This window comes from Uloborus diversus, chromosome 10 (assembly GCF_026930045.1).
Source record: "Uloborus diversus isolate 005 chromosome 10, Udiv.v.3.1, whole genome shotgun sequence".
Classification (NCBI taxonomy): Eukaryota; Metazoa; Arthropoda; class Arachnida; order Araneae; family Uloboridae; genus Uloborus; species Uloborus diversus.
In genome coordinates this window covers 33647794-33719882 of record NC_072740.1, presented here as the reverse complement: position 1 = coordinate 33719882, position 72089 = coordinate 33647794, and positions in this window count along the sequence as shown.

The window sequence follows — 72089 nt, the reverse complement described above, 5'->3', positions numbered from 1 at the left end:
CCAAAAAAAAAAAAACTCCGCCAAATTTGTCGCCAAGTTGGCGACAAAACTTGGCGACCAAAAGACTGGCGATATATCGCCAAGTGTCCGACAAATTATAACGCCACTTGAGTTTACATCGAAATTAACAATGATTTCCCCCCAAAAAGGTGCAAAAGACCCCCTTAGGAACATCCGAAAGCAACCAAAAGGGGAGGTGCACAACTAGACCCCACTACGAGTCTATGTACCAAATTTCAACTTTCTAGGACATACCATTTTTGAGTTATGCGAGATACATACGCACATACGCACATACGCACATACGCACATACACACATACGCACATACATACAGACGTCACGAGAAAAGTCGTTGTAATTACCTCGGTGATGGTCAAAATGGATATTTCGCGTGTCTATACATTCTTAGGCACTTTTCCGCATGTGGTCGAATCGAAAAAAAAACTCAACATTCATTTGGGGGTGAGCAAAATGGAAATTAAGGGCGATTTTTGAGTGAAAATTTTTTCGCGAATACAATACTTCCTTTTTTGTAAAAGGAAGTAAAAAGATTAAATAAAATGTCACTGTTCTCCGAAGAAAAAAATAATTAAAAAAAATCACATTACAAACTCAACAAAATAAAATTTCCGTAACCCTCTCGGAGAAAAAAGTTACAAATTAAAATACTCATTGTAATCGGAATTTTTAAAAAAAATCACACATTTCTCGAAAAAAGAAGGAATTTAATAAAAATATTCCACACGGATTGCAATTAGTACAATAGCTTACTCCATATTCTTGAAAGTAATATAGTTCTTAAATGAAGCAAAACGGCGTACAACTTGTAAACGTAAGTAACACTTGGAAACATGTTCGTTAATTGATGGCATTCAAACGCAGTCATTCTCTGTTAGTGTAGTTACTTCAGCTTAGTTTTTTCGTTAAATTAGAAACGCTTACAACTAGAGATCGAAAAACAAAATTCTAAAATCTTAAGAGTCAGGAAAAACATTTATGTGCCAAACTATCTCTCAGAGTGTATAGGAAATTTAAGTGTAACATGGCATCTGAAAGATTCTTGTTTGGAAAGAATCAGTCACCAATTGTTTTTTTAGTCGCCCGAGTGACCTAGAGTCTGAGATTTTTAGGACCCTGCTTATAACTCCTGCTCTTAGTATAGAAATTTAGAGGAAACAACATTTTGTGCAGAAAATAACTCTTTCGAATGATATAAAATGTTACGGATTGCTAAAACTTGTGCGCCTCCTATTAGGCGATTTATAATAACTTTTAGCATTGCGATCATTTATAAAGCAACTATTTCGAAATATAAAAAAGAAGAAAAAAAAGGCTACGAGGAGCACATTCCATTGGTCCAAAATGAGGCGTTAGACAAGACAAACAATCATATTTACCGACAGACACAAAACACCCTTAAGAATAAATAAAATTTTAAAGTTCCAAAAGTCAAAAACAAAAAAACCTTCGCAATTGACAAGGATCTGCATTCTAACAACAAGTAGTGTTCAAAACAGGTCTAGCAAACACAAGAAAATTCTCAAAATAAATATCATAAATAAGCTTTACATGATTTTTATTGATATAATTCTCGTTTACATTAAGACACTAAAACACTCTTTATACTTCATGATCGTATCTAATAAACTCGTTTACTTGTTTCTCGTTGGGAAGAAAAGTTCTCATAAAATACCCAATCAATTATGTAAATAAGACAAGAAGTTCAAGACAACAAGTTCGTTCAGCTTAAAATTTACAAACAAAGTTTTCAAAAGATTAATCATTTGTCATCAAAATAAAAAAAACAAGTTAAAAATCCCAAAAAAAAACGGATACACTAAACTAATTTCCATTTCTGTCTTATCTGAAGAAGAAAATAAATGGTAATGTGCAAGTAATCAGAATCTAATCAACCTGAACCCTAATGCAATTACCGCAGTTTTGTATACAAAAAATTTATACAGATCAAATTTTAAGTTTTATTGCTTGTGGAGCAACAATTATTCTCGATTAGGTAACTCGTTAGAAATATTCAAAGCAATTCTATATCCAATATGTATGAGTCAAATTTATTTATGTATAAGTAAAGAATAAGTTCATATGAGAAATTCTTGTTTTATTAAGCAATTAAGATAATGTATTGCAGTTTTAACTACCCATCGATGCTTAAATTTTGCAACATTTAAAATGTAATAATTTTAATAGCATATTCCATCCTCATAGAAGGTAGGGAATGAAAATGATACTAATATTAATTGAATTCAGCAAAGTGTAACAAAAAGACCAATGATGAAACTAGACTGCCATGGGAAGGTAAAAGGCAGTGTCTGAAAATTTTTAATCTTTGATCATCTTTCTGCGTTTTTGTCACCTATTGTACTTTAGCTTTGATGTTTAATCTTGCTTATGTGGTTTCCGCTGAAAATAAAGCACGAAAAAAAGAAACGTCAACTTCCATATTATTAGTATGAAATCTAAACCGCATTTTTTCTAATATCCAAGAAACTCATCTCTGCAGATACTGCCCTTTACCTTACCATGACAGTATAACTCATGCTTATCGGACAAAATTTTTGTTTTGTAAAATATTTATTTACCCTATTTGAAGAGCTTAGAATTGTCTTTTTTTTTAGGGGAAAATCCGCAAAATAAGTATCGCCAGAAATAATTGCATACATTTGATATATAATACTTTTGGCAGGTTTCTAAACTAATTTCATATGTAATGTTGCAATGATGATGTATTAATTGCAAAGCAATGTTACATCTAAAGATACAATAATGTAAAGATACAGCCGGCAATAAGCCAGCTGGTGGCGTGATGGTAAGGCGCTGGCCATCTTCGACCCGGGTTCTGGCCTGCCTGAGGTGGCCAGTCGGTGGATTTTCGAGATGCAGAAAACCATTAGCGCCCATGTCGTATGGTTATGCAGCATGTAAAATATCCCTTGGGTATTCGTTTGACTTAGAATTCCCTCAGCAAAATCAAATTACTTGTGCAATTTCGCACTAAAGAGAGCCATGCAGGTGCCTCCGTCTGGTGGAAACAGGTCGTCAAAAATCATTGTCAAAAATCAATTGTCATGCATCAGCGCCTTAATAGTGACATGTGAAAGACTGATGCCATGTCCGGGAGTGCAAAAGGTCTGGTTAAGGCCAAATAATGGCCTCTTACACAGCCCCACTGGAAAAAAAAAATGATGCAATAACGGTTGGTTGTGACTAGTGGTCGATACAGCCGAGAGTTTTCCCCTCAAAATTAATCTAGATTCTTCTATTAAAGATTGAAAGCATAATCTTTGGTTGGCAAAGCGATAAATGACAATTACTATCTCTGTAGCTATTTTTTTTTTTGTTATTTTTACTTTTTTCAGCATCAGCATAAAATCGTTCCCAGTTACCATTAGTATAGAAGACTCGCATGAAACGTGAAAAGACGAAGTTTATATTTGTTTTTTAAAGCTACAAAACAAGCCAAACATTCTAAACAATCTAACGTATTCCAAACTTTATTGGCTTTAAAAATATTTGAAATTTTCTACGCTTTGGAAGCCAAATCATTTGGCAACTGATTGGTGTGAAGTTTAATATTAGTTTTTTACAGCTACACAACAAGACAAGTATTTTTGAAAATCTAAAAAATTTTCAAGACTTTATTGCTTTTTAAAATGTTTGAAATTTTCTATTCTTTGAAAGTAAAAACATTTGGCAGCTGAATGGGGTGGTCATTTTTATTTTCAGATTGGATCATTTTCTCATTCTCAACATTAATTAGATAAAATCATATGATATAGTATTGGAAAGGTAATCCAAATCCCATGATTCATTCCCTGGTTCAAGTAATTTTTCACTCTATTTACTAATTTCAAATTAATAATTAAAATTTGCTAACATTTGTGCTTAGTGATTAAATCTCCCATTGCATTTCGAAGAGTTAGAATAAAAACATCGTATCTAAAAATAAAAAAAAACCTTAAGTATTTTATCATACTTTATTTAATGAATAAGTTCGTACATTGCACGTTTTTACTTCTGTTACTTTCATATTTTTCCGTTACGTGGTTCAGGCCATCGATTAACATCCACATTTCATATTCAGGAATCAAAAAGCCACTGAAAATTTACAATATCTAATCAACTAAAATTTCTTAAAATACTGTACATTATCTTATCCGCCAGAATATTAAACATTTCCATTAACTCGGCTATTAAACAAAAAGAAAAAGATCTCAAATCATACCTTCTCAAGTTTCAAAAGAAATACTTGATTAAAATTTTCATCATCAATGAAATATTATACTAAATTTCAAATTCCAAACCAGAAAACTCAAAATGACATTGAATCGTGAAGAAGACCCAACATTTTGTCTGCATGGTTGGAAACTAACCAAAAATCTTAAAATGTGAAAACAAAGGTAATTTTTACACACTTGCTCTTCCTTAGTATTTTAGTACTGATAGTAAGAAAGACCTTCAAAACTTTGAACAAAGAATTTCCAATGAAACATTCGGCCACGAAGATCTTGTCTGGCAGAGAATTTGTTAATGTGGCAATTGAAACTCATCTTTTATCCGTGAGTGCAAAATAGATTCCATTGTAAGGTAAAACACCAGTAGTGGCCACTTCAGTGTTTAAAACACACAAGTGGCCAAAGTGAAGTACACTTTTTAAACTGTAGGTCTGCAATATTAATTGCCTCTCTTGAAACTCCAATGAGCGTTTTATAGCCCAACTCTTTCTAAATCTTCCCAATTTCTAAATATACCAGTTTTTCAATCTGTTCAGTTTTTATCAATTTTTTCTGAAACCTCAAATTTGATCCATCAGTGGCTACTAAAAATCTGAAAATTTCAGTAGTGGCCATCTGACATTCTCCCATCCGAAGTATTTACATTACTTACTTTAAATTCAAAGAACTGATGAATAAAATTGATTCAATATGATAGTTACATTAAGTACCAACAAAAAACCTCATTATTATTGTTTATTTCTTTCTTCAAAGTACAAAAGTAAAATTGAAGTGGCCACTTCGAAGCACTGGCCACTGCTGGTTTTACCTTATATGTTAATGAGTGATTGCAGAAACATCTCTTGCCATTTCAAGGAAAAAAACAAAAGTTCTACACTCTACTGGCCTTATTCAGCCGCTTCACATTACTCAAAATTGGCAAGAGCACTACTTTCTCCAAAAAAAGTTACATTGGTTGACAAGAGACCAATTCTTCCAACTACTTGTGAACTACGATTATTAACTGCTCTTGGACTCTTGCTAACCAGATAAAGACGGGAAATTTTACAACTTTCAAGAAATTGTGATCGCAAGAGAGCAAAAAACTTTTAAAAATACCTGTGCAAAAATTGATGTGAACTATCATGCAAAAATGACGACTATTTTCTCTAAGTTACGAGGGCTGATTAATAAAGAATGATCATAAATTAGTTAAAATAAACTATTCCTGTTAATCTAGCAAATGTTGATGGTCTCAATTTAGTGGCAATGCACTTGTCACGCCGTCTGTTCAAGTCGTCAACGACACCCTGGAAGCATTTTTGGACTTATCCCTCAAAATCGTCTGCGAAGCTTAACAACAACTGAGAACAAATGTGTGTGCTTTTAGCAAATCAAGAACATTTTATAAGCAAGCATTTTATTTTTTTACCTGAAAATAAATTCTCCTAAAATAAGTTTCACAATTTTTTATGAAGCGGCAACCTTATTTTTTTTAAGAATAATTATTCTAGAACGAAAGCTTTTTACTACAAACCTCCTGAAATTGGCATTTAACTGAAACAATTTTCAGTTGCTTAGCAAAATCTACATATTTGTTCGTAAAACTGTTTTCTATCGTCTAACTTGCAGGTTAAAAAAAAAACAAATTCCATTGACGTGTAGTAATTTGAATAAGCCCAGGCATTAAGAAGTTTTCCTTTAAGAGTTTCGTTAAACAAACTTGATTCAAGTGTTGTTTTTTCGGCTTCTTTGGAGAATTCAAACAAATACTTTTTCTCAAGAATAAAATTATTTAAGTGAGCACATTCATGTTAATTACCTTTTTACTTTAATTTCATTTGTATAGCAGAAATTCTAATTTTGTATGAAGCAAAAAATTTCATGTATGATTTAATAAAATTTATTACTCAACAGTCTTTATTGATTACAATAATAATTTTAGTATTAAGCAATTCGATTGAGTTGCAAATAAATCTTTTATTTCTGTAACCCTATACAGATTATTTCTGACTTTTTTGGAAAGTGTAGTATTTATTTTTCGAAATATTTCGCGAGATTGTATGCAAATTTTAACAATATACAGGGTGCTCCGTCTTAACCTACAAGACCTTTATTTCCGCAACCGTTAGTCCTAGATGTATACCTCCAGTAGCAAAAATGTTCAAAATCAGATGCAGAGTTAAGAAATTGAAAGATTGAAGTGAAAATAAAAAACAATCAACGAATACAAAATTTAACTTTGTATACGGGCCCTAGGTTCCCAAACTAGTATTTAGAGAAATAATCTTCATTGAAAAATATTAATGATACAAAAAACTTGACGTTTGTGCTACCAAAACTCAAGGAGATATTCCGGTTCTAAGTTTTAAGGAACCATACAGAAGATGAGATTGGAGCTTAACGCTCTTTCAGAAAAATGACAGGTCGTCAAAGTAAGAAAAACAAGGTATTTATATTTTTCACTGCCATTCAAAAATAAATCAAATGTTATGCCGTCACACGCAAAAACACACAATAAAGCCTCGAACAATTTGAAAAACCACACTCAATGCACACATATCATTTTAAACACTTGTTATCAGCTGTATTTTCCCCCAAAAGGTTTATTGCCGGCGAGTGAAAAGTGGTGTAAGTCACAAAACGCTGCGTTTCATATCTGGGTGAATATTGGTCGTACTAATTTCAAATTTTTTGTGTTGGAATTATTTTTCAATGACAATTATTTCTCTAAACATAAGTTAAGGGACCTGGGGCCAGTATAAAAAGTTAAATTTTGTATTTTTTGACTCATTTTTATTTTTACTTCAAACTTTCAATATCTTAACTCTGCATGTGATTTTGACCATTTCTGCAATTGGAAATATTCATCTAGGACTAACGGTTGCGAGAATAAAATTCTTGCAGGTTAAAAGGGAACACCCTGTTTTTTTTATGAATTAAGTTTCATTTTTTAAAAATATATTGCAGAACGTTTTGCTCATAAGAATACAGTGGAGTAATTTGCTCACTAATTGAAATTTGAAGGTTAACAAAGTTTTTGTTTAAAGTAGTTTCAGTTCTGCTTTTCACGGTCAATGATATTTTGCATTAAATATAATTTTAACAAATAATCATTACTATTCGGAAAACTATTGTATTCTAAGGAGGAAAAATCTGTCTCGCATTCATTTAAGTTTCTATAAGCATTTATTTCAACACAAGAAATATAATGTTTTTTTTAATAACTTATTTGTCAATAGATTAAATATTTTGAGCAAAATACTTGGAAATACAAGGTGTGCAGAAAAACAAAATCATGCGAACTTGTTATGCGTACTAGAGGTTTATTTAGTTTTTTTCAAGCATGAAGCAGAGAAAAAAAATGGTGCAGATCAAGAAAACCAAAATGTTGTTAAAGTTTTAAAAAACTCCTACGAGTATTCACAGTAGGAAAAAAACGGAAAAGTTAAATCTGTGTTTTTCGTGACGCATTCTCATGCCTCACAATATTTTGCAACTGTACTCATGAAAACAATTGCACTGAATTGCCCTTCCTGCTTGCTTAGCAGCGGATTCATATTTTGAAAAGGTTTATAGAAACCACATCGCTCACTCCTTTCAAAAACGTCATATCTCAAAAATTGGCGATTTAGAGTTATGCCTTTTTTTGAACTGCCATGAATGAGTAGAATATCTCTGTAAGACCTGCCTTACTATAACTTAATATTTAGCAGTTAGAGAGCAAAAGTCGTCTTTGCATTTTCAAGTACAGTAAAATCCCTTTAATGTGGACACTAACAGGTCAAACTTTTTTGTCTGCAATAGAGATGTGTCCGCAGGATAGGGGTTTAATAATGTTATTTGCCTTAGAATCGGGGAATTAAAAATAGCATAGAGGATCGTCCGCATTTGAAGGGTGTCCGTTAAGAGGGGTTTTACTGTATTTTTGGAATGCTCGTTTCAAGAATGTCACATTCTTGGGTTGTGCTTTATCCATTAGGCATGAAGCATCTGTGTCGTTAGTGAAATACGTTATTATTTATTCCGAAAACAGTATTGTACGCAAAAAAGAGAATTTTTCATTCTTATTTTTTTAATCAAGAACGCACTATTTGCACTTATGTCGGTATTGTAAGAAGAACAATTAATAACAATAATGACATATTTCGAGATACTTCAAATAGCATCTTTAAAATGTAATGCAAGAACGTCCTAAATATAAAACGCAACTTTTTAAAACAAACATTTTTTGCACTTCGTCTTCATAAAATAGAAAAGAAACACCAGGTTTTCTTGAAAAAGATCTTATGCGTAAGAAAAAGTTCAATTAATGGCTTTAACTATAGTTCTACTACATATTTTACTTTTAAAATTTAAAATCGCTCTCCCGAAAAATCACGTTTTTTGAGATATGACGTTATTTAAAAGAGTTAGCGACATGTTATACAGTGGACGCCGGTTAATTGAATCAGTATTTAATTAAATCAGCCGCTTTAATGTATCAATTTGTCCAAAAACAGAATAAATCCAGCTTTATTAAATTAGCCGCTTTATTGAATCAGCCCCGCTTTATGGAATCAAAACAGTTTAGAACAAACGTGATTCATATAAGTGGCGGCCACTGTATTTTGATCAGTACTTGGAATAACGCCCCGCATCTGAATTTAAGTCCACATCTAAGCTTGCTTCAGTAGAGTAAGTTCCACAAAACTTTGTTCGGCTGTTTTCTATTTCGGGGAGACTACATGATTCATTAGTTTTTATATAACTTTGCAACGCTTAACTACGTGATACCGCTAAAGTCCAATCTAATAATGTATCCAAAAAACTAAAAGCTTTAGAAATTCAAGAATAATACCCACTCCGAAGCTTCCCAAACATTTGACTCAGTAGCATTTTTCAAGAAAAGTTGAGGTTAGTTATGTTCCTAAAATAATTGGAAAAAAAAAAAAGTTTTGACATTTTCCAAATTTTTTAGAAGTATTATTAAAATACTTCCACGTTTAATATTCAACTAGCGATACAGTTAAGATCTTTGCTGATTGGACCTAAAGCCTTCTGGACTTAGCTAGTCGTTTAAACATTCCCTATTGCTGTCCCTTAATTTTTCTGTACATATATCTTCAGTCAATTCATTTTTTTTATCGTTAAGAATTCTCTTATATTTCTCAGATTTCTCTGCAAGCATTATAGAGTTGAAAGTTAATTAAAATCTTTAGTACTCTGGAAAAAGAGAAAGACTTCCTTCCGACTACACTCCAAAACGGAACAACAATGCATTTAATACGTGAGAGTACTTGATTCTTTAAGTAAAGCTCTCAAAGAGGTGTTGAAATATTCAAATTAAAAATATTTCTTATCATTTCTTTTCTATTTTTCGTAAACAGAAAATAATCAGATGCAGTATTCCAATTCGTATTCCCAAGAAAACAAATTTAAATCTCAGTACATTTTATAGTATAACTTTTTATTAAAGCTGAAACTTAACGATGAAAGTGGATGAGGCATTTCAGTCTTCCGAAAAGAAAAAATGGTGTTGGAAACAAAATAATTTGTATTTTGAGGAAATGAATCAAACTCTTCTTTTAAGTTCTTTTTTAAATGTCAATTTTCATTTTTGTTTCCATTTCACTGTAGTTATGTTGCATTGTTATAATTCAATAACTTAATAAAATAATCGTTTACACAAAATTATTTTTAACATATTTAAAATACCGTTGCTAGGTGAAACATTGTACCAACATTTACACGTTTTAAAAGTTGAAAAAAAAATTATTTTAAATATACCTGTTGCCAAATTTTCGTAATACAAATATACTGAATTCATACCATGTGTGCTTCAAATTTCAAAACAGAAACATAGAGAACGACTATCCTTAAAGGATCATAAATTACGAAACAAAACTAATACGTTCAGTAAATGACTTCCTTAAGCGGTTTTCCATCTCCGGCTCAATCACTTTCCTAATGCCGGGCTGATGAGTGCTAATAAGCACGAAACTGCAGTCCTCGGCTGGAAATGACTGAGCTGGCTGTGCATTTCATGTAAAACTAATACGGTTATGACAAAATATAGGAAATTGATTTTTCTATTGACTACGTACTTGCATAAACTGGATTATATGGGCAAGAAAATTTTATCCATATTATGTTTATACTATTGAAAACATATAGGGGCTGGATTGATTTTACTTTTTGATGACCATACATATGAAGAAATACACTGCCGTGAGCAGGTAAAGGGCAGTAACTGCATTTTTTTTTTTTTTTTTTTTTGGTTTTTTATCATCTATTCTATGTTAGCGTTATTGTACAAGCTTTCTTATTTGGTTTCCGCTGGAAAAAAGGTGCGAAAAAAGCGAAAAATTCCAACATTTCCCTATTGTTTAGTATTGAATCCAACATGCATTTCTTCAAATATCTCGTAAATTCAGTTCTGCAGTCACTGCTGTTTACTTGCCCACGGCAGTACACTTAAATAAGGCAGAAATTTGCAGCAAAAAGTGCATACACTGGTACATTTAAAAAATACTTCCAAGTACAAAAAAAAAAAAATAGAGCTCAGTGTATTATCCTTCTACAACAACCAAAAATTATTTATTAAAAAAAATATATTTTTATAGAAAATTATTTACTGCAGCAGTCGAGCTACATTAACTTACAAATTTAATATAATAATCCTAACTTAACATATGCATTGCTGTGGTCGTGAAACGTAATTGACATTAAAACTCTTCAACAAAACATTAAGTTCATTGAATATGCATCTAATTGATAATTCCAGAAACGTAAGTTTGTCAACAATAAAATTTATATTCGTGTTAGCCAATCACAGAAACTTAAAAATTCCATTAAATAAAATCTACACGCATAATTAATTACTTACTTAGAAATATTAGATTGGAGGAAGACCGATACACAAATACTTCCGTCCCTATAATTACTAATGTTATGCTGGAAATCCTTTTCATCTTTATCCCAAAATATTATTCGTAACATGAACTCCACCAAACATCTACAAAAAGTTTTCTCGGAATTTTTGTCCCTTTGTCATAGCTCTTCTTTTGGGAAGGCATTACGTCGTTTTCTATTTCAACCTATTCAGCAGTATTGTATAGAAAAGCATATGTCCTGTTTGATTTACTGAACCTTTTTAGAAACAAGAAATTTCACAGAAATAAGTAATGTATTTCTACCGAGCTTTATTGTTAAAATCTTTCTTTTTATGAGACACCCTTTCTTTGCTTTAGTGTCCACTTTGGCCTTGAAGTATTGGAAATCATGACTCTTTTCTTTTAGGTATAACAAGGTGCAGAAGTTTCTTAGCATTATCAATGGTCAAAGAATTAAACCCGACGTTCGGCCTACTGTCCCGGAAAATATAAAAATAAATAAAAAAAGTAATTGAATCAAAGCGTGAAAGGAGAAAATTTTCCAGAAAAAATAGCCTTTAAAAAAAAGTCAGTAAATGAATAAATTAATTTGATAAATATGTATAAAAATTGACCGTTTTGGGTTGAGATAGAAAAGCATTTATGAATCTCTGCTGTTTGATTTACAAAGGCAGCAGGCGGATTAGGCGTGCACTGATTAGAAATGCCCAACAAATCAAGCGTAAAATGGCTGTACAATCTTGAGGTATCAAACACAAGCATTTGTATTCTAAATCAAAAACTCGAACCGTTTTCAAAACAACCAAGTTCGTTGCGAAGGCAGTGCAACGATACCTACAACAACAGGAATCGAGGCACTGACGTTGAAATGGGTGAAAGACTAAACCTGGTTTCTTATTGCTTACTTCTTCTAAATTACACACGTATCCTTGTTTTTAAATTTGTGAAAATTATGTGCTGGCAGAATTCAATCTGATTGATTAAGGTTGAATTCTGACTGCTTCGCACAATGTAATGTAGTATAGCGAACGTAAAAACTACGCTACGCTTTGCATGTACTAACTCAGGGGTTCTCAAACTTTTCCGTCTCGGGGAACCCTTTGTAGAATTAAAATTTTCTCACGGCACCCTAGTTCATCTCTATTTTTTGAGATAATGGCATAAGTGTGCCAAAAAAGGCTACCCTAAGGTTCAAAAGCTAATATCTCGCTCCATTAAAATTGAATAGCTGCGGCCTTTACAGATGACTCATAAAATCTAAGAAAAAAATTAAACCAAATAACCAAGTGATGGTTTAGGTTTCAGTTCTGTTTTTCAACAGTTTTAGCAAGGAAAAGCGATTTGACTTTATTAGGTACATGGATCCTAATAAAGAAAACTCTGAGCAATGATTACTTCTTGCAAAATTGTAGACAATAACGCCAAAAAGTACTATCAAACTAAGACGAAATGAAAGGGTACTTAATAACAATACATACTTGCAGCAAAATAAGATCAGGAAGTTTTTACATCACTCTTCTGTAATAACATTCATACACTTTTGCCTGGCTATTAAAACTTGCATGTTGATAACTCTTTATCATCAGTTAGACTTTCTGATTACGATGAACTCGCGATCTAACGAATTTTTACTATGTTACATCAAAAAAGGGGGGATGGCCTTATTGGTCTGTATGACCTTATTTAGCAAACCGGCGCAACATACATGTTGGATTCTTCACGGCACCCCTCGCCTCTTCCTACGGCACCGCAGGGTGCCGCGGCACTCAGTTTGAGAACTCCTGTACTAACTGCTTGCAATCAACAATTAAAATCCGATCAGGCCAAACATTCTAATTGGTAAAAAAAAAAACAAAAAAAAAACGTCCCATCTGCTTGTGCTGCTTGATATCGAACGGCTATGTACAAGAAGAGCAACATATTGAATTTTGCTTTTCCGCATTGAATACCAAAGTTTAAGCGAACAGTTTTGATGCAAGGTTCTGACATGAATGGCTGCGCAAAGTCGAAGGACGAATGTCTATACACGGTGTTCCGTTTTAACCTGCAAAAAACCTCTATTTTCGCAACCGTTAGTCCTAGATGCATACTTCCAAATGCAAAAATGTTCAAAATCAGATGTAGGGTAAGATATTGAAAGCAAAAATAAAAAGGAGTCAAAAAATACAAAATTAAACTTTTTATACGATCCCTTGATCCCCTAACTTATGTGCAGGGAACCAATATTCACCGAGATATGAAACGCAGCGTTTTGTGACTTATGTCACTTTACACTCACCGTCAATAACACCTTTTGGGGTAAAATATAGCAGTTAACAAGGGTTTAAAATTGTATCCGTGCATAGAGTGTGACTTTCCCAATTGATTGAGGTTTTGTAGTGTGTTTTTGCGTTTCACGGCATAACATTTGCATTTATTTTTGAATAGCAATAAAAAATATAAACTCTTTGCTTTCATACTTCGACAATCTGTCATTCTAATGAAAGAGCGATAATTTCCAATCTCATCTTATATATGGTTCCATAAAACTTTGAACTCGAATATCACCTTGAGTTTTGGTCGCACAAATGTTAAGTTTTTTGTGTCAGTAATAGTTTTCAATGGATATTATTTCTCTAAATATAAGTTAGGGGTCCTAAAGCCCGTATAAAAAGTTAAATTTTGAATTTTTTGATTCATTTTTATTTTTGCTTCGAACTTTTAGTATCTTACCTCTGCATCTGACTTAGAACATTTTTGCAATTGGAAGTATGCATCTAGGACTAACGGTTGAGAAAATAGAGGTCTTTCAGGTAAAAACGGAACACCCTCTCTATATAAACAGTGAAGCACCGTTTATAAGTTTTTGAAGGGACTGTATGAAAACAAAAACACAAAGAAAACGTATAATAGGTATACGTTAATATGTATTAAACTCTGCAGGGACCAAATTAAAAAACGTATAAAAGAGAACGCATAAACTGCTTCACGACATACTGACAGACAGATACATAGAGAGGGACAGCTTAATTTCACTTGTTTAAATGATTAAGTTTAGAAACTAACGAGAAAATTCTTTTGATTTTACTGTTAGCTTTCCATTTTAATTTTGCTTTTTTTGTTTTGTATTAATTTTATTTGTTTTTATTTCTTTGTTTATGTCGTTCACATATTACATAAGAATTGTGAAAACACCAATCAAATCTAAATTTTCTCAAGTTACTTCCCGTGGTTTTAGTAGTCGAAAACAATCTTTAGGGACTGCATGTGTGATACAAAATGAGTTACGGTATTATCAGGAGCGGCAAATGGGGGGGGGGGTCAAGAGGGGGCGGTCGCTCCCCCAAATTTTTGAGCAGAAGGATAGAAAACGGGTGAATTTAATTGATGTAAAACGGAAATCAATGTTCATTTAAAAAAAATTAACTGGTTCTCAGTAACTATTTGATGAAACTCGACACATTCCCAGACTAGAAAGAGCGTTTTTCGTTATTTGGATGATGACTTAGAAATTCATGAAGTATTTTCCGGCCTTTTCAGAACATTGAAAACTGATAGAGAAGCGTGGTTAATTTCATCGAAAGAAGACATTTCCTAATATAGGCTAAATCTTTCATACTTGTGCGCCCAGTGTAACGACGGTATGTCCAATAGGAGAGGCCCGTGCAAAGTGATGTGGCTGCATGGTTTTCACAAGAAAATTCCTTGATATTTTACATTCACTTTTGCGCTCATTTTTTAAGTGTATTTTTATTTAATGAGTGTTTATCGCTTTCTTTTGCTAGAAACACGTTTCAGCTGTTTAATTCATTATATGCTTTCATAGTAACTTCCTAAAAATGCATGTGCTTATTAAATAAAATTAAAAAAAACATAACAAATACCTTTTATGGAGCTCTATAATTATGCAATCTCGGAGTGACACAAGATGGTCTTCAAGAGTTTAAACCATAAAAACATTTCTCTATAACTTCAAAGCAGTGATTTGACGACTGGAAGATCTATTGCAAAACGAATCTTTCAATGGTGAAAAAGCTCATGCCCTTTAGCATGTATGACTTCGTTTGAATTTTTATTCAATTTGTTTGTATTGAGGAAAGTTTTTGAAAAATGCTTTACTCGATCAAAACATCTTCAATCCGCTACCCTTAATTTTCGGACTATTCAAGCCACAGTTCAACCTACAACTGATCTGTGCGTTCGTGCTACCATAGTTCAATCTACAATTGAAACTGAAAATAGATTTTATATAAATGTATTGGTTGTATTTCCATCAATCGTGAAACTTTTCAAAAAAATTATTCCTACCAGCCAATTACAAAATAAAAAGAAAAAAAAATATCTGGATTGGATTTTGAAAACGAAAAATAAAATGTTTCAATTATGAATAAAATTTTTAGCATGAGGCAAGAAAAATTACAAGCAATATACCGACAGACCAGTTATCACATCCAGAGACTGCAGTTTCGTCATTGTTATGGACTCATCAGTCTGGAATAGTGAATAACTGAGCTGGAGTAGATGACATCTTATTGAAGCTGAGAGTGTCAACGAGACTAGATCATTCAATGATGAGAAATTAGGCCCCTCACAGTTTTTGAAGTTGCTGCTTTCAAGAACAGGATATAAAAAGTGTTTTCATACATAACTTTGTTACTTTAATTATTTTTCAACTATTCCAATCAGCTCCTAGTAGCGAAAGATTTTTTATGTCTCAGGAGGTTAGAGAATTATATTTTCGAAGTACAATGGGCAAAAAAAAAAGAAAAAAACTTTTCTATTTAGCTGTACTGGCAAAACAGCTCGACACTGGGCACAGATAGATTAGTAACACGATTCCCTGCTCTTCCATTTTTCCAAAAATCATGCATTAAAATTTTTCCAAAAGGTATAAAAACTTTAGTATCGAGATGTTTTGTATGATAACTTATTAGAAAACGAATCAAAAATTTTAATTGTTTCTAAACACTAATTTTTATTCATATTAAAGCGATTTTATGAGCACTTCCTGTTAGCTGATGTGTGTTTGGTACCACACTATAGTAATACATGTTTAAGAAACTCGACCCCCCAAATGAAATGCTGAAATGCCGCTCCTGGGTATTATCACTCTGAAAGCACAGCCGAAAGCAAACTAATTCCCGTATTCTTTGCAGATAGAGTAATAAGACGAAAAAACACATAAATCTAACAGCTGCCTCCGATTATAATTCTGCTCACATGACTCTCAAAGCACACAAACTCTTAGAATCAAACAGCAGCTCAATCAGAGATTTTAGAATTTTGCAACGTTGCGAGAATTTTTTATTCTGGAGTTCCCTTAACGACTGCAGTGCTTTCAAATTTATGTGGGAATAAAAGCCTGAGATTTTGTGAGAAGATTTCTGAGATAAATAATTTTTCATTTCAGTTGTATTGATTTATGGATGTTTAGGCATATAGTAGTTTTGTATTTAAAGCAGTTTGTTTAAAGGTCGGCTTTCTTCCAAAAGTAACGAAAGCGTTTATTTCAATTTTGAAAGCCATTTAACCAATGGTTCGTGCGTGGTTCTTTGTTTCAAAATTAAATTACTAAACTCTCGTATTTTGAACCGATGCATAACTTATTTTATGCGTATACCATGTAAAAAATAGTTCTTTCACAGACAATTTTTAAGAACTAAGTTCACCAAATGTTAAATCCCTTTCTCTAAACATCTTTATCTTCTTTATTTTAATTTAAAAATATACAATTTCAATAGACAATGTTTTCAGCTTGAAATATGAGCATTTATATTACTACAAAGACTTTCTTTTACTACAGTATTATAAAGTTTTTAAAAAAAGACAGAGCAGAATCAAAAAAAAAAAAAATTAAATGACTTCATCCCTTTCAAAGGGTGCTTAATATGTGAAGCAGAAACTAAGGGGAATTAGGACACGTTGATCTACTTTTCTACTTTTCATTCTTTATTTCATCAAAAAATTTAATGAGCAGTTTGATTTTCTACCATAAGTTTCATTGAATATGTCTGATTTTTTTTTTTTCTTTTTGTTCAATTTATTTACTTTCTTGGCCTAATTTTTAACAGAATCATGAACAGTGGATAAAGTTATGGTAAAGTCAAGAACCAAAGCTCCACAAATTGTAAAAAAAAAAATTTAAAAAAAAAAGCTGAGTTCTGAAAATTTTGTGTCTTTCTAAATGATGATGACGATGCGGATACGCACACTGACGATATTATGCGATCTAACGATCCGCAAAACTTAAAACCTAGACTCGTGACTGTTCATTGTGAAAACCATTTTGCAAGGTTGCCAACTGATCCGCATTTTGTGGAGTTGCTCCGCAAAAATAGCGAAAGTCTGCAGCTCCGCAAAGAAGTTATTTTGCTCGGCATTATCCGTTTGGTTTTTATTCTCACCAGGCTTATCAAAGATTTTCATTTTTATTATATATTGCTGGTTTATTCGGCATGTAAATATGAAAATTAAACCCTTATACTCAAAGCATGACATAGTGTTTAAAGTTATAGGCCTAAAGTAGTGGTTAAAGTGTTATTAATTTAAAATTAATTATTCTCATGCAAGTGCTTAAAATGAGCTCAATCAAAGCTCAAAAACAATTTTAGATAAGAGGCTTATCTTTTGAATTGATTTTCATAGAGAATACCGGATTGCTCCGCAAAGTTTCAAAATGCTCCTCAAAATCACCACAGATGCTCCTCAAATTGTTTCTACAAGGTTGGCAACCCTGATTTTGTATAATAAAACAATTCAAGGTTTCCAATAAGATTATTATTATGTAAATCCACTCTATATCAATTATATCCAGCTCAGAGATTAAACTGGCTGAGTTAGTACACGACAACTGAAGATATGAAGGGCAAACAACGAGGATATATTTCATCGGAAATAACCAACATGCAAGTAAGTTACACTTGGGAGTTACGAAGTTTCTTTGTATCACAATAAAGGGAAATTGCTATCAATTCTCACGCAAATGTGCGGTTATAGCCGAGGTAGTGGGCCACTACGTCCTGCATATCAACCAGTGGAAGACAAAATTTTCATTAACTACCAGCTTAGAATCTCTAACGACAAATTTCTGAGCAAAGTAATAATGGTTTCAGTCGTTGTGCAGAAAGCGGTAATTAGATTTTGTTAAATCGGAGTACGTGCTTAGGGTGAAGATATACGAGATCGATTTTAAATTTCTTTATTAACAACGTATTTTAAACGTTTGTACCTAATATTTTTATAATTAAAATTTTGGAGGAAGTATATATGATTTGGAATAAATTGCATTTACATTAAATTATTCCGCGAAATTCAACTCTTAAACGTTGATTGTTTACCAGAAGGTTTTTAGAATGTGTCTTTCTTCCTGTTTTAACTATCTACGTAAATAAATATGCAACAGTTATTAGCATTACTAATTTATACATAATTTTTACAAACATTTTCTGGTGGATCGAGACATTTTGTGAAAATTAAAAGTATCTCTTTATTTTGGTAAAGTCTGCCCGTCTCTGTTCAGTTCAAATGAATATGAATTGTGAAAAATATCGTCTGCTTCCAAGAAGCAATATTATTAAAAAAGATTAAAGCCAAGCAAAAAGAAAACAAAGTAGAATTATTCAACTGTCCAATTTTTTAATTTATCGTCTGCGTAAATTTATTTTTATTATGTTTTGGAAACATGTTTTAAAAAATAAGAGTATTATTTTTTCTGAAAACATTAGATCGACCAATTGTGTTGTGAGTAAGCGAAAGTTTTTAGCCTGAATTATTGTGATGAGTTTTTATGTTGTTCATCGTTATAGTTAAATTGAGCGCGTGTGTGTGTGTGTGTGTTTTTTTTTTTTTTTTAAGTACTGAAACTTTCCCTATAAGAATTATTAGAAGATTAACAGAGTTTTGAGCAATACTGAAAGATAAGTTCTAAAAGGTATCGTTTCTGAATATTGTTACTGGCATAGGCAACGCCGCGAACCTTTTTCCAGATTTAAATAATAACGAATACAATAACAGAAACCTGTCAATTGAACTCCCCCTCTCCCCTTCTTCCCGAACTTTAAAATATAATGTAACTGCATTTTTCATGTGTTTTGATGTTTATTCCTTATAATAACGGGTATATAGAAATATATGTTTAAAATGCTTTGTTATTGACTGAAAATTTATGGTTTCTTATGTCTTGTAATCAATATTTTGAAATTATTTCATACGCAGGCATACTAATATTTAAATTCAATCAAATCTAAAACTTGTTTTAAACGCATCAACTGTTCACAGGAACTTGGCGAGAAGCTACTCGCCAACAAAGCAAATGTACACAAAATACTTGAGAGCCGTTAAATTAATTAATAGTTAAGTAGAAAGTGTTTGTATGGAACTAAAATATTATTTGCATTCATGATATACAATGTTTTATTACATTTATTGGTAAAATCAGTACAAAAATTATAGAAAACTGTGGGATATGTACTCGTTGAATGCATAGATAAGTTTTTTTTTATATTTAGAAGTAAAAAAACATTCGTACATACATGTGAAAAGTTACTGAACCTTCTGGTGTATCTTTTTTTTCAGTTTATAATACTACAATACTGCACTAATGCTATAAATCTAATTTTTTCCTTCTACAGTTAAATGTTTTTATCATTCATGGCTTTAGTTAATGAAAACTTCTTCAGCGGTTACGGTCAACTCGATATTGCTGGCCAGGTCACATGGTACTGTTGCCGTATCGGGATAGTAGGGTTGCACTCTCTCCATCTATTCCTTCTTAATGGTCCTGACCCACCAAAATTTTTCCCCACATAATATAGAAACAAACCTTACATTTTTACAAAAAAAAATCTCTACACTTTTTAATTCCAACATCAGTTTTGAGTTTAAAATATTCTATATCAGATTTTTTCTGTATTTGATAGTTTTTTGATGAAGTAAAAAAAAAGCATTGTTAATGAAATAAATGTAAGAGCCATTTTTTTAACTTAATCATTCATTTTTTTAAGAAAAACTATTAAATATCATGAACACAGATGCTTTACTATAATTATGTCTCTTTTTTTATATATATAAAGACTTTTGATAAGTTTTTAACCCTTCAAAATATGCAGGTCGCTTTTTATTGGTCACACACGTAACGCAAAAGGAACAAAAGTTTTCCTCCAAGGTCAAATTGAGGGACTAGAAGAAAAATATCTCATATCGTAAATTAACTTGCTGCATAACACCTGTAACCAGTCTTTCATCTTCAAACATTCGGCAGAAAGGTTTTAACAAGGCTTTTTGTAACATGTCACAAACGTAACGCTCCTGAATGGTTTTCATTATAAAATCATTTTTACGTACCATTTTTACGGAAAAAAGTACTTTACATAATTCAACTAAAAATATTGTGTGCTGGCACTGAAACCAAGACTCAATGAGTGTTAAAAAAAAATAATAATATTAAGAATAATAATAAATAAATAAGTAAGAGCTGCTTATTTCGTACCAAGGGAGAAATTTAAACTAAGTATTCGCAATCTACATACTTTAAGATAAAAAGTACAATATGCTATTTACCTTAAATTGCATTAATATTTTTTTGATAATTTTTGGTTTTTGAGAAAAGAAGAGAAGTGAGCATTCTACAGATGATTGAAAACATTCCAAATAGCTTTAAACCCATAAGTAAGTATTAGAAGTTTGTGATAGTTTATAAGCTTGACATTACTATTTAATTCATTCAAATAAGAATTAATTTCACTTCATTCTTTGTTTTGTGAATATCCTATTAGTTTAAGTATTTACTGCCTGCATTGCCCGGCGTTACACGGTCTACCTCGAAAATAAGAGTAGTGTCAAGTGACGCATTTTCAACAATCAGGCTTAAATAAAAGAAAAAAATAGTGTAAAACTTCCCGTCAATGGGTAGAAAAGAGCAATGTTATGCCTCAATATTTCAATTCAGACGTCTTAAGCTTTTTTTTAATTCAAAAAATGTTTAATTCAAATAATAGGCCTAACTATCACGTTTCGCAGATTTTCTTGCAAAAAGGAGGGTTGACCCCCATGGGGCGCGGCGAAAATACCCCTATGTGAATGCTTGAGCATCAAAGGACCTCTGTGCCAAATTTGGCAAAGATCCGATGTAAACTAAATTTGAATAAATAAAAACCCCGTGGGGGGGGCACGGACCCCCCCCCCCCCCCAGGGGAACAAAAATCTCCATGTGAGTTCCTGAGCGTCAATGAACCTCTGCGCACAATTTGACAAAGATCCGACGCAAACTGGATTTTTGTTAGGAAATCCCCCTCAATTGCTGCACGCGGTCACACACGTAACGCTCTAATTTCACACACGTAACGCAAGTAAAATATTTTTTATTGCTACCGTACGAGCTTTAGAAAAAAAAATATTTATTGAATACTTACTTGGTATACTTAGGCACATGCACAAAACATACTGTTCTTTTACCTTTCAAAACTTTACAGGAAATTACAAAATAATATGAGATACAGCTTATTTTCTGATTTTCCGAGTCACACACGTAACGCTGCATTTAAAATTCTATAGAAAAAATTAGAATTATCCTATTAAAAAAACATTTCCACCTAAAAACTCTTACATATGTTCTGTAACTCCAATAGAAACTCTTAAGAGATATTTAAAAAATATCATATTGGTTTTTATTGTTTTTTGCAAAGAAATCTTGTCAAAAAGTCTGACACGTAATGCTGGAATGGCCCTACGACATTTAAAGCATACTAGCCATCGTCAGCACCCGGCTCAACATCGCCGCCCTCGGCGACACGCCCAACCTGTCTGCGCAATGGGTTTGTGCACAACTTCATTACTTGGAAGTACCAAAAAGACACCTTTGGGACTTTACCTCACACTTGCATCCAGAGACAGCTTAAGATAGCGAAATAATATAAATTGACGTTTTTGGGTCGTAAAATACATTTCTTTAACGGGAAAGATAAAAAAAATTATCTCGTCGAAAAATGCTCTTGTTTGAAACATTACTTTTCTCGTGCATAAAAAAACGTGCTTCACAGAAACAACCGAAACACTTGCATTTCATGCGTGACTTTCTGGTTACGACTCATTTCCGTTTTGGCCACTTGTCAGGCAGAATCGAGGTTTTGGAAAGGAGAAAAAAACGTATGTAATTAATTTTTGCCAGTTAAAGCCGTACAATTATTCAACCTAACCATACACGTAGCCTGAAAAATTACGAAACCATCGATACCTGGATCGATGGTCGTTCCCTGTCATTCACCAAGAGTAACGAGGACATAGATAGATACATAGATGCCACGACTTTTAATAAAATTAGATTACACATTTCAACGAGTGAGGTAATGAAAGGTTCACGCGATACTCAAGACTAGGTTAATTGAGGAATAAATACGCACTCTTAACAAGTAGCAAACCAATTATGTAGTAGCGCAAGGAAGCGTCTCCTGTTTGATAAATTTACATGGTCTAATAACGCACATAACTTAAAACTATATAGAGTAAAATGCTCATCACACAGGGAATAGTTTTGAGCTTTCACGTTTAGTAGCATATTAGTGATATGTTTTAAATTTGAACAAAATATTTGGTTTATGGAAGAGACATACTATTTCATTCAGGAGAAGTTATAGATGTGTGGTTATGTCCTTCAAAAAATAAAATAAAACATAATACATTGTCTTAAGTTCAGGATTCTTCTTCTTAACTTGGGACATTTGACCTATTCTTTTGAACATGACATTTTCACGTTCTATATTTGGAAAGATAAAAGCGTTTAATGATATATTTTTTCTTCATTTTAATAGCCTTTTTGACAAACAAACTTTCACATTATTCTTTACTCCTTCAGTGCGCTTGAAATGTGCCACAAATAAATCGATCGCATCTATACTTTATGACTAATTTTCATAAGTAGATCGAACATCTGTAACAATTTGATAAAACCATCTTTTGTTCTTAGACATATACCGATTTTTTACCAATGACAAACTTTCTGTCTTGTAACGGCATAACAAGTTTATTGTTACCAGAAGAGTCAATATTATAAAAGCAAAAAAAGGGGGGAGGAGGCATTTGAAAGACTGGCCGACAGACGCTATGCTTTTATTGAAAAACATAAGAACATAAGCACATTGAAGTTGATAACGTTGAATTGATAAATGTAACTGCAGTAACTGTAATTTAATTCAATTTGTTGTTTCAATGTACCTTTAACATTATAAGCGTATGTTATTCAATAAAAGCATAGCTTCTATTGACCAATTCCGCGACTGTACCTATATTTAATTTTTTAAAAACTTATCACTCTCCCGAGTGGGATTGAAACACCAACATTTCAGTTAACTGCCGAACGTGCTAGCCGATTGCGCCACGGAGGCTTTGCTCTATATGAATTGTTGAACGAGTTTTCTGAACAAAGCTCTGCGCATGCGCTTTGGAAATAGCCGGTGGATCGCTTTTTTATGACGTTTTTTTACTGCTCACTCCCGCCGTCAACGTGCGATAAAAAGCATAGCGTGCGATTCAAAAACATTTTAATCAATACAACAGTACAATTTATTCAATAAATATTCTTCGTAAAGCCATTTTCTGTCTATGTACCCGAACTTGATAGTGTTTCAAATTTCAAGCGCATTTACAATTTCCTTAACTTATGAATAAATTAAGTGGAAACAAATGTGCGCACACAGTGGACAAGTACACAGCCGAGAAGAAGTGTGACAACAATTCAAACTAATGTTTCCCAGTCAACGTAGGTAATTAAAGTTATCTCCATTCTTAGAAAGAGCATATTTTGTTGAAATTTTCAAAATAGTTAAACTTTCTCTCCTATAAAACCGAAGCATCAAAGTGCAGCGCATACATCCTCAAAGAGCAACTGTTCATTTACCCTGTAACACTACTTTTTCCCTTAGTGGCAAATTGACGACAGGTGCATAAGCACTCAAAAAAAAAAAAAAAAATCGTCAAAATGTCCTTGGTTAGAGTATTGTCCCAAATTAAATGTATTTAACTACATTGTAAAAGACATGCGGTATTAATAAATAATTAATTTTGTGGTTACACTGATAACAGTATTACAGAAACCTACACAACAGACTTAAGTTTAATCACATCAATTACGTCAATGTCACCAACATGTTATCTTATGCATTGTTGAAGTGAAGTGTAAATAACAAAATATAACCCAATTAAACGTCCATTTTCGCAACTACTTTATAAAACAATGAAAAAAATCATTACCGCATATGTAGTGGAATGTGGGGCAAAATGAAATAGTCGAAATTACTTACTTTTTTCAAAATAAAAAAAATGGAATTTTGTTCGGAAAATTACAGGACATAAAGAACGAGCAACTTATTTTGCAATAAATGTTGCTCTTAAACAATATATTTTATTTATGACCGAAATTTTGTACCTCCAAAAAAATGCGGCAAATTTATTTATTTATTTATTTTATTTATTTATTTTCATGGGGCAAAGCGGAAAATATTTTTTTTTATTCTATTGAAACATTTTCAATTTATTAAAGATATTTTTAAACAAATAAATAAGTAAATAAATAGTGAATCAATAAATGAAAAGAAAATGAAATAATTAACTAATTAATTAAATAATTAATACTATATGAAAAACTTAGTGAAGAAAACAAGTGAATAAATGAATAAATATATATATATATATATATATATATATATATATATATATATATATATATATATATATATATATATATATATGTAAAGGAATTATGAAATGAAGAAACGCAAATGAAATAATTAATAAATAAATACTTAAGTGATTTGATAAACGATGGCATATAAGTAATTGGAATGAGCTATTTCACTTTGGTGCGCATGCACTTCACTAACTTTACAAAACATCTAAAATAAATTTGAACTAAATATAAAACAAATAAATTCTGTACCGAATATTATTAGGTCTCAATCAATATTTAAAACGTTAATAACGAGAACATTATCATTTAATAATAACAAAAATGTTTTTTGAATTGCAACAAAATATTACAAAATGAGTATCAATTGTTGAAAATTGATTTTATTATCATAGTCTTTAATTTGCAGATTTTACTCTTTCTTGACTGGAATAGATTACATGTACTTATTACTACATAGTTAAAATATTACCAGATAGGTGGCTCTAAAAGTAGAGTTAATATTTCACCATTTCACTTTGCCCCACTATTTCACTACACCCCACATTCCCCTGCATATATTTCCAATTCTGTCATTTTACGGAAAATACATGTATTTTCCCTAAAATTAATAATAAACTTATGACAATGGACATTTGTTTTCAGTTTAAACACTCAAATTCGATTCCAAACACGCTTTAATCAGTTCTTCCTTTTGTCTTACAGTGTTTACTTTTCAAGTTAACTTTACGAACCAGATAAATCCTTTCAGAAACGTCTAGAATTTTAATTGAGTTATTTTTGTTTCCTTAACATAAAAAACGAATGCCACTAGAAATTCAATTGAATTGAGCATCAAAAATAACAAAGAAAAAATCTGGTTTAATCCTTAGTCTTAGGAATTGCGGAATTCTGTGATTTATGTTCCTGGAAACAAAAAGACTTCTTTTCTTTAAGCCAGACGGAAGAATTTCTGTCACGCGTGTGTTTTAAGCACTTAACCTTAGATGTAATAGGAAAATGTATTCCTAAAAATTTCTTTCCATCTTTAATCCCTCAAAAAAGACATTTCCGAGAAATAAAGTTTAAACTTATTATGTAAAAAACATTTTCCAAGGAAATGAATAAATTTGACAATGTCATATTCAGGGAAAAGTTTTATTTTTATAGTATATAAATTGATGATAAAAAAACTTATACTTTGTTTGTAATTTTAAAAATTGAAAGAGTGATTTGATAGTAAATTTGTATACATAAATTTGTTCATTTACTAAATAAAAGCTGGTTTTTAAAGAGTACGTAGCGATAACTAATTGAACAAACTCATAGCATTTATTGTACTCTCAATTTAATAATGAGTTTTATCAATATTTTAATCAAATAAATGTTTTTTTTTCAATCTTGTTTAGTAACTTGTATTTACTCCTAGATAGTATACAAAATATATAGGGCATCGAAAGAATTTAGAAGAAAATAACTATTTGCATTGAAATTAACTGTGGTCTACCTGAGTAGAGTCACGGCTGACTAGATTCTAAAGGCTAGAGAAACTTGGTGATAGCGGCTTTGATCGATTACAGTCAAAGACAAATAAAAAATACAGACTGCTTTTTCCAATCTAAGCAAGTTAGATACTAGCTGTTTGGATGAGGCAGGATTTGGTGGTAAAGAATTTCGGGGATCTGCATGGGGCGACTTCATTAGAAGAGTATTATTGAAAAACACTTGCCTGAAATGTGCATCATTCAGCTAGAGTCCGGCCAAGCCAAGAGGATGCAAAGGTCCGGGTAAGATTGATGCCCCTTTCACAAGAAAAAATTTACATTTTCAAACAATTTCTTAAAGAGAGAAGAAAGAAAGAAATGCATCACAGTCGGTGGCCTTAGAATGGTCGTGCCCAGGGCCACAGACCTGCAGGACCCTGCGTTAATTATGCCTTGCATACAACTCTACAAATGGTCATATGATTGTGGTCAGAAGCGTTCTAACATTTTCACCCAAAAAGTTACTATAATGCTGCCTAGTTCTATCACATAAAAGAAAATATTACTACGTTAAATCACACAAATTTGCAGAGAGCTGCATATACATTAATTTTCACGGAAATGACTTGATGTTGGATGGCAAGATAAAAGAGATTCCATTAATTGCTCTATAGTCAACTGGAGGACTGTTTTCGATATCTTCGATCAACCTTCGTTACGCGTAGTTACAGTACTTAGTAGTACTTGACGTCACAGTATTATATTTGAATGTTCTACAGAAGTCAGAGCATTTTTATTTGATGTTAGCCTCTATAAATACACTCGTTGATGATTGCTTAAAGAAATCAATAACATAACCTCCTCCCCCTCGTGGGACACCCTAGTACAGAATATTGGACTCGGAACCGGAAGCTGTAGGTTCGATGATCGAGACGATGAAGATTCACGAATTCATGCGATACGTTCTGGTACATATGGATGTCAAACCTGTGACCTCGCAAGTCCTATGTTCTGTCACTGAGCAGTTTGCCACAGGAATAAGAGACAGGAGAAAGAATTTACTTCCCCTTCAGTCTCATATCCAAGTTGTGACAATGAAGATGGTTGAAGACACCGTCTTTGGATAGTTAAGCTAATCTAAATTAAATATTACTATTATGACTTACATATAACAAGGGTGCCATTTACATAAGATCATCAATTTCGTGACTTTAAAAACGAAAATACTGAAATGGCAAAATGCCTCTATATTTGAAGGGGAAAAAATCAGATTTTCTGGGGAAAAAATGTGTTTTAACAATGATTGAAGGAATGTTTTTAAATTAAAGAAAGAGGTTTGTAGGACGGACCTGGTCATTTCAGTTAGGACATACCTCTTTGTGGGAGTTTAGTGAAAAAGAAAATATTATTGGAGTAGGTATGAATTGGAATACGTTAGCAAATTTATTACGAAAGTATAGTGTTTCTCTGATAAGTTGATGTACGACTTCGAAAGGGTTTACTTCTGCTCTGGATAACAGGAAAGGGTAATTGGCGCTGAGTTGAAATAGATTACTTTCGTAGTAGTTTGAAAAAATATTTTAACTCATATCCCAGCCAGTAACACGTTTCTTTTCAATGAACTCCGCAAAACCAAGTAAACACTGTTAAGGTCATAGTTCAACTAACCAAAGTTTCAGTATGATCCATCTCAACTGAGCATCATTAACCCATACCCTGTAAACATTATCAAGGTCAAAACTCAACTAACCAGAGACGCACTATAGCTCTCAGCAAGAGCTAAAGAAATTAACATCCTCAGCAATATCACAGCAGCAGCGCTAGCGTTGAGGATAGACCTTTTTACAGCAATATCGCAACTGTAGTTTAATAGAAAATGCACTCATCATTTTACTTAAGATACCAGCGAAACTACATCTGTTACAAAACAATTTTGAAGCTGCTTATTGGCTACTATCATGTTAATTCAAGGCAAAAATGACGCATCTCAAACGAAGTAATTACATATTTTAAGCACGAGTAGACTTAAAAGTTTTCATCTAACTTTCGAAATTTTGTCTGAAATTTTCATTGCTAATTTGTGTCCTAAGCTTCCATTTAAATACTGTAGATGAGCATACTCAACAACTTGATTAAAATTTTCAACTCCGAGCGATTTCTCCAAAAGTTTCTTTCATACGAAAAAAAAAATAGTTACTTAGTAATAATAGTAGTTTTAACCGAGATGTGAAGTCTTTCCTTATACGTGAATAAAATATATATGAGCGAATTTCCTGAAATATTTTGGACTTTAAATTTTCATATGCTTTAGTGTTTACTCATCGTTAAATGCATCTTTGACATTAATTGTGCTTTTCTAGGCTATTTTATATTTACACTGAAATTTCTTCATATCTCTAAACTAAAGATGTCCAGACAAACGTGAAACGTGACGTTTTATTTTTTGCAAAAGTTCACTACAATTTTAAGTTTCCCTAGAAATGCAAATAGTTCCAAGAAGTTAAACTAATGTGGTAAAAACCTTCATACGTGTGTTTCAATTTACAAAAAGTTCCTTCATCAGTGTGTAAAAAAATTAGGCTATGCGAAATACGCAGCCAAACATAATTTGGTCAGCTTTTGCAATTTTACTGCAAGTTTTCAGTACGTAATTCGGCAGTTTTCCCAATCAATAAGTGAAAGTACCTCAAAATTCAGTTTTAGTAGTGTATCTAGCTTCATTATCATGAAATGAAGAAGTAATTTCTGGTAAATACGAAACACTTGCGTAAGCAGTGTTCACTACCAGATGTGTGTATTATTATGATAACGTTCCCCTACTACAGCAGGCATCAATTCGTGTATCAATTTCTTTCGAATTATTAAATATTTTATTTTAAAGTTAAGTAGAGGAACATGGGGCAAAGTGAAATAGCGGGGCAAGTGAAATGGTGAAATAGTTAATCTGCTTTTAGCTCCACCTATCTGGTATTATTTTAACTATATAGTACCATATGTAGTCTATTCAAGTCAGGAAAAAAATACCACCGAAGATCAAAGCATTTGGTAATACAGGCAATTTTTAAAAAATTATACTCATATTGTAATATTTTGTTGTTAGTCAAAAATTATTTTTGTTACTATAAAATGAGTTCTTGTTATTAACATTTTACATAATTATCGAGACCTTCTAGTATTCAATGCAGTATTAATTTAGTTAACATTAAACTTATTTGTACTTTAAATAGATTGTACAATTAGTCAAGTACATACGGGGCAAAGTAGATGGGGCAAAGTGAAATATAGTTTGTTTGATTTACTCAGTCAATCATTTAATGTAAATAACTTGCGTTTCCATTTACTAATTATTTCATGTACATTTCTTCATTTAGTAGTTAACTTATTTATTCATTCATTCACATATTTTCTTATTTATTCATTCTTTTTCTCGCTCATTTATTTTTCTTCATATATTGATTTATTCATTTAAATATTCGTTTATTGTTTCATTATCTTTTCATTTATTCATTCAACACTTTATGAACTGAATCTTTTGATCAAAATATGTTTTATAATCCAATAAAAAAATATTTCATTAGAAAAATATTGTATTTTTCTATTTGCCCATGAAAAAAAAAGTGAAAATTTTCCCTTTTTTTTTTTTTTTTTTTTTTTTTTTTTTTTTTTTTTTTTAAGATTCAAATTTACTGCCAAAAATTAAAAAATACTGTTTCAACGCAAGTTTTATTATAAAATACAATGTTCTTTCTTTATGTACTGTAATTTTCAAAAGAAATTTCCAATTTGTTCATTTTGAAAAAACTCAGTCATCTTAACAATTTCACTTTGCCCCACATTCCCCTTCTGTACATCTGACTCTAATAAAGAATGTATAGTCGTTTTAATATGCAAGGCTCTGCCATTCTTTAATTACTAGCTGCATCGCCTGGCTTTGCACGGTCGACCTCGAAAATAAAAGTTCTGTCAAGTGACGCATGTTCAACATTCAGGCTTTAATTAGAGGAAAAAAAATATTGTGAATTTCCCGCCAAAATAATCATTCTTAAAGAAAGAAAACGGCAAATCAAAAATTCCCGAATAAATTAAACGAAACAACAAAAATCCAAAGGAAAAAAGAAAGAAGATAAATCGCCAAATAATAATCAAAAGAAAAAAACCTCAAAACAAAAAAAAATATTTTGTCACAGTCGAGAAAAAAAAGTGGCAACCTTCTAAATTGATTTCACGCTAATTTAAAATAAGATCGCGCAAACGATAAATTTTCGTCACAAAATTTCCATTAGGCTTAATGATGCTTTTAACTTTTTCCCAGTGATTAGCCTTTTTTTATTTTATTTATTTATTTATTTATTTATTTATTTATTTTGAAATTCGAAGGAAATGAATGAACCTTATGGGTACTATTCGTGGGCTTTCAAATGGCGCCAAAATCGAACTAGTAGGATAATTATTTCGGGTAGAAATAGCCATTTAATGCAATTTTCGGGTCCTAAAATTAAAATTCGAACGGTTCGGTTTTTTATTGGCGTTCGAAAATCCACCTACGTTCCTTCTCGGGTGACCAAGTACCTCCCTGCCAAAATTAGTGGAGATCCGACGTAAACTGTGGATTTGTATAGGGAACACACACACAGAGATTTTCCAAATGTTCGAACATATGTAATATTCTTCAAAAGTTTTTTTTTCCCTTCCTTTTGGGGGAGGGGATGGTACGCCATAACTTTCTTAATACATCAAACATCACACGTAAGGAATCGTTTTAAAGATTTTTTTATTTCGCCACTATGGCGAAAAATAAACGAACGTCATATATAAGTTCTACTAACAGAAGGAAAAAAGACCATATACTGATTTTATTCGTAATCAGTGGTTGGAAGTAGCGCGCTACAAGTAGCGACGCTACTGTAGTAGCTACATTTTTTAGTAGTTTGTAGTGTAGCGCACTACTTTTAAAAAAAAGTAGAGTAGCGAGTAGTTCGCTACAAAAAAAAGTAGTTTGTAGCGATTTCTGGAAACTACTTTTGAATAAAGTTAAAAAAAAAAAAAAAAAAAAAAAAAAAAAAACGCGTTTTCAAACGAATCTGACTGGTGCAATTATTACGCGAGTAAAACTTGCACCAATGAGATTCGTAACACTGAAAAATATGAGCTGACCTCTGATATATTATTTTGACGCCATACGTAGTATCTGTTTGACGCCATACGTTGTATCTGTTTGACGCCATTAGTTTGTTTGGCATAGAAACTTTAACATTTTCCCAATATTCCCCTTGAGTAGAGCATGGCTTAGAAAGAAAAAAACGAATTTATTCCGTTTCATGCAAACTTTGCCCGTTAAGCAAAAAGCTTTCGGTATCAATGCCATTTGCACATGCAGTCGAACCTCAACTTACGCGAGGGATACATTTCTAACTTTAGATAAACAACCCGCTTATGTGAAATTATGTTTCATCAACTTAATATTTCGAAAAAAAAAAATGCGGAGCGGCGATTTGTACGTTAGAATCTGATGTTTCGACTCTACGGTGCGGGGAATTTTGGCTTTCAGTGATGCCAAAGGGAAATTCCATTCACGAAACTAATATTTAGTACCCAAGAAAGAGGGTGATATAAACCCTGCGCTTCTGCTCCAAAAATTTTCGTATAGCGGGTGAGGAATTCGCGATAGCTGCAAAATTCGTTTCTCGAGTAAAACTCGCTATATAGACATTTCGTGTTAGTCGAATTGCGTTGTAGCCCGAGTCCACTGTTGCTAAAAAATGCACATTGAAGTAAAGTAAGTTTTTAGTTATGTTACATGTTTCGGATAATTAGTAGAACCGTTTGGGGTATTTTTCATATTTCTTTTTTTTTTTTTCTTTTTTACTGATTGGGTGTTCATTTATTAACATATTAAAAGTCAATTATTAAATGTTCTGAGTTTTTGAGATTATTCGGTAAAATTGAAAAATTCGTTATTTTATTTTGTCAGGGGCATTAGAAAAGAGATGTGTCCAGGTCCGGAACCGTAGCTTGAAGCTCAAAAGCAATTAATTCCTACGAAATATAAGTTCTTCTAAAATTAACTCATATAATGAAAATTAAAGTTCTTCTCTTTTGTTTAAAAGATGATGCTTTTCATCATCTAAATAAATTTTATGTATATGTATGTCTATGTAAAATTTAAATCAAATTATGACTAGATTTATCTCAATTTCAAGTAGCCTAGTTACACTTCTTGAATGAAATACTATTTACTGTCAGGAAAGGATTAAAAATTTGAAAGTTGAATTCCTTCCACATTTAAGTCCTTTCTTGCAGGGAATATTTGCAAATGGTATACAATGTTTGAATTGACGAATCGTTTCAGTAAAGGAAAGAAAGAATAGATAATTTATAGCAATATTCCATGTTCAAATGAACCAATACATCAATCTCAACATTTTTTTTATTCAATCGTGTGTATTATGTGTATGTTATTTATTTATTTTTTGAAAAGTAGCGAAGTAGCGACTACATTTCAAAAGTAGTTTGTAGTTGCTACATTTTGAAAAAAGTAGTTGTAGTTGTAGTTAACTACATTTGTGTTAAAGTAGTTGTAGTTGTAGTTCGCTACAAAAAAAATGTAGTTTTTCCAACCACTGTTCGTAATTTAAATATGTAAAGAAAAATATATTATTTACCAATCATTTTTAAAATTTTATGTTTCATGCAAAAGAAAAGTATGAAAAAACTTATTTCTGTAAATAAGATTTTTTTAAACTTTGTTTGATTCATTAACTAAATATTACTAATTAATAGTTTTGTTTCATGCTGTATAAAATAATTTTACATATAAGGTGCAAAACAAATTGTTACAGTTTCTCTAAAAATAAATATGCTTTAAATTAAAAATTATTTTATTATTTAAAACATCGAGAAAAATTTTATTGAATCATGTCTTACATATGTTTCAATGTTTATTTAAGCATGTTATATTTTATAACGAGAGAACATTTCTTATTTTACATAACATTGTAATTTTGTACGCATGCTATCTCATAAGCTTCGCCGTCAGAGATGCGGGAGCTTTTGATTTACTGCCCCAAAACTATTTTCTCAACACATAAATCATTCCACCATGCCCAGAAAATTGAAGGCATGTGTGATCAACTATTATTCTCCCCACCACGGATTAAAAAGGAACCCACAATACGTAAGCAAATTTTGATATAAATATGCTACGAAATATTGAATCTCTGAGTGAACAAGTAATCGTTTGAAATGTTGGGTTATAAAGGTCCGTGAGAACCGCGAAACACTTTTTAATAACTTTCTTCCTCGTTAAAATATGGAAAATATTTTTGCATATTCCCTTTTTTTTTCAATATTTCATTCAAAATCAGTTTGTATTTGCCTTGGCATATTTTAATCAGAAACTGGCTTTAGAAAAGATAGCATAATGTGAGAAATTCGAAGCGATATATTTTTCAAAATTCAATAAGGGTAACTCAAATGCGTTCCTACATTAGTTTAATAAATGAAGACTAAAAATGAAAAACGCAGTAAGGGCCAAATAACAAATTTTACAGGGCATCAAAAATAAGATTCCAGGTGGATTGTAGCACTTACTGCGTTTGATGTTTTTTACATTAGAAACGTGGACCAACCAAGATAATAATGTTCAAAGAACTTCAATGGCACTGCGTTCTTCACCGCACGGGAAATAAAACTTGCTCCACTGGCGGACCCTAACAACGTTATTTTAACTACTTTTAGGGGGGATAGGCACATAAATCGTTTACCACAGTGAAATGCTTGGCATTTACTTCATTTTGACGAGAGAAAAAAATTGGCCCTTAATGTGTTTTCTAATTTCAGTCTTCAAATTGCTTTATCTGCAGACTGTAAAACGATTAAGGTAACTCCAACATTACTAAAAAAAATTTAAAATAAAATCCATCATAAAACTGAAATTAAAATACACCTCTACAAGAAGTTGCAGCTATACAACCAGCTGTTCATAACTCGTTAGCAATGTGTATGGATAAACCCAGAGTATTCTAAGATGGGCTCACAAGGTATCTACAATTTGGCAAAAATCTTGCAGAATATATGAAACATAAAACTCAAATTTAGCTAGCTGACAACTTGTCAGACTTTGTTCTGCCTCCTGAAACCCGAAGTCTCTGGTAGAAACTGGGTACAAAAATGATTTCGGATTGTAAGGTTTTTTTTTTTTTTTTTTTCCGTAAATATTTTTTTTTTACTTTTTACGCACTTTATTTTATCTGCAGTACTCATGTTCAAACATTAAAAATGTAATCTGGTTTTTCAATCTAGTTCATTTTAGAACTGAAAGAAAATGAACATCCTGTTAATTTGTAGTAATTCAGCTCAACACTACTATCCTACCTTGGTCTTAGCTAAACCGAGTTGATACTTTCGCAATGAATACAATGTAACATAACCAGCAGGTTGAATATTCAGTAAACTAATCTGCTAAAAAAATAATTACACGATTTATTCACTTCCTTATTTCATTTTAATTACTTTATAGTTACTATATTACATATGGAGTGGTAAAATGACTGACACCATCCTCAATGAGATTTTTTTTCTATTTGAAAATAAATAAATTTGGAATTAAATAGTAGCAAGAAAAATTAAACTAATGTTTCCAAATGTCGCAAACTGTTTTAAAGAAAAAAATGATTATCTTCCGAATAAAAAGAACTGCTACAAAACATCGCGCACCATTCTGGAGAAAAGCAGTTTGAATTTTTTGTCCAAAATTGTGAGTGAGAAATGACGGTCAGGTTTCCATCTTTGGCGGAATGTATCTTGGGCCACAATTTTTCGGGGGAAGTACAAAAGAATGCTTTTAAGTTATGTGTTTTTAAGTTGTTTAAGTTTTTATGTATTGTAACAATTGTCAAATTCGAAAAATTCCGACCCTGGCTGAATTGACATTTATTTTACCTGTCATAGTACATGTTAAACCTTGAAGTTCTGTTACTTTAGAATTGAAACTAAATCCAACTTTACAAGATAACTTATATCATACTTAGATTAGGCCATCTCACATTTTCATAAATGTTTTATTATTTATGATTACAATATGACGTATTAATGTGCAGTATATTTTTCAAAATTTCAGAACAGTATGTCTGACTGAGAAGAATTCAAAACATCAAATAACTAAATCACTATTAAATTATCACGCACTAGCCGCATTGCTCGGCGTTGCACGGTCTACCTCAAAAATATACGTATATTCGGCGTTCCAAACATTTTATGTAATGATATAAATTTTCCCATTTTCATTACATTTTTTATTGCTGCTACACTCCTATTAGTCAAAGCGCGATGTAATATAGCCTATAGCCTTCCTCAAAAAATGGACTATTAAACACAAAAAGAATTTTTAAATTCGAATCCGTAGTCCCTGAGGTTAGCGCTTTCAAACCAATAAACAATCAAACTCTTCAGTTTAATATTAATAGTTAACTAATAAATAAGAAAATAAAAACAATGATACGTATTTTTTTACACATCATTTTTAGCATCGTTTAGGATTTCTCTGAAAAATTAGGTAAGCTTTAGCTATATTTTAAAGAACCTCGACATTTGCCTCACTGCTGATTCGAACCTACACTCACTGGGTTGCAAAGCCCGCCCTATCATGTCAAGCCACCGTGGTAACGTCTATTCTGCGTTCCAAGCATTTTATATTATGATAAGACTTTTCTCGATTTCAGAACATTTTTTATTGCTGATCCACTACTATAAGTCCTAGCATGATGTTTTATAGCCTACAGTTAACCCTCGTTTATCGCGGTTAATTCGTTCCAGACTTCACCGCGATAACTGAATTTCCGCGAAGTAGGATTCTGTATTTATAAACCGAATATTTTCCTAATTAGAGGGCATAAAACTTTCTGACGACAATTTAAATAGGTTTTTAACATAGTTAGAGCCCCCTAGACATGAAACAGCACATTTATCCAACATTACATTTGTATTACTTAATATATTGCACAAAATATGAGAAAACGAGATATATTAGACGGAATCAATATCACATATTAATTATTAGGAAATATAGTATATACACACACAGTTCTTACACACTACTACTAACCTATGAAAATAGCTCAACTTCAACTTGTTCAATGATGAATTAATTTCCAGTTAGTGACCTCATCTACCTCCTTTCTTCCTCTACATTTATCCTCATCAAAGGTATTACGTAAACAGCTTAAAAAGCTAGTATGTTGTTGAACACCATTAGAGATGTATTTATCTCCTAGTAATAATACAGTGATTTATACTTTGCAGTTAGCGTTTAAGGTTAAATTGAGATAAACTTTCTTCAGTTCAAAACTCTTCATTTTAAACCTCCTCCACTCCCTTAACTAGTACAACTACAGTCCCTAAGAAGAGCTTACTTTACTTAAAAGACATAATTTGTAGTTCTCTTGTAAGAAAAAGTTTACACAAGAACATAAAAAAGGCTCATTGCTATAATTGGGGGGAAAAAAACAAAAAACCGCGATGTAGTGAAACCGCGAAAGTCGAAGCGCGAAGTAGCGAGGGACGACTGTATAGCTTTCCTATCGCTTCTCGGCCTTCTGGCTAAGATCAAAGTGTTGTATAGCTTTCCTCAATCGATGGACTATAACAAGTGTCAACAAGCTTTTTTTTTCTCCTTAAAGCTGCTTAAATCTTAAAATTCGCACGTGGGTATTAAGCAATCTATACTTCTTTGAACTAAAACTCTTCAGTAAGATTTATTGATTTATCTAAAAAAACATGTCTTTTAAAACTCATCAAGAATAAAATGCTTAAGATAAAAATTTATTGTAGTGCTCCATTGCAATACGACCAAAAATGCATCTTTGGAATTGTTTTCCCTTTACAAACAATTTTCATGACTTATCACCAAAGCATTTTCATTGTTTTATGATGGAATTAAAAACTTGCAACTCAGTAAAATATTATTCGCCTTTTTATTAACGAAATTTTTTAAACTATATGTTTTATGAAGTCATTATTTGAGTCACGTACAGTAGTACTGAATAAAAGAGCAGATTCGTCTATGATTTATGCTTCACTTTTCCTCAAACACTTGTCTAGCTAAGGAGGAGATATTTATGTTTCAAAGCAGCGATATATTAGAAGTTTATGTGTTTCTAACATCAATGTGTTTCGTTCGATGTTTTATAGATACCAATGTTTACATTAAAACAAAAAGTACAAAATCAGTACAAAAACAATCCATATTTTATCAGTACAAACAACAATTTTAATCAGTACAAAAACATTATCCATATAAAAATACAGTTAAAACGGAGGTTGAAGAATTCTTTGGTAATACCGATATTTATTTAATTGGAAATAGTTTTCTATTTTGACTACTTAAAGGAATAGACTTCATTAAAGGAAAGGTTGATAAATGACCTTTTTTTCATCAAAATTACAACCCGAGACATTTATAGCCTAGAATAAATGAAAAGCTTTTTTCCAAATGACGGAAAGTCAATTTTTTTCAATTCTTAGAAAAACGCTCTTTCGTAGATTTAATATTAAATTAAAGGAAAATATAATTTCCCCTGGTAATTTGTGGATGATCATAATACAAAATTGTACAGTTAATAAAATCCCCATAGTATAGTCATCTTTATATAAATAAAACATAAACTCCGCATATGTATGTCCGGGATAAACTCGGAATTTACAGGACCGATTTCGCTGACATTTCGATAGTTCGTCTAGGGCTACATTCGGAAACAGGCACCGATCGCACCGGTGCCACCGCAAGCGTTTTGACCGCTTGAGGTGACACCGGTATGACCGGTGCCTGTTTCCGAATGTAGCCTAGGTTACTACTGGAAAGGTTTACAGATTCATTCGAACACAACTCTACTATTTTTTTTTCCCCCGAAATTGAATTTGTTGATCTAAAAATGGTTCCACTCAAAAGCATTATCAAATCGTTTTTATTCTGATATCGTTTAAAAGAGCGGAAAAAAAAAAACATTTTAGAAAATTTTCTACCTTCAGTAAAAAAAAGAACGGAGGCGATTAATTAACGATGAAAAATATTATAAGCATTTTAAGTAAGAAATAATCTTTTTTTTTTTTTTTTTTTCGACATTTGCATCGTTGCTATTTTGCTCAAATGCGAACAAATAAACTTCTGCAACTTGTTCTTAAGCTTGTCTCATAATGAGGGAATTAAAATGTTCCCCTTTTTATTTTATTTATTCATTTTTTTATTTATTTTGTTAATTAACGTCTAATTTGTTTGTGCAACCTGTGGTTAAAATGGCTACGTTTTTTATTCCTTTTTTTGTCAGTTTTTTTTTTTTTTTTAATTCTTGGCATTTTTAAAAAATTACTTTATTTTTAAGCGATCTAAGCTTTTTTGTCTTCTTAAAATGAATTAAATTGAAATATTTTAACTGTTAAATAAAGTCGTCTGCTTTTATTTTCTTATTTTTTTATGGAATTATGTTCAGTAAATTAATTAAAATATCGTATAACTGCTACTACAACGTTCTTTTTAAAATGTACAATTTTGGAATAATGTATTACAGTAAAACCTCCTTTAACGGAAGCTCCCGAATGGCGAACACCTGTAGCACTGAAAAACAAATTTTAACGAACTTTCTGTTCCTCAATGTACCTTGGGTGTTTCTTGTAGATTTCAAGGTGCAGAAAAAGAATATGTTTCAAAAAAATTCTATCACACCCTCCAATTTTAAGAAATTTCATTTATAAGTTTTGGATTATATATGCTATCTTATAGCAGTTAAAAGTTTACTACATTTTTCTTTTAGATGCATTTGATCCATAGACATTTTTTTTTACTCATTACAACGATAGAACATGTAACAAGAGAGTAGACACCGAACTCACTTTATGAGTTTATATATGCGACCTTGAGCAGATGGCTCTAAGTGTTCCGTATCATTTCGGTTTCACGCAAGATCACGGTAGCTGAAGTTGTTTTTTGGCGCGTGGAAATGCTCTGTCATCGATTCCCATAGCTTATTTTTGCACAATGAAAAATCCTACAAGAATATGAAGATATTGATTCATGAAATTGACTATTCACACCATAACTGGAGCATATGGGCAGTTTTTTAAAGTAGTTACCGTTTTCATAGGTTTACAACTTGATTATACAATATACTGTTATTTTCTGTGTGAGTGGAACATCAGGGCAATACATGAACATTATATCAAAAAAGAAATGGCCAGACCACGCACAATATATATTGCAGGTGAAAAAAATATATGGGTCATTCTCCAAAAAGTAACTTTTAAGTCACACGCACTTTACAGTAAACGCTTTAAAAAATAGTTCATTTAACAATATTTTTTACATTCCCCATAAATGTATCCATTTAAATCTGTCAACATTTCTTGAAAAAAAAAAATTTTTTTAATATTTTTTTGCTTCACAACATGTGAATTCTCACCTCCGTGGCATGTCACACACCTGGTGTAGCTCATAATGATGCTTAATGACTTGTTTAAATAAAACAATGAACTTATTTTTTATAACTTTTTTCTCACAAGTGTCTTAAATACTAATTGTTTATTTTTTAATATTGTGTTTTAGTTCGTTTTAGAAGGACAAGGAGTCATGTCACACAATAAATTCTCACCTCCGTTACCTAAACACAAAATGCCATTCCTCATTAACACATGGCAATAATGACATCAAATTTTATTTTTCATGATACAAAGGACCCCCCCCCCCCCCCTTGTTTATTTTCAGTCATAGTTGAAGTTGTGAGATTTTTGTCGAAAAACAAGAAGATAGATTTTGCTTTAAAAACTTAGTGTGGTTACTCTGACTTCTCACCTCTGTGAACTTGAATTTCAGGGATGTAAATTAATGTAAAAAAAAGAAGTGAACATGTTTTTATAGGTGCAGATTGTATCAACGAAAAAAAAATCCCTGAAAAATGTATCTATTAGGCCTATATTAATGGCTGATTCCTCACCTCCGTGACAGACCTTATCAATGTCATTATTTCTGAGGTGAAAATAAATGGTGGAGGCGAAATACATCAATAATAGGCATTCTACCAAAATTATAAATTGCCAGTATATCCTCAAATTTACTATATACTATTTTTTAACATACATTTGAAACTATTAATTAAGCCGTACTTTAATTAAGAGAGCTTAATATTATATTCCCACTAATCATTAAAATAGCTGATTGTCTGCACAATTAACAAAATTACTACTTTGATATTAAATTGGCCTCAATATTTATATATCATAAGTTTTTTCATTTTTTTTTTATTTTCGTGAACAAGGCATTTTATTTTATTTTATTATTTATGATTTAAACAATTGGAACTTAGCTGGGCCATTGTTTATGGTTACTTCTAGTAGGCAACACTTTCATAAAAGAATTTAAAAAAAAAGAAAACAAAAGGTTTCGAAATAGAAAAATATTTGTGTCTAAAAGTTATGTTTTCTGGACAATGACCCATATGTATGTGCAAAAAGGCTCCTCTAATCGATTTTTAAGAAACATTCCCCAATCTTTACACGTATAGTTGAGATTAATTAAGAGCTTCGTTACATCAATGGATAGAAAGGGTGTGGATTTCAATATTTGTAGAAACAGTTCCCATCACTCATTTATGAAAAAATTAAGGAGGGTATTTTCATTGAACCACAGATAAAAAAGTTTATGAAGGACAAACATTTTAAAGCTAGATTAAGTAATTTAGGAAAAACAGCATGGGTTGATTTTAAAAATGTTGTGACACATTTCTTAGGAAATAATAAAAGTCCTAATTATGAAAAATTAATTTAAGACATGTTAAAAAGTTACAAAAACTTAGAATGTTCAATGTCATTGGTTTTTTTTCCCCCTGAAAGTATGGGAGCTGTGAGCGACGAACATGGGAAGCGCTTCCACCAGGATATTTCTGCAATTTAAGCGGGATATGTTTGCGGGACAGTTTACCCCTAATATGATCGGGATTACTGTTGGAATCTCATTAGAATATTATATCTTATTTAAGTTTGTGTTAGTGCCAATAATAAAGCATCCTCAATTAAGGCATTTACAGCTACACTAAGAATGAAATTTAAGAAAAATTTTTATTAGTATCATTATTTTTTCATCAAAAATCTCTTCCATCCTGCTACAGCATTTTGAACAATATATATTTTTTGTTTTTATACTAGTTTTCAGCTTTGTAAAAAATGGTAAATTACAAAAATATTGTACATGTATTGAATAAACGTCATTAACTTGAGATTTTAAAGATTTTGAATTTTTAAAAAAATCTGTGGGTGATGAAACATTTTTACTGTCATATTTTTTTTCAGCACCCCCTAAAATATAAAAGTCACCACTTACTTAATGAGGAACAGAAACCTTTTTAACCAGTACCGGACATTTTTGCGAGTCCCAGTCCCTTAATAAGGGTCGTCTTCCTATTTAATTCACTCTCAATAACTCACACTCCGAACCTAGTTTGAACAAAAAATATTTCTTTTTGAATGATTTGACACTTTTTTTTTTTTTGTAATCCAACCAATGTACAAAGTGGTTTTATGAAGTCTCTTTTCCATCTTCACATTTGTATTTTCAACTATCCCCCCCCCCCACCATGTTGTAAAATTTGCATTAAAAATAAATTTTCAAAAGCGCTATCTGAGCTATGAAGCCCCCATGCGGCACCATTCTGTAATACATCCGAGTTCAATCCCGATAGCCTCTACAGTAGCCACTGGTTCGTGGCTACTGCAGAGGTTGACTGTAACTCCGACAAACAAAACTGTTTGTCGAATGTTTCGACACACTGATCTCTGTGTGTGTTCGACCACCCCCTTCAATCATAATCGCAATCGATGATGAAATTTCTTAGAAAAATCACTTCTATTAATTTGCTTCTGATACAGAATAGAAGTAAATGAATTAAAATCTGAGAATATTTTCCACCTTGATAAGAAAAAACAACACAAACACACAGTCCTCCTTCTATTTAAAATGTTCACTGGGAAACAACAGTTATCTCCCAAAATAAAATGCTATTTTCTCTCTTCAAAGTTCCCTTTCAATGCGTCATTTTCTTTCTGGGAATAGATTGAGCATATAAAAGATGCATAGATAGAGCGTAGTATAAAATTAAGTTTCAATGTATTCTAAATAATTTGTTGTTATCACTAACTCTAAACATTTTGTCTCATCTTCAGAACCTAGTACCTAATAACATTAGAGGCGAAATAGAAGCAGTTCCAATCCTTTTTCTATTGATTGGTATGTCAGGAAATACGGGAAAAGCAAATAAAAGAACAAGTCCAACTATCAGGAGGAAACCCACTTAAGAATTGATTGCCGGCCCTATTCATCGATGATATTCTTGCCATGTAATGCAAAAAAGCAGAATGTTTGAAGGGTTTGATACTGATATGGTTCAATTCTTACCTAAGACTTTTTCTAGAAATGAACGAGGACCATAAATAATGCCTAGAAATGCAGTGTTTCGTATGTCAATTTATTCTTCAAAATCTGTCGCGACTTTAGAAAACTGGTATTTCAAGCGATAGAAAATTTATGTAACACGTTCTATCTTACTGTTTTTCTCTAAAACATGGTATTGGATAAAACCAGAAACATTATATATATACATATACATATATATATATATATATATATATATATATATATATATATATATATATATATATATATATATATATGGTGCTTCTGAACTCTTGGGAAAATCTTTAACGAGTGATGAGGGGTTGAGGGGTGATGGTACACATCCGGATGAACAACTTAGTCAAAAAATAAGAGTCCCAAACGTCTTCCGAAGCATATAGTGCAATGAAAGTTAAGGGTCCAAAATTTCAAATAATCATAAAAAACGGAAAAATTACTCCATTCGTTCGCGGTTTTCGCTAAAATTATACTTTTTATCAGTATTTTCTAGAAAATAAATCTTGAAGGTGTAGTTTAAAAAACGCCGACAGAGGACGCTTTAGACTTTGGAGCAATGAATAACTATTTTTTACTGCTATTTTTGAATCTCATTAAATGTTTTTAAATCCTTGGACTTCAACTTGAATTTTGAGCTTAAAATCTTAATTGTTGGGAGTGATTAAGTAACGGAAACTGAACTATCCTCAAAGGTTGAAATACACTTTGTCACAAAAAAACGTATGCATCAAAAATAAATTGAGTTGCAACCAACAAACTCAGCAGAAATGTAGTTTGGTAAGAGATGATTTAATTTGTGTCGCCAGTGAGGAAAGGGTAAGCGCGCTGTGCGCATACAAGATGTGCAGATAAGTATGATTGAAAGTAAGAAAGCTTGTGTCAAAAGGCACTTCAAAAGAAACTGTCGACTTGTAAGAACGCTATTGTGACTGGGATGAACTTTTAGAGGTATACGAACAATTATTGGACTTTTTAAAGCGACGACAGTAGGTCTCAGAGCAGCAGGTAGGTAAACTTTAATGGTGCTTGTCCTGATATTTACTATAACCTCTTAAAGATTTGCTCAAGAGTTCAGAAACACCCTGTACATATATTCAAAGAAAAAGGAATAGGAAACCAAACGCATGTTCTAGGAAATTAGGAGAAAAACCATTTTCGTAACTACGTAATTCAACGGGCACCAAAGACTGCTCTTTGGGTCAGGTAGTTGTATAAGAAAAAATAGTACACAACAAGCGATAAAAACATGAAAATTGAAAAACTCCCCAAAACCATCAGAGAAACTCTTCTAGGGTAGGAAAATCCTTGAAATGTTTCGTGGGTATCGTAGGCTATAAGCCAAAAAATGAAATATTAGTCCCGGACATTTCACAAACAAGCAAAGGGGATAGACTGGAAGTCCAAAGCACACAAAAGAACACAAACACAACCAAAGTTTAAAAAAAAATACATAAATATTTATAAACAAAGTCCTGAAAAATTGAACTCAAATGAATGAGGAACAAAAAAAAAGGTCCTTCTACTTAGCCGATTTGATTTAAAAAATCTCTTCGCAAACATCCCCTTTCTTCTCATAATAGATATCTACAAAAAACATTCATGATAAATATAAAGATTTCATCAAACTGGATAAAAACTACTGGCTAAAACTGGTTAAGTTCTGTACTTTCGAGAATTATCAGTTTAATGGCTCTAATTTTATGCGCAGATAAATGGAATTTCAAAGGGAATTTCCATTTCTAGTGCATTTGCCAACGTTTTTCTATACTTCTTCCAGTCTAAAATTATTATTTTTAACAACACCGACTTTCACAACCTATATAAAGAAACTGCCCCCCCCCCAGCCCCCATTGACAACCTGTGGCGTGTGACAATTGATGATTTTTAATACTATTTTTATCAATTCATATCTTTGGTTCAAGGGGTGAAACGAACGGAATGGCTTCCCCTGGATGTCCTTTACCCACAGGCACCCGTTTCGACTTGGTAGCCATTGTCAGTTCAGAAGAGATGGGGTTACAGACACACACACACACACACACAAAAGCGCGCCGGTTTAAATAGTATAGAATAAAGGACTTGTTTTAAAACAAACCAATAGTATTAATTCAACAGCCTTTCTGTTTATAAATATTGAGCTCAGTAAGTTAAATATCGCACTGTACAATAAACGTTCAATTTCAGAGTCAACTCATTTTTTTACCTGTATACGTAAAAAAGTTTTCAAAAAACATTATCATTTTACAGGTTTTAAGACAAAAAAATTTGCAATAACGAAACAAAGTTGAAAGCTGCAATTAAACTTTTAAAAAACGCATTGAGAACCGTTACTCTGTGAACTTCTATGCGCTATTGAAACGTGAAGGGTATCGCCATTGCTAATTTTTAGAGTACAAAAAATTTTCCTTACCGGCTCTAAAGAAAGTTGTTTTTTCTGATTTTCTAATTCCTATTTTTCGCTAAACAAGGACTTAAGCGGTGGTTGCGAGATCTTGCTACCTGTTCCATGCGCAATAAAAAGGTAACTGGTTCGACTCCACCCCCCCCCCCTCCCACCCAAGAAGTAGTTTACTTCTCTAAGCAGGCTGACTCGCGCAACGACGCGATTTAACTGACGGGAAGTAGATACAGCGCGAAATGTTAATGAGTACCATACCCCAGAGCTAACACGAACTTTTCTCCCCTTAACACGAGATTTTTTTTTAATTGAGGAGCGGGGCGTTAGTGGCTATTAAGTATTGACTTCGTGAATGGACTTACTTCCCTTTAGCATCACTGAAGGCGGCAGTTACCGAACGTAAAATTCTAACCTCGGTTTGCTAGTGCATGTGAATAACCACTCCGCATTTTCCATTGTCCCCCCCCCCAATTTAATTGTAAAAGTGAAATATAAGTGCACCTATGCATGCTGCTTTGTTCAAAGCTAGTAGAGAATGTGATGAGAAAATGAAAGTTTTTCGCAACTAAAGAAAGGTTTTATGCATCGTAGCAGTATTTTATGCTAAATAACACAGCTTTTTTAAATACCGCATAAATGTAGTTCTATATGTAAGAAACGATAATATATAGTTAAAGAATGGTTTAAAACAATTTGTGGTGCGTTTATTAGCGTCTGAAATAATTCCGCATAATTATAAAAAATATTATACATACCATTTTCACAACGTGAAATTTTGACTTATGTGAGGGGTCTTGGAGAGTAGTCCCTCGTTTGAGTCAAGACTCCACTGTATATCTTTTCCGTACTCTTATGCTGTCTGCCATGTTGAATGAGAGGTTATTTGCGGGTACTTTAGCTTCGCACACAAATTTCAGAGCAGATCTATCAATTTAAATGTAGCCGCTTACCAATCAGCGAAGGCAATGAGAATGGCTCCAAATTCATAGAGATCATTCAGGCAAGATTTACACTTTCTTTTGTGCTAAGCCTTTCTTAACACAGTAAGTTTATTTGCAGATCACGTTTATTGCGGCTTCTTTCGTCTAAAATCTGTTACCACGTAGCTGTCCTAATCGCTTGAAATCCTACTAATTTATCAAAACTAATAAAAATGGATGACAACTAAGATCCCCCCCCCCTTAAATGATAGGTTAATTTAATCATATTTCAAAGTAATTTCTGAAACTCAGTTATTACAAATCTAATTCATACCGTTAAAATAACCACTTCACTCGAAAAAAAGTATATTTAAAAATTTGATGAAGAATTATGCTCTAGTGAGAAGTATTACTAATGACTAAACTTTTACCAAGCAATTTCAAATCATAACAAGTAACCTTATTAGTGTTTGTTTCAGTAATAACTTCGGACCCAATAGTGATACACGTGGGTCAAAGTTATGTCTTGGGTTCAAACCCCTAGCTATCATAGCTGCACGATGTGCAGTATTTTTAAGCATACTATACCTTTAAAGTTTTAAAAGCAATAACCTAAACTCTTAATCGGTGAGATGATTTTTTTGCAATGTAAATTGTGAGGTGGGGTGTACGTAACCCCTGCATTTTATTTATTATGCACTCCTTAAAATTCAGCCAATAAAGAGAAGAAATTTTCCAATGAGTTTCATACTTTTTAATAGAAATACAACTAAATCAGTTCCATAAGTGACATACATAGCATAAGCCATATATGCAAGCATAATAAAAGGTTTGAATGAAAAAGTACAAGTTTTCTGGAGTGTATTACTCCCCAATTGACTATTTAAGGGTTTAAATAAATAATATTCTTGAACTGCCTTAAGGCAAGCTTTTTATAACATATAATTCTCTTAGGCATTCATATAAGGTAAACGGTTCTGTTCATTATGAAAGTCACGGAAATGTATGAATTCTCCTTATTTACCTTAGAATTAGTTATGACCTTTGGAATTGTGACTGATTTTGAATTATACCTCTTAAAAATATAAAGATGTGTGCTTTCATTCTATAACAATTCGTCTGAAAACTGATTTTTGTAAAAAAATGATTTTGTAAAAAGTATTGTATTCATAAAATTTTTGAAATGTAGGCCTTTTCTATTATTGCATTTTAAACAGTTTTATCTCCAAAACACATTTTAGAAGAAATAAAATTTCAATAGCGTTCTGAAAACAATTGTATAACAATTACTTCATATAGAAAAACCAAATCAAATTTTATTAAATCAAGTATTTGCCTGCTATTGTAACTGGAATTTTTTTGACTTCTGGCAGTTCACATTTCATACCCTCATTACTTTTGTCCCTTCCTTAGTAGCATCCTTGGAAGGACTACCGCTTCATCGTTACAATCATTTAATCACGAAACGAAGCTCGGATTACATAAATTATGCAGGTCGCCTACTTTCCCCTGATTAAAACAACAGTAATAAGAGACAGAATCGCTAGTTTTACGACGTTGGAATTTAAACGTGAAGCAGAAAGGAAAATAAGGAATTAAAGATATAGTTCGTTCTAAATGCGTATTATGAATAGTTGAAATAAAACACGCGGATCCAATACAGTAATAATATTTAAGGCATAGTTAAGCTGATTATTGAAAAATGTAGAATGTTTTATAAATCACTTTATCTTAATATTCGATTTCAGAACTCTAAATATGTTACAGTGTTATCACTTAATTTAAGAATAAATTACTCGCCAGTTGTTGAAATGCCGTTGATTCAGCTATTCACTGAAAATTGACAAGCTATATCGTAAATGAATTTTCTATGTTTTTCTTACCTTGTAATTCTCAGTTCTTCAATTGTGATCCAAGTGCTTTTCTAAAACGATATAGGGTGATTAGCCAGTGGTTGACCATCTGCCAGTAGTTGACCACTTGAACACTAATACGAGGGGGGACCCAAAAATAACCGGATTTTTGTTCTAAAATATTTATATATTAGTTCATTCACAAAATTTCTTTAGTCTCCTTCAAAGTGTTCACCCTTAGATGCAATACACTTGTTAATTCCTTTTTCCCCCTGATAGAAGCTCCCCTGGAACTCTTTAACTTTGACCATGTCCGGTGCTCGTTGCGGAGCAGTTTTTACAGTCTCTACATCATCTAAATGGTTCACTTTCAGAATTTTTTTTTACCCTCGGGAACAGAAAAAGATCACAGGGGGCTAGGTCTGGCGAATACGGGGCTCGAAGAACGACTATGGCCACCCCTGAGAGGCAAATTAGCGGTTAATAGTAAAGGTTGTGTGCACGGGAGCGTTATCATGGCGAAGGAACCATTCTTCCGATCTCCCGCGCAAGCTCTAACTCACTCTTGTTTCTTCTAAAGTTTCGACAATCGTAAAACGACGACTCTCGTTGATTTTTTGGCGGATTTGTTCAACTTTTTCATCATTTCGAGACGTTGAAAGGCGCTCAGAGCGAGCATGATCTTCAACATTCATACTACCACATTTAAAGCGCCGAAACCACTCGAAAACTTGTGTACGGCTCATAGCATAGTTCTTGAAAGCTTGCTGAAGCATTTGATAAGCTATTCCGTTACCGACTTTTCAAGCTGGAAGCAAAATTTCAAGCTTACAGTTTGTTCTTTTAAACCTGCTATAATGAGTTCGCAAGCGGAAAGCAACAACACCTGAGAAAACCAACACTAAGATCAGACGTTATCTTCTAAACAGACGTCACTTTCACAGCTGGTTTGTGAAAGTCTCTACTTGAGCCATCTAGCTGGAGAACGCTCTACTACATCTAGGATTGGCATCGCACTATTAGTCCGGTTTCTTTTGGGTCCCTCCTCGTATGTACAGAACATAAGCAGATATTTTTAATCTGATTATTGGAACTATTTTATAGCATCCCATGAAATGTTCTATAATAATTTGTAGCTGTAACTAAAGTTGTGAATGAAGTTTAGGATGGCACAATTATGAAGACATAAAAAATTTCAAGAAAATCACCTTTCTTACTAGTGCGAATTGTCATGAGATAAAATGTTTAATCGTGTTCCTCGACATTAAATTTTATTCTTCATGTTCATTTACTGACATATGCTGATCATCCATGTTTATACTAAGTAAATAAAAAAATTGCATCAATATACTAATCATTTATGCTGGGATTGAAAGATGGTCAAATACTGGTTGTCTAAAATGCACTTAATGCCAGTAGTTGATAAAAACGGTCAAGTAATGAACTTATTTTAGTTTTAAAGCTTTTTTCTCGAAACCAAAGTGATTGCAAACATTTTTTAGCTTAAGATAAAATACAATGCTACTTTTGTTCAAAAAAAAAAAAAAAATACTTTTGCAAGAAATTGACTCGTCGCCTGTCTGAACCAATAGAACCAAAATTTGTGATACGGTTATTTGAAGAGACGTTCTCCTAATTGCGAAACAACGTAGTGCTAACATAGATTCTATTATAGTAAACTAATTTCGGAAATTTTGAATTGCTACACACACATTTTTCTTGAGCAAATTGCGCGTGTTAAAAAACCTCAAATTGCGTTGTAACGACTGGCGTGTAACAAAAACTGCACAGATGAAAACTGTTTATCCTAGTTACAATATATAAAAGAGAAACATTTTGCATAACTCACAGGGTAAGACAGTAGTAGAAGCACCTACCACTAAACACCAAGTGCAAAGCTTAAGGGAAAAATCATTGAAATGCGGAGTGGAAAGCGTGTTTCTTCAGTCGGTGCAAAATTTTCGAACAAACAATTTTCGTTACACGTCGATCCATCCAACGCCATTTCTGGCTCATCAATACACTGATCAGTTCGCGCAAGGAAAAAGTATGTGCTGTCATTTGAAATTTTTGAGATTCTATCACGGTAACCGAACTGTTTCAACAATGAAACTCGCCCCACGGCACGATAATTTTATAATACGTTTTGGTAATGTTTAACATGCAGGAAAAGGCTTTATTGTGAAAAGGCTGAACTCGATCCGGTAACTTAATTGTTTTACTGTTAAGACTGTCATTTCAGGGGAATGAAGAAACGAAAAAATGGTCAACAATGAACGCTACCTACTGGAGTTTAGGGTTCATCCACTGAGTTAGGTTTACAATTTAAACTATCAAAATATCATCAAACCACGCAATATCTTCGTTCAAATGTAGAAGAATGTATATGAAATTTTCACACGTCATACCACGACGGGCGATTTTCTGGTGTTTTAATATTTAAGCGTTATACGAGCGGTCTAGGGTGGCTAGATTCTCCACTTGAGATGCTTTTGGCGTTTCATATATTGATGACGTCATATGCGTTTGTAGTCTATAGGCTCGGCAAGAAATTGAAGATAAAGTTGGAACCATTTTTTGGTGACTTAGTTTTGGCGGCAAACGTCACGAAGTTTTCACAACATTTTAACCTATTAGTTATCACTGTCGTGTAACCATCATCGAAGTCACGTGACATCTGTGATGACGTCATCCACCCAACAACCAATCAGAGGTGACCGTTAAGGGAACATAAGTACATACAGGCATGTATCCGGTCCAATTTTAATAGTGTAGATTTCAGATTTTACAGTGTTTAAAAAGTGGTCAACTACTGGAAGTGGGTGGTCAACTACTGGCGAAATTTCCTTTTTAACTTCAATTCAAAATAACCAAAAAATAGTAAGTAAAACAGAAAAGTGATTAGTAACCGTTGATCCTGATAGTTTAATATACACATAGAAAAGTTTCCTATTTTTTCCAGTTTTTTTTTCCTGTGAAATTAAATAGAACTTGTAGAAATTTCCACTAAATGTTTAACTACTGGCGAATCACCGTATACAAATCCAATGCTTTACCTAAAAGTCAATAGGATATCAAGGCCAGTTGAATAAGGGTAAACGGCATGGTCATACAGTTATTGGGACATATCAATTTTGTTTCAAAAAAACTAACAGCCCTCTAGTCAAACGCTAAGTAGAAAATATGTCTAAGAACGGCAACTTTAATAAGTGTTCAAAACGGTTCAACGAATTTGCGCTAGGTGATTTGGTCGTTTTGTGGTTTTTGATCGCTTTGCACCGAACAAGTAATAATGTAGTACAATTATTAAAAGCCTATAAAATATACATGTGGGGTAATTATGCAGAACCAAATGCAACTAAAATGAGAGATACATTACTAGATTCAATAAAAGTCCAGTACTCGAAATTTTAACTTTCTGCAGCCTACCGTTTTTGAGTTATGCAAGATACTTGCATGCGCAATACAGTCGTCACGAGAAAACTCGTGATAATCAACTCGGGGATGGTTAAAATGGTTATGTCGGCTGTTCATTCTTTCGATGGGACCTATGCACGTGAGGATATGCCGAACACTAGAGTAGCATTCTAGTTTTGCACAAGTTTATCTTGCTTTACCTTTTTTCAATATGGTCAATAATTCGACGTTCTCATGGTGAATTGACGTGCATTTAACAGTTGTATTTTTGTGTTGACTCTAGGGATTGCAATATCGGTATACTGGTATACCGAATACCGGTATTTTAAGCAACTTTGCAATTTCGTAATGCCGATATTTGCTGAGGTAAAATACCGGTATTTTCGGTATTAACTGAAAATAATAAATTGTTTAAATTACAGAATTTTTTTAATTGAACTTATTGAATATCTACTTATATTTTAAATGTATATTTCTTTTTCCATGATACAGAACCAAAATCAATCTACTGATGCAAAAATTTGGCTTCAAAAGCACGAACTAATGGAATATCATTAAACAAAAGAAGCGGAAAGATTACAAAATGATGTTGTCATTACTAGATGGTGAGATGAATCGTATTTTCGTGCTCTTTTGAGCACCAAGTTTTTGCTTTTTCCATTTCCCTGATCACTCACTTTCCCTTTTGTGAAAGTTAATTTTGAGGGTAATTTTGAATGCATTTGTCCTGTGAAAAATTTATTCCAACCATATTGAAGTAATACTTTGATTTTTTTTTTTTAATATGGGATGCCTCAGTTGCCAAATCGATTAACTCCACTTTTTAAAAAAATCATCATTTCTGCTTTAATCAATGCTTAGCATCTGAATATATATTAAAGTTTTGGTCCACACAGTGCATTTCGGATCATGTGATGGCAGAAAATGTAGCACGAGGACCTATTTACTCCTATGGATATAACACCATCTTCTTCATAACTTTTCTCTACTTTTTGTTGTTAATTGATTTGGCAAGTGAGGCATCTTTATATTTGTCTCAACTGTACTAAATTTCGACAAAAACTTTTTTTTGAAAGCATAGCAAATGGTAATTTGTTGTCACCAGTATTGGTTTGTTGTCCTGTCTCGCTGCTTGGCTTTACACTTGAAAGATAATATTTTGAATTTATACGTATAGGACCTTAAATTTTTCATAGAGGTAAAGCTTAATCAATTGAAACATACTTTGAAATATTTGCGCAATTATAATTGCAAAGAATGTTAAAGGAAAAAAAAGCGAAAACGAAAAAAAGAAACTAACCAGATCAAATTTAGTCAATTTCATCGTAAATTTCAAACCAAACTGCTAATAAAAAGCAAACATAAACCTCTCCTGTTCAAGAGACGATGATGTTAATATTGTAAAAGTATTGTCTCTTGGAAAGAAATTACAACTAGCTATACATTTAAGTAATTATAATAATAATACATACAGTACAAAAGAAAAACACACACGCACAAAAGCATTTATCCAAAAATAACAAGCAAGATACCGAACTATTTGAAGGTGAAGGACTTCTAGACAATTTCAGGAGATGAATTGCACATTCACCGACCTGCGTGAGTTTAAAAAAAAAAGTACTTTCAACTGTAGGAAAGTTGAGCATTAAAATGAGTTCAAGGCTTACACAATTCAATAAATGCATTATGTTTTTTACTATTATTGATATTTTTATTATGACATTAGTTCATTCATTTTATATTTGTTCACAATACGTTTTCATAAATAATACAATTTTTGTAAAAAATTATAAAGTGTGGCAACGAAACAATATGTTTTCAAGCATTTTTTGAGAAATTTCAAATACCGGTATCAATACCGCCATTCCGGTATTACGTTTTAAAAATATCGAATACCGGTGTTGAATTTTCGGTCTGGTATTGCAATCCCTAGTTGACTCTATTCGGAATACAGAAACAAAAAATGTTTAAAAACAATATGAAGCCATAAATACATTAACATACAATCATAAAGCATATTTTTATTGATGTGGAACTGTTTTATTTACATTAAAATCGAACATAAAGTCATTGAGTTGCTTAAAAGTAGTCAATGTCAATATGGCCAGTCAACGGAAAACGATCATTTTGTCCTGTGACAACTCATATTTCGTTGAAAGTGATAATAGAAAAGGGTAAAGAACAAAATTTCATTGCTTAAGAAATCATAGACGTATGTATGATTTCTTAAGTAAAAAGTCTGTCCATTACCTGTCAAAATTAGAACTTTTTAATGAAATATATTCGTCACGTGTGGGACAAAATAGCCGTTTTTTCTTGGAATGGCCACAAAAGTTAATTTAACTTCAAAAATTTAGCAGAGCAATTGGTCATTGGAAAGAAAATTTGAAACACCTGCGAAAATAACACAAAATATAAACAACATTTAGTAAGTTAGAAAATATGTAGGCCTTTCAATAGTAGAAGCCTAGATCTCGTCGTTTTATGTGTCTTTTGCTGAACGTTTATAGTTGTTTTACTTTGCAACTAATTTTTTGCTGCAAGAAAAACTAAATATAATATAGAATATATTTTCCAAAGACAAAATCGTTTCTTTTGAAGAAAACTAGTAGCAAAGTGCTAGAAAACTTGTACTTAGTCTGAAAAAAAAAAGAAGTTTTAACAGCATTTCAAAGATTTATTTTGAGTTTCTTTTTTTTTTTTTTTCCTTTTGAGGGGGTGTTTTTTTTTTTTTTTTTGGAAAATCTGAAACTTTTTGCTTAAATACAAACTCATTACATCACGAAGACTTTTTACTTTCAAAGAATGAAGCTGAAGAATTCCTCAAGTAAATTTTCGCAGCATTCTGAACTTGTCAGAAATTAAGATCAAATTCTCAATAAATTTCTTAAGGGATACAGAAAAATACAAGAAGCCTCACTTTAAATATGAGAAAATTGGCTTACTTGCCTGATGTCAATCGAATCTTTCATCAAGACAGAAATATCAGACAGGTGTTATTTACAACGTATTAGGGCACTTGCCTAACTGACACGTCGTACCGAAGATCGATGCGACCTCAAATCCTTTCTTGCTTTTTTTTTTCACTTCGGTAGTCTTATGATCTTCAAAAAGATCCTTGATGAAAAATATTTTTCTGCATCCAATACTTTAATCCAATTTTGATTTATTAAATTGGAAAATGCAATTCTTCAATATACAGTGAAATCCCGTTACGACGAATATCAATGCATATCCATTTCAACGAAATAAATTTTCTGTCCCAATTTAAGTTCCATCACACTGCGTTAATTTCATTACAACAAAATTCCTGTTACAAAGAACAAATTTTTCGATCCCTTGAAGTTCGTTGTAATGGAATTTCATTGTATTAAAAATTATGCATTAATCGTTGTACAGTCGAATCTCAATAACTCGAAGCTTGTAACTCGAATATTCCATTATCTCGAAGTTTTCATCAGGTCCTAAACTTTTGAGATTGTTTTGGAAACTTCCCATAACTCGAACGTTTCAGCCGGTCCCTTGGGACTTCGATTTATCGAGAGTTGACTGTACTTCATTTTTCATCTCTATGCAGGGGCGTGCACAAGGGGGGGGAGGGCCATCTGTTGGCCTGGGTCCGAGCCTGAAGGGGTCCCGAGATTTTTAAAATGAGCGGTGAAATATATGTAGGGACGTATGGGTAAACAATATGGAGGGGGTGTAAAAGTCATTTCTGACGAGCCCCAAAATTTCTGTGCACGCCCTTGTTTCTATGCGAGGAATACTACTGAGAAATAGTCATACAACTGATATAACTAAATAAAATTAAATTTCCTTTCCGATATTTCTTTATACTACCGTAAGCAGAAAAAGGGCAGCAGCAGCAAACTTTTCATTTTTCGGCATTTTTTCAGCTATTGTATGTTAGCTTTATTGTACAAGCTTGCTTCTTTCGTTTCTGCTGAAAAAAAGCGCGAAAAAAACGTCATGATTCCAACATTTCCTTTTTACTGGTAAAACGAGTTTCTTCAAATATCTTGACAACTCGTTTCTGCAGATACTGCCGTTTACCTACCCACGGCAGTATAACAGTCCTTTTTCCTGCATCAAGTTCTTTCAGAGCAGCATATAGGATTAGTTGAGGTAAAAAGAAACATGGAGTGAATGGAAACAAACTTTATTACCACGCTTGTGTGATAATTTTCGAAACTAAACTGGTGATGAGTGAATACAAGATGATATACAGAGAAGATTTTGAGAGTTCCGCTTGTTTCCAAACAATTGTGCAGTTGTCATCATTGTTTGAAAATGACACTGAAAAAGTTTTTTTTTTTATTTTAAAGTTGAGTGATCTCCCATTTTCTTCTCCCTCCAGGGGATGCCTACAAATGCGAAGAACTGGTTTCAACTAGTTACTTCCTTTTACAAAAAAGGAAGTATTGTATTCGCGAAAAAAATTTCACTCAAAAATCGGCCTTAATTTCCATTTTGCTCACCCCCAAATGAATGTTGTTTTTTTTTTTCGACCCGACCACACCTACATATGTACCTAATAACGTATAGACGCCCGAAATATGCAATTTGACATTTCCCGAGTAAATTACAACGAGTTTTTTCGTGACGTCTGTATGTACGTATGTATGTGCGTCTGTGTGTATGTATGTCGCATAACTCAAGAACGGTATGTCCTAAGAAGTTGAAATTTGTACGTAGACTCCTAGTGGGGTCTAGTTGTGCACCTCCCCTTTTGGTTGCATTTAGGTGTTTCTAAAGGGGTCTTTTGCCCCTTTTTGGGCGGAAATCATTGTTAATTTCGATGTAAACTCAAGTGTTGCTATAATTTGTCGGACACTGAGCAATATATCGCCAGTGTTTTGGTCGCCAAGTTTTGTCGCCAACTTGGCGACAAATTTGGCGGATTTTTTTTTTTTTTAATTTGGTTTCAAATTGGCCACTGTTGGTGATATTTAGATAATAAACTATTGAATCACATTAAAATTGCCAATAATGGAGAAATGATATTGAATTGGAGTAAAAGGAAGTCATGTGATGCACACATCAGCTCGTTTTACTTGTCATGATGTGGAAGGTTGCTATTTTTAGTTATAATTTTCACCTATATTACATTTATATATTCACCTATTACATTTAGTTATAATTTTCACCTATACGGCCTATACAAAATTAGCGCCTCTTTTCCTGTGATTTATAACTTCTTTCTCTTTTTCAGTTTAAGGCGGAATTGATTTGGTAGAGGCGGACTAGAAACGGAATGGTTCTAGAGGTACACCGTGCTAAAAAAATAATGCACCGCTCATTAATAAATTTATTGCTCCAGGCGAAGGAAGAGGCGAAGCCCTCAACGCGCGTACACCGTCAAAGACTAATGTACACCAATCCGCCTCAGGCGGGTTGCAGGTAACGCCAAAGACAGTTAGTTCCCGAAAAAGGTCGAAATTCTCTTTAATTACTTTTCTGCGTAATCTTGTCACATTTATGTAAGCACTACATAAAAAACTCTGTTCCTTATGACAATAGTTACTATGCGCTTAATTTATAAAAAATTGTTCTTTAATGAACATTTTAAATACTCCAGTTGTAATTCGGTGTCAATAAGTTCAATATAACATATTTTTCTCTACCATTCCAAGCTTCTGTGACAGGTTCTAGGATAGTTGTATGAGCACATGGACGGTTGATCGCATCAAATGTAACGGAAATAATTTCAATCGTGCTTCATATCAACTCATAAGTATGACTTTTGTTCTCATCGTTGGCCGTCTTGTGTTTAGATCAAGTTTTTATCACTCAAAAAAAAAAAAAAAAAAAGTTCAATTGGCGTTTTCATTTTTTTTTTTTTTTTTTTTTTTTTACAGCCCCGCTTAATAATGAGTTTACACATATGATCTAAAAAAACTTGTTAAATTTATCAGTTGCGCGATGCATAGAAACTATAATTTATTTACTTTTTATCAGAGTTTTAAAAAACATTTGGAGTTTATGCGATTTTCCAGGGAGATTCGTGAAGCCAATATCTTTATTATGGCACTGCAAAAGTCAAAGATCTTATAATTGAAACACATTTATCCGAGATTTTGTTTTATAAATTGTGGGTTTCACAACATCACCTGGTGCAAATAAAATAAAGGCTTCTGTGTTATTGGTGCAAATTGAATTAAGTCTATTTTAGTTGAAAACATATCTGATGGTTTAAAATAACTGCAATTCAATTTTCGGCTAATGCAGGTTACTCTTACTTGTGATATTTACTCAGAAAATATAGACAGTGAAATCCCGTTACAATGGCAACAAATTTTGTTCGTTGTAACTGGAGTTTCGTGGTAATGGAAATTAAATAGGGACTAAACATTTATTTCGTTGAAACGGTACATAGGTATTTGGTGTAACGGATTTTACTGTATAAGACATTTAACTATAAGAATACCAAAACTATAGTCATGCTACGACGGTTTGGAGCTCAAGTTTCTGCCGGGAGTAAAATAACAGATTTAGTGTCAGAAGTTCTAGTGAGAGTTATCTTGTGAATGAAGTAACCACAGGCGGTTTTATTGGTTACTAATTAAACTTGAACTAAAATTTTAGAAATGTTATCGAAATTTAGGGAATTTCAATCAACGGTAATCATCTACACTCCAAAATAAAAGCGAATATCGACAGTGAAGTCCATACACAGAGTACTTGTAATAGCAACTGCATGGTGCAGTTCAGAATCTGAAGATTTTAATCTCGCGGAAACAATTTTTGTTATGTAGATTCTGTAACCTCAAAGCCGGATCAACGTAAGTCACGTTGTCACTACTTTTCAGAAGAGAGTAAAAACGTTTGGCTGGTGTCGCGCTCTTATAACATTGGTTAATAATTATAAAGATTTTTTTAACAGTATTACTTTGTTATAACTTAATGCTTAATACGATTTTACATACAATGCAGTAATTACCTAAAAACTGCCATATTTGGATTTTCCTCAGTCTGGTGCTGAGGCCCAAAAAAGAATAAGCATTCGTAAATCACATATCTTTGATAAAATAACTTTGTGACAGGGGAAACTTTATTCATTTCACTATAAACCTTTTATTTAAAATTGAAAAGAATGTACATCCATCAACATTAGCATTATTCATATCTTATTGCGAAACATAACTTATTTGTTACTCCAAGTCTAGATTTCTTTCTTTCTCATGTGTTCGTCATTTCATAAGAAAATTAATTTAGACATGACTTGTACAAGAAGAATATTTTCGTCTTTTAACTGCCAAGATCAATCTCGCGGGTTAAATAATCTATTTTACTGAACAGAAAGAGACGACTACTTAAATTTCAACGAATATTCATACTTTTGCAGTTATCTTAAATCAATAAATCGTAAAATAATGAAAACATGATTTCGTCTAAAAGTAAAGATCCTCATTCAAAAAGATAATAGCTTTTGATAGATAAATTTTTCAAATATACGTTACATTTAAAGAAAAATGCTCAAACAGGGAAAATATTTTTTGTTCTCTTTGTCTCGGTACTTTAATTAAAAAATAATAAATCTAAAAGACTTGTTGAACCATGAAGCACCTTATTATAAAATAATCCAGTTGATGTAAGCAAACTAATTTGCCCAATCTTTGATGTCAATTCTCTTCGCAGCAAAATTAATTTGTTGGTGTCAGGTGCAATGAACACGTTTCCTTTAATTACAGTAAATATCTCATATGCTAAATATATCACATTTAATATTGGAGGAATTAGTCATAAATAAGAAGAAGGCATTTCTCGTTCCAAAATGAGAGATTTAATCGATAAGCTTGGAGCAGAAACTCGATTTATAAAGGAAATCATATTCAATTAAATAAAAATATCGCTATAATAGTTAAAAACTAATTATTCAGTGGCGTTCTAAATTTGAAAAGCAAAACATAATGAATTCTCAAATTTTGCAGTTGTAAAAGAACTACTCAGAATTTTTGGTTTAGAGTTTGATTAGTTAAAAACTTTCTAAAATTCTCTATTATTTAACAGAATAAATTTTGAGTGAGGAGTAAATCAAAAATGAAAAATTACTACTTACTACTGTTTCAAAATATATAAATGGTAGCTAGTGATAAAAAAAAACTATTTTTTTACTTGGTTATAGCGTAAATGTTCAACAAATTTGAGTTTTTAAGAAAATTTGCTTTTGGTCAAAATAATTTTAGCTTTGAGTTTTTAGTTTTCAAGGTTATATTCAATTACGTCTTTTTTTATTCTTTCTTTCTTCTCTACACTGTTAAAACTGCAGGTTGCATTTGGCACCTTTCAAGGATGAAAAGCTTGTTCACCAGCGGCACCTTATACGGTGTCGAAACTGCACCCTTAACACGGGCGAAAAACTGGCAGCCTCAACCGGTTCGCCGTGTAACTCAATTTCATACATATGTAATTAATCATTTTTATGTGAAGGAATTCTTCACTGATAAAAATAAATTTCATGTCAATAACGAAAAATCGTAAATTTAGTAAGACAAACATGAATATCAAAAATTTTTACTTACGTTTCAGTTGGTAAAAAATTTAGCTTATTTCTTTAAAGATTTCAAATTACCAACAAGTTCTATACTATACAGTCAGTTGATGTAAGGAAAAGCAGAATTTAAATGTTAAAACTTTAGATTTCCCACCCACCCACCCTCTGTTTTTTACTTCCTTTTACAAAAAAAAAAGTATTGTACTCGCGAAAAAAATTTTACTCAAAAATCGACCTTAATTTCCATTTTGCTCACCCCCGAATGAATGTTGAGTTTTTTTTCGACCCGACTCAGGTGCATATATACCTAAGAACGTATAAACGCCCGAAATATCCATTTTGACGTTTCCCGAGTTAATTACAACGAGTTTTCTCGGGACGTCTGTATGTACGTATGTACACTGTTATAACCAGGGGTTCCAGACGAGTGAAAATATTCCCTCTAAGGTGAATGCATAGTGCCTGAAGGTAAAATGCAGGCCAGAAAATAGAGCAGAGGAGCCGAAACGGCATGCAATCACAAAAAGACTCATTGCGCATGCGCTTTTGCCTTAGACATACATTCAACCACCTCAATATGGCGGACAAATGATGATTGCGTTTGTGTGTCTTTCACATTGAATGAAGTACACTACTGGATTAAGACAAAACTTTTCTAGGATTAATTATCCGAAATTACAAGTAAGTACAGCTTTTGATCACTTTGTAGCTTTTAGGGCTTTCAAACATAGTTAAGGGTTTAAAAGTGCATTTATTGCTTTTTAGTTACCGTTACTGTTACCATCGTGAAATTTCCATCATTCAAAACGCTACTAAAAATGTCTGTCATTATTTTCTTGAGTACTCGATAAGCAGCTTTTATTAATCACCAATAAATAATCAACAAGTGAGAATGTTAATAAAAATGGTTCTTGTGCTTCGTAGATTATAACAGAAAGCTTAGCGAGAAAAAAAAATCTCTCTCAGTCTAGCTCTTTTTTTTTTAGCTTTTTCATTCAAGTGTTAGAATCATTTCTTGTTAGCGGTTAATTTCTCGATATCGTTAGAAACGATTTTGTTTTTCCGTAACTGTAATATCCCTGAATATTTTTGGCTCTTCATGTAAATAATTCATAGGTACAGCTATGCTTCATTTTCGGAATGCGTCATGTTTTAGGAAATGTATAATTTCTCACATTATTTAAATAATTACTCGTCTTTAAATTATAACGATTTGTGACATATCTTTGATACCAAGTAGAGGGGTAGATATTTATTGTTTTATTAATTCTTAACATTATACTTTTTGTAAAAAAAAACTCATCAGAACTCTGAATTTTTCACATGTTTTTAACGGCCCCAGAGTTATTATTAATATTATTTATTTTATGAATTTTTAAGAAAACGATAAAGATTTCACTGGTCCGGAAAGTTTTTCATTTGCTTTTACCGCGCGCGTGGGTCAAAAGAGGTTGAGAAACACTGAGTTAGAGCAATGAGCACTTCTTAACTATGTTGAAAACTCTGAAATGTGATCAAATGCTGTAATTACATGTTTTAATCATTTCCAGTACCGAGTTCAATGTGAAAAATGTCCAAAACGTAGAATATCATAAATCAAAACAAAACTTTAAAAAAGAAAAAAAAAATACACAACTGTATTCAAAAACGCACACAATACGGGGGAGGGGGGAGGAGGATCTATAGTAAGGGGTGCCATTTCTCTCTCCGAAGGTTCCTTTTTTTCACTACGGCTGTCTATGTTTTAAAAGGTGCCTGTTTTTCACCCTATTTAGAGGTGCGATTTCGGCTCCGTATTGGGCGCCGCTGGTGAACAAGCGTTTCTCCTCTGAAAGGTGCCGAATGCATCCTGTATGTGCGTATGTGCGTATGTATGTCACATAACTCAAAAACGGTATGTATTAGAAAGTTGAAATTTGGTACGTAGACTCCTAGTGGGATCTAGTTGTGCACCTCCCTTTTTGGTTGCATTCGGGTGTTTTTAAAGGGGTCTTTTGCACCTTTTTTGGGGGAATTCATTGTTAATTTCGATGCAAACTCAAGTGGTGTTATAATTTGGCGGACACTTGGCGATATATCGCCAGTATTTTGGTCACCAAGTTTTGTCGCCAAGTTGGCGACAAATTTGGCGATTTTTCTTTCTTTTTTTTTTTTTTTAAATCTGGTTTCAATTTGGCCACTGTTGGTGATATATTTAGAGAGTTAACTATTGAATCACATTAAAATTGCAATAATGGGGAAATAACATTAAATTAGTGTGAAAGGAAGTCACGTGATGCACACATCAGCTCGGTAGGCTTTCATTGAGACTTAACAATTTTGTTGCATTGTGTCCAAGACTAAACTCGCTGAGAGTAATCTCGGTATGAAAATTTTGGCTTCATGACTACTTGATAGTGAATGAAAACATGTTGCTTTTTACCTCTGACACAAGGAATCCAATAGAAACACCCCGTGATAGATAATGGCAGTATACACAACCTGTCTACAGGCTTAAGAAGCTCAAAATCAATAATAATCAGTCTGTGGCCTGTAGGTCACATGCAAATCTTCCAAATGTAATCAGTTTAAAAGAAAAATCATACACAAAATTAAATTATTCGCTGAACTTATGTACAATGCACATTAAAAGTGCAATTTACATCAAAATTTAGCTTTATAGTCGCAACTCTCAAATGAAAAGCTTACAGTCTCATCCGTTCTCCTCCACTTAGCAAGATTTTATTTCGTTTAATGAGTGGATGTAAAAATTGAAAGTGGCTTTTGTATTATGAATAGAATCGAAGACATAAGAAAAGTTACCTACTTAGGTCCAATACGAAAAACTTCTACAGCATGAAATAATAATACACATTTTCCGAAGCATTAGGTGAAAAAAAGCAGAAGCTCTTACTGAAATTTCCCGTTGGATTACCGCAAGGTTGCGGCCTACTTACCATTTATCTCGTTACCAAAAAAAGAATAGTTTCTTTCAGGTAATATTTTTAATCCGCTGGATGATTTCCGTTGTTCTGTAAGATTAGTGTGGTGCGAAAAAACAATATTGTTGCTTTCGAGTCCCTGTAAGGCGGAAAAGTTGCGATTGGCGAAGATTTAAAATACAAAAAAGAATATAAAAATCTGATAATAGCTTCCGTTCCCGCAGCTAGCCTGAATATTTTTTTTAAAAAAAAAGGAGAATTTTCCCCCTTTCTATATGATTTTTTCACTTTTTCATCAATGCTTAGTTTTTTCAAAAAAGTTGAAATGGATACTACTTTATAAGAAACACAATTGAAGCAGTAAGAAGCAAAGGGATGTAAGTGGCAAAATTAAAAATTTGGAGATAACCAGTACACATGGTAGGTGAACCTCTGCTCTGTCTTGGGACAAGAGATGGTACTAGTAGCCTCGGTAGTTGCTGCTATACAGCATGATTTAGAAAAAAATTCAATGAAAGCCTACCTAGGATCTTATCTTTAAACGAATTTTACTCAAAATTTGAAAATGTCCACTTACACCCCTTCGCTTCTGACTGCCTTAATTAATCTTTTTGGTTACTAATCACCTGTTGATGCCCCAAATCCATAAAAAATAACAGATTTTTTTTTTGTGTGTGAATTTAAAGCAATTTGTCGTTCACTATTAAGGATTCGCAGAGACGTCAATATGACTAATTCTGGAGAAGAACATGTATTAGAAACATTTGATGATTCACAACTTGTTTGACACACATCGTTAACTTCGAAAACCATGATGCATTAAAAAGATTAAGATGTTACTTTCAAAATTCAAGAAAAAGGTACTTGCTTGCAAAGAATGAAAGTTTTGCACAAATGTAAGATAAGATACCCTCTCAAAACAATTCCCTCCAATTAAATTTAACTAAACAATCGTTTGTCTTATTCAGTTTCCAACGTTTTCGGCATAGGGTAGGTGAGGGTAAAGCCCCGCGATTTTCAGTTTTTATACCACCATTTTCAATAAATGGCATATATTCCCCTTTTTTCAAATTAGAGTCAGTGCGTGGGTTGTTACCTATAATCCTTCCAAATTTTAGCTACGTCTGATTAGTAATAATTGAGAAAATTACAATTTAGCGGGAAAACAAAATTGCGGGGTTTTGCCCCACGAAATTGGGTAAAACCCCGCAATGCGGATCTTTACCCCATTCAATATGAATGTGAATGAAAAGGGTGACTGTTTGATAAAAATACTTGAAAAACCTCCTTGAACCATTGGTTTATTGTTATTCAGCAGTACCGAACTTAACTATCCACACATTTTATCTTTTTTTTTTACTTTATCACGAAAATATTTTCTTCTCCACAAAAGGAGGATTAATTACCCGGGGAAAAAGGACAGTCGCATTATAAAAAATAATTTAAATGCCTGAAGCTATAATTTAATTGAATATCTAGTACCCGGTGCTTTAAGTTAACAGTACACTAGGTTGAGTTTTCTAAAAATGTTATTGCATCGTGGATGGAACCGTGTCTTGCTGAGGTTACGACAATTTATTTATAACGTCTTCATTTCCAATGACTCTTCCTGTGCTCAGTACATTTGCAGGCTTCTGGGTGTTTTATGTAAGAAAAACCCTCTACATAACCTCCTCCTTCTAGTCATATTGAAGTTATCTTGGCCACATTGTGCAGGGATAAGTTTCGAGTTATTCTCTACAGTTTCACTCGAAATTATAGGAAAATTTGTTTCTTCTTTGAAGTCCCAAGCTTTTGTTCCATTTTTCAGAGATGTCTTCAATCGATATTTTTTTTACCTAACTTTAATACAGAATTGTCTATCATACAGAACGAAGAGAAGCCTGCAATTAAGGTACGTGTTTCATTAGGCTCGACATTTATCATGGTTCTGAATTGTTTTTCTTCTGAAGGTACTAGAACAAAAAATTAAACGTACGTAAATGTTCAAAAAAAAAAAAAAAAAAGAAGAAATTATTACATTAATGAAAGCACGTTTGAATTGAAATGAATGTAAGATTTTACCTAACAAATCTTATCCAAATTAAAACTTCATGAGTAAATGTTCACCAACAATTATTTTTTTAAGATGAATAAGCTGCACAAAACACATGCTAAACAAAGATATTAATAATATTTCAAAAAAGAGACAATTTTAAGCCGAGTGGAGAGAATTCTTGACTTTTTGGAGATGCGGGGTTTTACCCCAAAACAACTTCGGGGATTTTCCCCATTTTGTCACTTTCTGAAAAACGCCTCATGTTGCTTTTAATCAACCACTATAATAACTGTTTTCACGCGAAGGTGAAGCTTTAATGTACCAGTATTAACATGTAATTCATTGATTCTTCTTTTCAAATTCTACATTTTACAATGGTCGAATAATATATTAGAAAAGTTAGATCAAAGTAGTAAAAAACAGACTCATCTCCCTTTCTCGTCTCTGGAGTGCCTAGTCAGGACAAAATTTCATTGATCAATAGGTTTCCATAGGACAAACCCACCACCTATAGAGGTAAATTTCTTACTCCAAGGTGATCAAGTTAAAATATCGGTGCGGGTTTTTACCCCACGCGGGGCTTTACCCCCACCTACCCTAATCCAATTATGAAAAAATCGAACTTATGTGGGCATCACGTGACTTCCTTTTATGCCAATTTAATGATAATAGTGGAGTACGCAAGGAAACACTGTAAATATTTTCAACAGTAGTTTGATGCGAACCGAAGCAAAAAAAAACTAATTCAACTGACATTTGTTTGACCTTATGCTTTTTCACACGGCCTTTAAACTACTTAGGGTAAGTGCTCCGGTAGTCGGCCAGTCTCCAGTAGTCGGCCACAAGGACATAAAACTGCTTATAAATTGAATATGTATAACTCAAAATCGGATATGATGCATTTCCACATTCCTTCCTGTCCCCAATTATCATCCAGCAACGGTGAAGTTGTAAGTACGTTTCATTACGTAGTAATGAGTCATTTTACTTTAAATGGTGTGCCCATCATCCTAGTTTGCGATTCTGCTTATTTTTTCTTAAGAAGACACATCAGCTTTAAATCTTAAGTACCCTTATTTTTTCGTTCTGATGTAAATTTGCTTTTACTTATGTTTTAATGGATAATGTAAGATTACGTTTCAATTAAAAATTAAACTCCTTCTTCGACTCAATTATTTTTAGAGGGGTGGCTGACCATTGAGTACTGAATTCTTATGCATTTCCAATAGTCAGCCATGGCAGATTGACCACTGGTTCTATACTGTTTTGTTGATCTACATAGTAGTCAACTGCGTACCTAATATAGATTTTCTAATGTTCATCAAATACTAATTAAAATAAAGTATTGACACAGCGGCAATTTAGCTGTTTTGAGAAAACATTCCCTTTCTAACGTTATTTCTTCTAAAGAAAATGTTTCAAATTTCTGCCCAAACGTTTTTTGAAAAAAAGGAGTTATTTCGTCATTTTACTGCTTTTAATGTTGATTTTAACTTAGAATTCTTGAAAACTGGTGTTGTAAATTTAGTCCATCGTTGCGTTTAGAATAAATGTTCTATTACTTAACATGTAATTACCAAATGGTTATTTATCGTCTTTCTTATCAAACCATCTTACGTTTATGGTTTGATTTTACTAAGGCTAATTAATTCAAATGTTGGTAACACTTTTTATCACTGCTTCCATAACCAAATATTTATTTCCTTGAGTTTTTTTCTCCAGGAAATCAAAATTCATTTCGTGTTTAAAATAATGCTGACTTAGCTTCAAAATTGCATTACGTAGCTACTAATCTCGTTTTAGTTTATTCATCGTTTACTAATATTCTTGTTGAAGGATGTATGATTATCTTCATGACACCCCAAATGTCGGAATTTTAATTTACCTTCGTCATTTGGGCAATCAATGGAGGAGGGGAGGGGATTGACCGCTCTGGATTTTCACAACATAATGCAATTATGAATTTTTCTTGCATTTTGATGCTTTTTTCCTTTCAAATGAACTGAATTCATACCCTTTGCCCCCCGCCCTCGCTGAAAAACTAACTTTTAAAATACGGAAGAACCTACATAATTCATCTTACTGCAGTTCGTTTACAACGAAGCATCATTGTTTTTTATGATAAATTTTGCTTTAGACGTGACCTTGATTGCTAATCTTCTAAGTAAAAGGATTTTTACTTTTATTGTTTTGGGGTGAAATTATTTCCAAAACTAAAATTTTAATTTTGTGTTCCGCATGTTGAAGTTTCGTTCTGATGAACATAGACTAGTCAAATGTCAATCATGTCGATCAATAATTCGCTCTTTATCGGTCATGAATTCTATCAACTCTTTTGTTCAGTCTTAATGTTAAAATAAACAGTTCACACTGAAACCTATTTTTGCCAGAGTGGGGGGAGGGAAGAGTCCAAATTCTCATGTTTTGGAAGTTTTCAAAACGCCTTTCCCCAAAAAAAATCCGGCTTAACCCGGATCTTTTCCATTAGTCAAATTTCTTCTTTCTCAGCATATGATATCATTTTAGTTAATGCCGTAAAACAGGAGTTCTGAAACTTTCAGGCTCTGCAACCCCTTTGAAGACTGACATGAGGTCATCCCCCCTCTCCCTCCGTACGTGCTTAATACAAGCAATCTAATTGGAAACTAGAGCTGATATGGATAGCTGAAAACTAGTAAATAAGGAAAAATCTAGATAGTTTCACACACAAAATTTAACTCAACTGTTTAAAGCTTTATTTAGAACAGCTTATTACTAGACCATATGAAATCCAAGATGAAAAGAAGTCAATACAATTTTTAGTAATTCAGGAGCCAAGTGAGGTTGCCGTACACATTAGTCACTTTCACAACATTAATGAGAGAGTTGATTTTATTTTATGTGATATCCCCTAACCCCCCCCCCCCTTGAGAGTCTTTTGCACCCCCTCCCCCCGTAGGTTGAGAACCGCTGATGTAGAAGATAAATAATAAAAAAATATTGCATGAGATGCATATTCAAACTGATTGCAAATTAGAAGATAATATAAAGATAAACGTTATGAAGACATCCAGAATGCAAAATTATTCCTTAATTTCTGGAATAAATTATTTTTTAAGTACACTGCTGTGCTGTAAGTTTCGAATTCAATTTTGTTTAAATTTATTCACTTACACCTCATAAGAGTAATGAAAATGACACGGCCGACTACTGGGCTCATGCATGGCCGAGCACTGGGTTTCTATGGCCGACTACTGGAGCATTTTCTCGTATTAACAATAGCTTGGTTTTTAAAATAAAAATATTTTTATTCCAGAAACAAGTTAGTGAATCATTATCAGAAAGATACAGCCTAAAGGTTTACATTGTTTTTGTTGTTGTATTGATAGCTGATATTTATAGGTTAACAAAACTCAACAACTGACTGACTACTGGAGCTTTGACCCTATATAGGCATAGCACGAAGTCTAACAGAACGGACTCACTAGATAATAGTCTGGATTTTTTGGGGCTATTCAAGCAAAATTTTTATTCTAGGTCATTCTTTGCTTTGAACTTGATTTAGAGTGTACAAATCATAGATTCTACAGCTCTGCTGGTATACTGGTTTCTTGCAACACAACGTAAAACATTTTTCCTAACAACATTTTAAACTTCCTTCTTTGATTGTGAATAATCCTCCGATTTCTCTCTGCTAACTAATTTTCAAACTATTGATTTAAGTTACAAGGTCACATTTTTCTGGAAAAACTTTTCAAGAAAACTCGAATAACTTGGTCTTTTTTAATGATTCGAAGCGTTATTAATTGACTAAATAAAAACATAATGTTAACTATCAAAATTAAGCAATAAAAATAGTTTATAAACTTTTGCTGATCTTTTCATAAAGCTGTATGTTATTTCTTTTCATGAACATACTCATTATAGTCCCTATTCCCAGACATATTCTTTTTTCGTATATGCTATTAGATCTTAAAATGAGTATTTTAGACTAGCATTTACTCCAAAAATTGATCGAACACTGGTAAATTGCGTTAATTAGTATTTAGTAACCTACTTTTACGACACTTGATGCTTCAATTACCATGAAGTCTTTAATTAACTTTTTATCAATGATTAGTTAAATGCAGATGAGTTCAATCTATTTAGAGCTCTTTAAGACCATTGTTTAATGTACAATTTTTATGTTTTGTTAGTATATCTTCTGACATTTTGCAACAGCTTGTGTAAAAATAACCTCCAATGGAATTACAGTAAATATGAAAATAATTAAAAACAACGATTTAGGCCATGTATTTACTGTACTTAATAAGTAATATAAAGCCAAACCGTAAACTTTTCTGCATTATTATTGCAGAAGGTTAAAGTGCCCTAACGCTAACACCCAAAACGCAGTTCCTGCAGCTGACATCTTTAAATAAAACAAGTATTTGAAACACTAACAATTCCTAAAATAGTTTCGAATGAGTTCTTAGGAAAGAAAAAAATCATTCTCAAATAGAACAACGACTATATGTTTCCGATTCGTATTAAGATAATAACGACTATGGAGCTTCAACACTTCTTTAGACAACGTGAAAAAAGACCTGTTTTAGTTTATACGTAGATTAAGTACAAAAACTTCAGCTTGCGTTACATTTAGGCAAAATACATAAAGCTTCTTTCAATATACAGGGGAGAAAAACTCGTTTCATTTTATATTTATGCAAACTACATAAGCCTCAAGATTTTAAAACTTTTGAGCAGAAACAATAAATGAGAACATAAACGTAATCAGAATTATAGATTTAGAAAACACATATTGCTGATAAATTTTTGGATTTCTTGCTCTCCGCTGCTCACACCACTTTGTTTTAACAAAAAGGTTTCCTGTGAATTGCGAAACAAGTGTCAGAAGAATATTTACTTTCTTTCATTGCGTTGATTTTGACCCTTATTAGAAGTAGCTTGATTAAGTTAATTTTCAAGCAAACTCAGAAAAGTTTTGGGCATATTGTATTTTGGTAAGTACAAAAGGACTGATTTGGTTCTAAGAAGACAAGCACTAAAAGCAGGGTATATTGTATAGTAATTCACTGTACAGGATAAAGTTGTCTGTTGACAACCCCTACAGCTGATTGACCTTTGCATTAAATACAAATACAAATGGGACGACCAGCAACAGGCTCTTGGCCCAGCTAGGCTGGTCCTAGTCAATTTATTAGTCCTCAATGAAGATCAATGGCCCTCTTAAAGATATCCACCCCCTTGCTCATTACCACCTCTTTTGGTAAGCTGTTCCAAGTGCCCACAATCCTACTAAAGTAGTAGGTTTTCCTTATTTCCAGGTTGGTTTAAGATTTGAATAGCTTAAAACAATGATCCCTCGTCCTGCTTTTGGTGCAAAAATTTCATCCATTAACATCATTCATTTTGATAAATTTAAACAACTGAATCATGTCCCCTGTGATCCTTCTTTGCTCCAGGCTATACATATTAAGTCTGGTATCATAATCTAAATCTAAAAGGCCCCTTACTAGTCTATTGTCCGTTTTTCAGCAGTTGAGACTTGGCCACGCCCCCAACACGTGGTATCGGAAGATTCTATATGCGTCTTTTGGGGAAGTGGCTTCAGACCAACACTGAGAAAAGTTGCCAGTTGGCTATCGTCATCGCGCTGGAAGAAGACGAGTGTTCTATAATTTTCTAAGAAATCACATCCCACCTTCGAAAAAAGGTGTGCTACAAAGACAATTGTTCGACTTAAAAGTATTTTAAGATTTGCAGTGGATTTCTATACGTTTCGAGTTAATTTATCCTTGATTTTGCGAAGGAAATCCCAAACTCTGTTTTTCAGCTAAGTAAACATTTTCTGAAAACACAGTGAACAGTTGCATGTGAAATTGGAAGAAAATTTTTTCCTTCTATTCTGCTGAAACTTTCACAGCTCTAAAACGTGGGTTTTTCATAGTTTTTCTAATTATGAATCTCTAATCGCATATTGTTAACTTTGCTGGTCAACCATTTCTCACCTTATTTTCGATCCAATTTTCTTCTTTAAAGCGTTTATTAAATATTACACAGCGGTATGGGATAAATGAACTACTTTTGCAATATTTCGAACTGTTTTACTTCGAATAAAATGAAGAATCAATACATTTTCGAATTGTGTTTGTTGTTACTTTGCGAATACAACCCATTTTTAAAAGAATACGTAGATTTGTGAAGTGAACAAGCAAAAATTAATATCAAAAGATTTTTTAACTATCACCGCATTGAAAAAATAATAAAAAAAGAAAACGACAGACGATAACTTTAATTTCGAATTTTTCTAAAAATATTTCTGTCACCTCATTTTTGGCCCATTTCAAACAGTCAATATTTTGTAAAAAACTTTGGGTTGATGTAATCATCAGGGCTGCGGAGTCGGAAGGAAAATGGCCGACTTCGACCCCGACTCCGACTCCTGGATTTTGAAACGCCCGACTCCGACTCCAACTCCGACTCCGACTCCGGATGCTTTTGATTTTTTTAATTGTATTTTTTCAACTCCCTCTCTCCCTTCAGGGGAAGGGGGAAAACCTCTAAACAGAGATTGAAATATTGATTCCTTTTCATGAAAATTTCGCATTTTGTTTTTTATTGTAAACCCAAGACGCATACAACGTTAGAAATTCAATTTAAAAATCAAATTTTCCAACAGTTACGAGTTAAGAAGTGAGATGACTTAAAAATCCCTTTTAAAAAATTTGAAAAGGATTATCTGCAATTTGCCCCCCTTTAATGTTTAACAAATAGATATTGATCAAATCGTGTGCTTTCAATTTTTGAAAGCTGTAACTTGAGAGAAAAAAAGCTTTTTTTTTTTTTTTTCTAAATCCAAGTTCTTGAGAGGGGGTGGTTTTCCCTGGGTGACACCCATCAGGTAGATGCACCCAAAGTTAATTTCAGAGTTTATAAGTACTTTAATTCTGAAAATTTTCGCGAATATATTTTAAATTATATTTCATCAATCAAATTTCAACGAAAATAGGGCACATATACATCAGGAGCTAATTTTACACAAAATGCGGCCGCTATACAAATTTGTACGAATAGCTTTTACTATACCTATATTTCTTCTTCGCTAAATTTTTAATTTAAATTTTATTGTCTGCTTTAGAATTAACCTTAATATTAAGATTTTAAGATTAGCTGCAATTATTGAGTGTTGCAATCAAGAAATCATTTACACTTATTTTGTTCCATACTTTTTAGTGAGAACCAAGCTTATAGAAATAGTCTTAATAAAGAAAAAAACATTAGATTATTTTTCATTGGATCTTTTGGATTCGTGCTTTCGCGCCAGAACGTTTTTGAATTTGTCGATCACCCTTAAACATTTCAACCTTAGCTACGGGCCTCGACTTATTAATTTGTT